Below are 72,089 nucleotides of genomic sequence, written 5' to 3' on the forward strand. Positions count from 1 at the left end.
CAGAGAAATGAAATGGAAAATAAAACCTTTATCCAACAGTTTTAACAAGTGTTCATGAGTTTGGCAAAAGAGAAATATCAAACTCTGGATTAAATAGTTAAATAGTTTTAAAAGTTTTGCATGTATTTGAGAACACGTCAGCCTTTCATTGTTAGAAAAGTTAGGATGAAACTTTATAATTTTATTCTATTTGCAAAGCTTTAGTCTTTATTCTAAACTCACTCTGATGCCTTTCATGTTTACTCATTTAGCTAACAGCTAAGGTTCCTTGAGATTTAGAAATAGCCACACCCCCACTCTGATTCCGGCAGCCAGTGTGAATTGGCAGAGTAGATGGTGCTGCTCTTGGAGTGGAGCTTCAGGATCTCTGCAGGAGGATGGGAGGGTGTGAAGCTGAGGGATGAGCCCTGAACTCCTCTGGATGGAGAGGGAAGGAGCCCATTAGTGCATTGCAAAGCTCCTTCCTTCCTTCTTGGCAGGAGTTGTTGCTTAGAGCCAGCAGGTGCTTAATGCTGTTAAATTTATGAGTAGTGAAAGCTGTTGGATTTCTTAACATCTGGGTAACATAAATTATCAGAATTTTTTTTTTTTTTGGCCCGACATAGTTGGAAAGTGATTTTGAAATCCATGGAAAGCCATTAAGTAACCTTTCCTGAAATGTGTTTATTTCTGAACACTTACCTCTGTGACTGTTGGTTGTCCCCAGATGAGCTGACAGACCCTGGCTTGGCAGGAAGAGGCAGGGTCAGGAAAAGCTAAGTCCACAGCTAATTCCCCTGGAGGTTCCTGGTAACACACAGAGCATCTTTAATTTATGCATTTATACTTTTCAACTTTCTGAAATTTTCTTGGTTAGAATTACCAATTGGATAAGTGCAGAACCAAAGTATTAATTTGTAAATGACTTCTATTGGCTATTTCTCCTTTTAAACCCAGTGTGATACCGAGAGCTGCTTCTTTCTTCCCTTTTTTCCCCTTCCCTCTGTCCTTTCATCACAATAGATAATTGAGTTTATGACCTGTTGGCAGAATCTTAAAATAAAAGAAGAAGAAAGGAATTTGCCTTTTCTATGCAGTGAGAGGCCATCCACACAACATTATCCATCCAAAATGCCATTGTCTGTGTTTGCTGCCTACAGATCTGCTAAATGCACATTGGCATATCTAAAACTCTTAGTCACTATTGATTTTAAATGGCGCTGTCCATAATAGTTACCACGCATTAGCATTATAAAGGAACTTTTTGAGTTTGAAGTGCATTGAGAGATTATGTTTCTATCCATATGTTACTTTCTAACAGAAATTGAAGTAGTACATAACATTGGCTTAGGATATTATTTTACATGTTCCTTATATCAAGTGCTACACTAATGAATGGATTTAATGGATTTAAAAGAACAACCCAATATAAAACATGCTTGCATCTTTTCACATGATATGGTGCAAAGAGTAATGGATTTCTGAGAATTGTTGGGCATAATCCCAGTCTCCACTCTCTCCTCACTTTGATTCTGGGCAAATTACATCAAAAGCCAAAGTCACACATTTTTTTCTCAGAGTAGAAACTGTCAGGGACATGGTAGATGACAGCCCAGCATCCACTGGACCCTTGACCTACTGATTAATGCTAATGCAGTTTGGGGACTTGATATAAGAGAAAGGAGAAACTGATTATCCTACATGTTATCCTAACATATTTGCTGATCATTTAAAAATATACTATACACATATATACATATGTAAGTATTTTTTGAATATATATAATACATATAGTCTTAGAAGATTAATATGTTTTACACATGTATATTATATGTCTTTGTGTCTAGATATATGTGTGTATATGTGTGTGTGTGTGTGTGTGTCTGTGTGTGTGCGTGTGTGTGTGTGTGAGTGTATCTTAAAGCATTACATATCGCAGACAGATCCAATAAATAGATACACCTGGGCTATGTAATATTTTGTGCCAAGACAGAATACAATTAGTCCAAAAATATGTTTAAGTAATATTTGACCCTTCTTTGAAACTTCAACTCTTCCAGATTTTCCATATTGACTATTTGGGGAAATATGCACCTTAGAAAGAAGTATGTTTTTAGCACAGTACTTGCTCGTGTATGGATGGATGGTTGCTCCAAATTGTACTCATTTGCAGGAATATTTTAAGATGTTTTCATAAGAAGAAAACAAAACCTAAGGCTTTCAGATAGGATCTGAAATATACTTTACAACTGAAGACTGTTTTCTTGGGGTTTTTTTGCTCCTTGAAAAAAAAAAAAAAAAAAAAAAAAAAAAAAAAAGAACAATAATGCGCCAGAGACCCCAAAGGGAAATATATTGTTAATGGAAAAAATTGCCTTCATTCACTCTTTCTATTTAAGGGAGCTCTTGCTGCCAGGTTATAATGAAAACATAAAGGTCTAATACAAAACTGATCAGCGGGAAGGAGGCAGGGGAAAGGAACCCAGAAAATGCAGCATCTAATCCAGATCTTGGCATTCATGGGGTGGCTTTCGTGAAAAAAAAAGCCAGCAAACTTTATCTTCTTCATCCTTCTGAGGTCCCTATTCCACAACCAAATGAAAAAAAAAAAAAAAAAAAAAAAAAAAACAATTAAAACCTTACTCAGATTGCAAGATGTTTTACGTCACTTAGTTTGTGTACCCATATACTAAAATCTCAAGTATGAGATAATTTTGTGACGGTTGATCTAATTGACCAAAAGTTCTAAATAAAGATAGAAAAACAAACAAACAGAAAACCAGTTTTGTTCCAACTGAGAAATTCACCTACAATTCTTCTTATTATCTCTGTCTTATTGAAACAAACATTTTCATAACTAGATGAAATTAATTTCAGAATAAGTATTCAGAATTTTTAAAAAGGCTGATATGGTTTGGATATTAGGTGTCCCTCTAAAGCTCATGCGTGACACAAAGCAAGAAAGCTTAGGTGGTGAAATGACTGGGTTATGAGAGCCTTAGCTTGCTTAATCAGTGCCTTAACTTTAAGCAGGTAGGGTGTAGCTGGACGAGGTGGGTCAGTCACTGGGGGTGTGTTATTTCTTGGTGGCCATGTTCTGATCTGCTTCCTTCTGCCACACTGATCCACCATGATGTCCTGTCTTACCTGCAGCCCTGAGCAACAGAGTCAGACACCTATGGACTAAGACCTTTGAAACTGTGAGCCCCCAAATGAATCCTTCCTTCTCTAATTGTTCCTGTCATGTCTTTGGGTCAAAGCAGAAAAAAGATGACTAAAACCAAGACTTTTGTCTGGTGTAGTAAAATGGTATTTTACTGGTTTATGGGGAAGAGGGAAGGAAAAGAATCTTTTGAAAGGAAGAAAGACCTTATTAGGTTCAGAGATAAACTAGTCAAATTTGATAATTAAATAAAATAATGCTTAGTGACAAGTGTCTAAGGACCACACATATCAGAGGAAGAAGTAAATAACCTTTCAAACCATCTGTCTTGACCTTTTTCATAACCCTTGGGAATGCATTTTGGGGAAAGCAAACATGAAGCACATGAAGCGTCACAGGATTTGAAACTCTCCCCATGTCATCTCTGACTGGATGTCTTCTGGAAGGTCACAGGTCACACAGGACCACGTGCAGTATTGTCTTACACACCTAGAGTAAGAAGAGGTCCCAGTGTAGTCAGCAAGTTCCCCTGCTTTAACTGGCCGGATGCACCCTTCATGCCTGGCACTATTGACATTGGGATTTTGCTCCATAATCTGTGAGATTATTATACATCGTAATGTAATCTGTGAGATAACTCTGATAAGAATTGCTACTTGATTTAAATTCCACAGAAGGTGGAACAATAAAACCGTCAAACATTTGTGATGTTCACAAATAGATTTGTACAAAATGACTAACCCTAAAGCTGCTTAGGGTTATATTATGAAAATGCATTACTTTGGGTTTTAGAAGTGTTTTCTTGGATTCCTCCTGAAATGGACTGTCAGCAAAGGATTTGAGTGCAAGTCACTGACTGGAGAACGGCAGCAACCGTCAGTAGGAGTCAGGGCAATGGGCAGAAAGGAGACAGTAGAGAGTGCCCTGGGGGTCCAGGGTCTAATCAGAGGGGCGGCTCTGGAAGTCAGCATGAGCCATGAACTTCAGAGTAATCCCACCTGAGGCAGGAGGATTTCACACCACCAGCTGTCAGTCAGCTGAGAACAGCATTAACATGAACACTGTTTGCAGGGAGTCCTAACTCAGCCCTAAACCAAGTGCACTGAGCATGGAAGAATGGCAGTACGGGGGTCTGCATCAATTAACAGAAGGTCCTAGAACTTGTCACATGTCATGATAATTTTAGAAGATTGCAAATCCAAATAAATGAGCAAAACACTGAAAAATTAAGAACTATTAATATAAAGATAATGTCAACAGCAATAATAAACTAACATCAGATATGATATTCAATATACGGATAAAGGGATGGAATTTTGCTATCCTTCCACATTTATGCATTTTTAAATTGTAAATACTACAGTGTGTTTTATTTTAATGTGAATGCATTGTAAATATCCTGAAAAATACTAAATTACTGTTTATATATTGTTTATTGTGCTATAATCTTAGATTCTTATAACTGTAATATTGGCTCAGTTTATGCCATGAGAAAATTGGAAGGCTTATCTATGTTCTTGTTTTATAAACCTCAGAAAAACAGTAAAATCCACAAGTAAAGTTCACCAAAGAATGAATAAATAGAATTCTCCTGGAAATTAAATATTTCTTAAGGTTAGATTAAAAAATATTTCTCTTTGAATCACTTCTGTTTTATATATTTTTCATTTAATATTACATAATAATCACATCCACCATAACAGGTTTTAATTTATATTTTAAAAATCTTATGCATTGACAATAATGAAGAAGAACTATTTTATCTACAAACAGAAAAGACTTACAACCCAACTGTTAAGGAAAGAGGATTTTGAACTGGCATAAATATACTTCAGTTGTCTATGATATATTAAATCTAAAAAGAAAAAAATATAGTAAGAGAATTATTTACAATGCCTACATAATATTATATATGTAAGCATGTAAAATATTTTAATATTATATAGTATTAACATTAATTCTATATACCATGATTTGATATTTGCTATATTATATACTTTTACATAAATATGAACATTATATTATATAAGATACATAAATATTGTATTATATAATTTATCACATATGCATATGTAATATGTTATACATTATATGATGTTTAATATCATTTAGTAAGTTAATTTTTGATATTTGTAGTAAGTTACAAGAAATCTGAACAATACAATAATGTTCAACTTACATTCAGAAAATACTTTATTATCACTCTAGGGCATATTATAGTCAAATGTGAAAACTTTCGAGGACAAAAGTTTTGCCCAACAAACTTTTTAAATTTGAATGCAAATCTCACAATTCAAAATGAATAATAATTTATATGACTGCCACAGAGTGACTAGCCTCAACAAATAGGTAAAGAACATAATCTAAAGTCAACTGAAATGTTTCCTATAATTTAATTTGCTTATTCTCTGAATCACTGACAGTATAGCAAAGATAAGTGAAATGTATTCATTTTATTTTACATTTATAAAATAAATCAATGAGAATTGCACATTTTTTACCTGAAATCACACTGAATCTATTATTTCTGGGAATACTTGGGGTTTATATCAGTCATTTTGAAGGAAGCAAAAATCATACTAATAGAATACTGGTTATATATCACCTAATACAAAAGTATAAAAATTATACTGAGTCTTTCAAAATATTTTAGAAAAGATGATACAACTATTAATACTCATTGTAAAACAATTAGAATATTAAATACTAATTTATTCCCCAGGAATTTATTTATATATTCTTTGAAATTCCATTGACAACTAGGAGAATGTCACAAATCGAGTAAGTCCATTATCCTTGGGGGAGCTAACTGCTGTAAAGTTAGGACATATTTAAAGTATTGATTTTGATTTTATTTTAAAAGTTGGAGATTAGACTTGATGAAAACCTGGACATTAGATTCTCTCTCTATAGACATCTACAAATACAATTACTGGAACTTCTGAAAATTTAAACTTCAAAACAGAATCCACTTTTTATTAACTTCTTGGCTAAGACTACTAATGGCTACTCCAAAATCAGTTCTTTGATTTTCCCTAGTAAAAGAACCCCAAACTTCTGTGTGAAATGATCACCCAGTAAAAGGTGACATTTCTTAGCCTCCCTTATAGCCATGTCATTACAGTTTGCTCAATGATGTCTAAGAGGATGTCTTGTGGGTGACATTAGAAAGCAACTTTAAAGGCAGAAAGACATGTTCTCTTTATTCTTCTTTTAGTACCCAAGGACTTGGTTGAAGATGTGCTGCTCAGAGGTTAAGGTCACTTAGACCATGTGGAGCTTCGTGCTCAGGATGGCCAATGGAGATGCATTTTTGCATTTTGAAGCCCCCCTGACAATCTTAGACTGTCTATTACAGCTTCCTTTTCCATGAAAGAAAACAAAGCTTCTGTCTTGTCTAAACTATTGGTTTTGTTTATTTTTCTGATTTTTGGTTTGATATAGTCAAACCTAGACCTAAATGACACTTTGTTGTTATGACACTCTTTTATCAGGAATTTTAACTAAATATATTGATAGAAGACTAACCACAACAGATGATTTTGCAGGGTTAAGATCCGAATACTTTTGGAAAAAAACAAAACAAAACAAATAAACAACAAAAAAAAAAACCTCTTTCACCAAGTAAATTTTATTTTATGGCATGGGGACAGCATTCTTTTAAAAGGTTGCTGGTCAGAGATTGTTTCCTCCATTTATCTATGTAACTATCATGTATCCTATGCTTTGTGCTTTAATTTTCCTCTACCAATTTTGCTAGGACTTCCCTGCCAAATTCCTTGGCCACATAATAGAGTAAAGAAGAAAATTTTCCAGTGAGATAATAATCAATGTCAGAAGCCTTTGGACTTGTAAACACTCCATTGAACACATTTTGAAAATGGTCAGCTTTTAAAATCCAATATATAGGGATAGTTTTTGGTTTCAAAATAATTATACATTCAAATGCATATTGCTGGCTAACGCAGTTGAATAGCATGACCATTCTTGTCCAGATTACGTTGTTTCCATTGGTCTTTGGTACATCACCTCTTGAAAAATAAGAATTTTTCACCTTTTTTTGGTAAGGAGCTTTTGGTCCAAACAGAATGTTCTTTGAGAAGGACCAAATAGCCCAGGTGTCACTGTGTGCTCCACTATTTCATTGTCAGAGTCAGATGCTAGCAAATTTCCGATGCCAAGTAGTGCCTGTGAGATAATAAATCTTAGCTTCAGTTTGAGTTGCATTAAACTGCCAAGATTATCATTAGCTTTATACACCAGCTGGTTGTTACTAATCAACATGTCCTCCACATGACTTGGAGCTTTTTGGTTTGGAACGATGAAGTAGTTTTCCTAGAGCCAGCACCATTATGGTGGAGACCTGATCAAGAACAAGTTTCCTCTCTGCTCTCTGTGCCCTAGCATCTGGGAAGCAATATTTCAGTGATTGCTGTAGCAACCTAGTTTGGAAGGATTGCTTTAGCAACCCCATAGAGTTTCCCCTTTCCCATTAGCATTCTGACCTCCCTCTTAGAGGATTTTTTTTTTTCACAGAATACAAACATGGAGGAGGCCAGTCTCTTGCATCTACTTATCTCTGCCTTCTTCCTGTTATATAGTCTTCTTCTGCCTGACCAGGAAAGGGGATTGTCCCTCCAGAGCTGTGCCAGGCTTTGCTGGCATGAGTTGCTTCCCATGGGTGATATCCTGCAAGACCAGTGAAGATGATCCAGATCACAGTGGGCCAGCACAGGGTGGCCACTTTCTGGCATTGCTTTCTGCTCCCCTACTGCAGCTGGGCCCTGGATCTAACCTGGAGTGTTCCAGTTCTCTCCGTATCCTTCAAAATCAATATATTTTTGTCCCCTTCTCTAAAGAGTCACTCATGTGATTTAAAACTAAAGGATTCCTAGGGATCCTCTGAGGCAGAGGCCTTTAAACTATTCTCCAAGGAACCACAAACGTCCTCACAGGGCTCAGTGAAGAGAGAGGCAGGGCTCCTGGCTCTTAATTCTGCTTCCTCCATACTGGTTTTATTTCAAACTTTGACTTGTCTCATCAATTTGAGTTGAACAAAGTGTTTATTGGCTAAAGAAATAACTTACAGCCACTAACTTGACCCATATCATTGCCACAAAACAAATTTGAAGTAGTAGTGTTTTTCCCCCCAAATTCAGACAACTCAGTTCTGGCAGAAATAGGGTTAGAATCAAGTCCATCTGGACTGTACCATCCTGCCCCTTCTAAATAACATGTTTAACACAGCACCCAGAAGAATTTAACCCAAAAGAATAAAGCAAACAAATGTACAAGTTTCAGGAAGACTAAACTAGAAATAAATATTGAAATAGAAACCACGTACATTTTTGATATTTATCTGTATAACTGGTTTAACCAAATTCTAGATTGGGTTGACCCAAATAATTAAGACACAAGCAGAGTGATATTGAAAATTGAGTGTGTGTGTGTGTGTGTGTGTGTGTGTGTGGAGGATGATGGATACCTTGGTAGCAAATAAAAATTTCTAAGTTAATTTGTCACATTTGGAAATATGATGCCCTGATTTTTTTCCAGGCATGTTTTATAACTGTTATCACAGAGCAATCTTGGATAAGCTTTTGCTTGTCAGATGTGGAATAAGCCAAAAAAAGAACATAATTATATTTGAATTTATAATATTTAAGAGGACATGGGAAATGAGGGGAGAAGAAATTGGAATCATTAGTTTTAAATTGGATTCCAAAAACTGATAAAAATTTTTGTATAAATAATGTAAAAAAATCACTGTGAAATGTAAAATAAATTATATTCCAAGGTATGGATATTCCACAATATTTCTAACCATTGACTTATTAAAAAAGTTTGGGAAATTTCTGTTAGAGACTGTGACAAATAAAACTGCATGAACACCCATGTAAAGATCTGCATGAAAGTAAGCTTATTATTTCTCAGGTTAAATGTCCAGTAGTGCAATTGCTGGCATCCTGGTGAGTCCATTTGTAGTTTAAAGAAAAAAAGAAAAAAAAAAAAGAAGGCCTATCATTCACCATTTGCCTGCCTCTCGCCTGTCCACCTCTCGATTGTCCGACAACAGTCAGCAAACTGATCGCCAACCGCCAGTGGAGCACCAGCTGCCTGCTGTTGCCTGGAAGTTCACTGTTACAGTACCTGAAGGTTTGATTACACGTGGCTGCCACCATTTTGAGACAACAGCCAGGCCCCATAGGACCCCTGGCCGGACTGACTGAGCCCCGTCTCCAGGATCCCTCAGCCCGACCGGAAGGACCCCCAGACCAACTGACTGCGAGCTATCACTGGGACCCCAGACCGACTGTTTGCAACCAGCCTCCAGGATGCCACAACCACACCAAACACACCCGACCTCCAGGACCCCTGGCTGACCAACCTCATCCTGCCTCTAGGACCTCCTGCTGACCATGGCCACACCCTGAGTTGCAGCTCCCCATTTGCCAACACATTTCAAAGCCTGAGCGGCCATCATGGATAATCCTGGAAGCCATACCTGTGATCCTTAGGTGAGGCAAAACCCATCCTGAGATGCCTGCTGGAGGCTTGAAGCTCATTGTCAGGTACCTCTCATGCATCAGGCTACTGAACTCTGGGAGGTTTCATTACTATATGACTGTTAAACTGTAGATTTTCTTTTTTCTCCTTATTGAAAAAATTTAAGTTTTTATTTCTTTACTTTTCTTGTTCTCTTTTCCTTTTGTTTACCTGTTCCCTCAGAGTCTCTTTCTCCCTTTTTTTGCATGCTAACATCCAATTTCTTTTGATTATACTCTCACCCTTTCTATTATCTAGAACTTCTGTATATTCTTTTCTTATCCCATTAACAGCTACATCCTACATCCCTCTGCATCCTCTTTGTCCTCCATTTGAAACTGCAGAACTTATTGTAAATTTGTTTGTTTTACTGAAGATAATATTTGAATGCATTCTGGTTATTATGACAATTTTGTTATTGTCCTCATAGGGGCTATTTGGTCTAGGATCGCACAGTGTCTGATTTGGGCACTGCTAATATTGATCTCCCCTTAAAGAAAGGGTTTTGGAAACCTAAAGGGCTGCTATAAGTCTATAGGGGGCAATCTGTACTACCCCAGATCTGCACCGCTAGAGGGGAAGATACATGAACAACATGAAAAAACAAGGGAAGAAAATGAGCCAAACAAATCTAGATTCTACATTAATAGAATCCAATGACAGTATGGTAGAAGAAATGTCAGAAAAGGACTTCAGATTATACATGATTAAGATGATTCACGAAGCAAAGGATGAGATAAGAGAGCAAATGCAGGCAATGAATGATAATACCAATAAGCTGAAAGAGCAACTGCAGGAAGCAAAAGATCATTTCAACAAAGAGATAGGAATCCTAAAAAAAAAAAAAAAAAAAACAAACAGAAACTCTGGAAATGAAGGAAACAATAAACCAAATAAAAAACTTAATGGAAAGCATCACCAAAAGACTAGATCATTTGGAAAATAGAACCTCAGACAATGAAGACAAAATATTTAATCTTGAAAATAAAGTTGCCCAAACAGAAAAGATGGTAAGAAATCATGAACAGAATCTCCAAGAACTATGGGACATCATGAACAAAATTTAAGAATTATTGTGTCGGGGTCTTAAGCCCCCTTGCCCTTCTCGACCAGCAACAAGGGAAGGGGACACTCCCCAACAAGGTCAGACCGGGATAGGTAGGGCCGACAGACCACATGCTCCCAGACCTCCCAGTGGAGGACAATCAGACACGTCAGGTAGACCAGTCACAGCAGGAACTCGTTTATTGAGGAAATCAAACAGCTTTTATATAGGGTGGGGGCTAGGCAGGAACCAATCAGCTTAAAGGTCACAAGTCATGGGAGGTTCATGCAGGGGAGAGTTCCATAGGACTATATGGCAAGCACGAGCTGATCACTTTAGTGGAACTGTTGTTACCCAATCCCTGACGGTGGTCCGATTAATCATCACCAACCCTTGAAACTGCCTTTGAGGCCCTGATCCTGCTCACCCACCAGGAAGTAAGGAGTCAGCCTGAGTTAGTTAACATGTCATTAGTCCCAACATTATTGGGATTGAGGAGGACACAGAGATACAAACCAAAGGAATGAACAACCTATTCAATGAAATAATATCAGAAAACTTCCCAAACCTGAAGAATGAAATGGAAAATCAAATACAAGAGGCTTACAGAACACAAAATTAACAAAATCACAACAGATCCACACCAAGGCACATTATAATGAAAATGCCTAACATTCAAAATAAAGATAGGATTTTGAAGGCCGCAAAAGAAAAGCATCAGATTACATATAGGGGGAGACCAACAAGAATAGCAGCTGACTTCTCAACCCAGACTATAAAAGCTAGAAGGGTCTGGAACAATGTATTTCAAGCTCTGAAAGAACATGGTTGCCAACCAAGAATCCTATACCCAGCAAAACTAACCTTCAGATTTGAAGATGAAATAAAATCCTTCCACAATAAACAAAAGTTAAAAGAATTTAAAAATAGAAAGCCTGTACTACAGAATGTTCTCAACAAAATATTCCATGAGGAGGAAATGAAAAACAACAATGTAGGTCAGCAAAGGGAGGAACTACCTTAGAGAAAAACCACTCAAAGGAGAAACCAAGCCAACTTAAAAACCAAAAATAATCCAAATGACTGGGAATACAAGTCATATCTCAATAATAACCCTGAACATTAATGGCCTAAACTCATCAATCAAAAGACATAGACTGGCAGAATGGATTAAAAAGAAAGACCCAACAATATGCTGCCTGCAAGACACTCATCTCATAGAAAAAGACATCCACAGACTAAAGGTGAAAGGATGGGAAAAAAACTACCACACACATGGACTCAGTAAAAAAGTGGGGGTTTCCATCCTTATATCAGATAAAGTGGACTTCAAGCCAAAGTTAGTCAGAAGGGATAAAGAAGGACATTTCATACTGCTTAAGGGAACCATAAATCAGGAAGACATAACAATAGTAAATATTTATGCCCCAAACAATGGTGCATCCCTGTACATCAAACAAATCCTTCCCAATTTCAAGAATCACATAGACCACAACACAATAATTCTGGGTGACTTTAATGCACCGCTGTCACCACTAGATAGATCTTCCAAACAAAAACCAACCAAAGAAACCATAGACCTCAATAACACAATCAATAACCTAGAATTAATAGACATATATAGAATATTCCATCCATCAATGAGCGGATTCACTTTCTTCTCAGCAGCACATGGTACTTTCTCGAAAATAGACCATATGTTATGCCACAAAGCAGCCCTTATGAAATGCAAAAAAAAAAAAAATAGAGATACTGCCTTGTGTTCTATCAGATCATAATGGACTGAGAATAGAAATCAATGACAAAATAAAAAACAGAAATTACTCCAACAACTGGAGACTAAATAATATGCTATTGAACAAAACATGGATACCAAAAAACATCAGGGAGGAGATAAAAAATATTCTTCGAGGTCAATGAGAATGATGATACAACATATCAAAATCTCTGGGACACTATGAAAGCGGAAAATTCATTGTATGGAGTGCATTCCAGAAAAGAATGAAAAGTCAACAACTAAATGACCTAACCTTACAGCTCAAAGCCCTAGAAAAAGAAGAACAGAATAACAGAAAAAGTAGTAGAAGACAGGAAATAATTAAAATCAGAGCTGAAATCACTGAAATTGAAACAAAAGAAAGTATTCTAAAAATAGACAAAACAAAAAGTTGGTTCTTTGAGAAACTAAACAAAATAGACAAACCCTTAGCCACACTAACAAAGAGAAGGAGAGAGAAGCCTCAAATTACTAAAATTTATGATGAAAAAGGAAATATCATGACAGACACCACCGAGATACAGAACATAATGGGAAGTTACTTTGAAAATCTGTATTCCAACAAAATAGAGACTACCGAAGACATTGACAAATTTCTGGAGACATATGCTCCTCACAAACTGAACCAGGAGGACATACACAATTTAAACAGATGAATCACAAGCAATGAAATAGAAGAAGCCATTAAAAATCTACCATCCAAGAAAAGCCCAGGACCAGATGGATTCTCAGCCGAGTTCTACAAGACCTTCAAAGAACAGCTCATTCCAATACTTCTCAAAGTATCCCAGGAAATAGAAAAGGAGGATACCCTACCAAACTCATTCTATGAAGCTAATATCACCCTCATACCCAAACCAGGCAAACACACATCAAGGAAAGAAAATTTTAGACCAATATCCTTGATGAATATAGATGCAAAGATCCTTAACAAAATATTGGCAAACTGTATCCAAAAACATATTAAGAAAATTGTACACCACAATCAAGTGGGGTTCATCCCTGAATTCAAGGATGGTTTAACATCCGTAAATCAATAAACATAATCCATCATGTCAATAGACTCAAAGATAAGAATCATATGGTCATTTCAATTGATGCAGAAAAAGCGTTCGACAAAGTACAACACCCCTTCATGCTGAAAACGCTAGAAAAAATAGGGATAGTAGGAACACACCTGAACATTGTAAGGGCTATTTATGCTAAGCCCATGGCCAACATCATTCTTAATAGAGAAAAACTGAAACCACTCCCTTTAAAAATCGGAACAAGACAGGGACGTCCTCTTTAACCACTTCTATTCAACATTGTCCTTGAAACTCTAGCCAGAGCAATTAGGCAGACTAAAGAAATTAAAGGAATACTAATAGGAAAAGAGGAACTTAAGCTGTCACTATTTGCTGATGACATGATTCTGTATTTAGAGGATCCAAAAACCTCCTCCAGAAAACTTCTAGACCTCATCAATGAATTCAGCAAAATAGCAGGCTATAAAATCAACACGCATAAATCTAAAGCATTTTTATATGCAAGTGACGAAACAGCTGAAAGGGAAATGAGGAAAACAACTCTATTTGCAATAGCCTCAAAAAAAAATAATAAAATAAAATACTTGGGAATCAATCTAACCAAAGAGGTAAAAGATCTCTACAATGAAAAGTACAAAACATTGAAGAAAGAAATTGAGGAAGACCTTAGAAGATGGAAAGATCTCCCATGTTCTTGGATAGGAAGAATTAATATTGTCAAAATGGCCATACTACCAAAAGTGCTATACAGATTCAATGCAATTCCAATTAAAATCCCAATGACGTACCTCACAGAAATAGTGCAAGCAATCATGAAATTCATCTGGAAGAATAAGAAACCCAGAATAGCTAAAGCAATCCTTAGCAGGAAGAATGAAACAGGGGGTATTGCAATACCAGAACTTCAACTATACTACAAAGCAATAGTAACAAAAACAGCATGGTATTGGCACCAAAATAGGCAGGTAGATCAATGGTACAGAATAGAGGACACGGATACAAACCCAAATAAATACAATTTTCTCATACTAGGCAAAGGTTCCAAAAATATGCAATGGAGAAAAGATAGCCTCTTCAACAAATGGTGCTGGGGAAACTGGAAATCCATATGCAACAGAATGAAATTAAACCCCTATCTCTCATCCTGCACAAAACTCAACTCACAATGGATCAAGGACCTTGAAATCAGACCAGACACTCTGCATCTTATAGAAAAAAAAGTAGGTCCAAATCTTCAACTTGTTGGCTCAGGATCAGACTGCCTTAACAGGACTCCCATAGCACAAGAAATAAAAGCAAGAATCAACAACTGGGATAGATTCAAACTAAAAAGCTTTGTCTAAGCAAAGGAAACTATCAGCAATGCAAAGAGAGAGCCTACAGAGTGGGAAAATATCATGACCACTCTTACTTCAGATAGAGCACTAATTTCCAGAATATATAGAGAACTCAAAAAACTCTACACCAAGAATATAAATAATCCAATCAACAAATGGGCTAAGGATATGAACAGACACTTCACAGAAGAAGATCTACAAGCAATCAACAAACATGAAAAAATGTTCACCATCTTTAGCAATAAGAAATTCAAATCAAAACTACAGTAAGATTCCATTTCATCCCAATTAGAATGGCGATTATCAAGAATACAGGCAACAATAGGTGTTGGAGAGGATATGGGGGAAAAGGTACACTCATACATTGCTGGTGGGGATGCAAATTAGTGCAGCCACTCTGGAAAGCAGTGTGGAGATTCCTTAGAAAACTTGGAATGGACCCACCATTTGACCCAGCTATCCACTCCTCAGACTATACCCAAAGGACTTAAAATCAGCACACTACAGAGATACAGCCACATCAATGTTCATAGTTGTTCAATTCACAATAGCCAGACTGTGGAACCAAACTAAATGTCCTCAATTGATGAATGGATAAAGAAACTGTGGCATATCTATACAATGGAATATTACTCTGCTATGAAGAATAATAAAATCATGGCATTTGCATGCAAATGGATGAAATTGGAGAATATCATGCTAAGTGAGGTAAGCCAATCTCAAAAATCCAAAAGACGAATGATCTCACTGATCAGCGGATGATGACACATAATGGGCGGTGGGAGGGGGGCAAGAATGGAGGAAGGAGGGACTGTATAGTGGGAAAAGAGGAGTGGGAGGAAAAAATAACAGAATGAATCAAACATCATTACCCTATGTAAATGTATGATTACGCAAATGGTATGCTGTTCCTCCATGTACAAACAGAAACAACATGTATCTCATTTGTTTACAATAAAAATAAATTTAAAAAAAAAGAATAGCTAAACAATTTTTTCAGTGATTGTAGCATTTTACTAGTTAAGTATGAGTGGTCCAGTTTTTCTGCATATACCCGAGCATTTGGTGTTATAACTATCTTTCATTTGAGCTACTCCGATAGATGTTTAGTGATGATTATGTTATAATTTGTTCTTTACATTCACTTTTCAGTGTGTTTGCAAATTTTCATAAGTTTGACAGTGTAGAGTTTGTCACTATTTCCTTTTAGAGACTTATGGGCATGAAGTATAAGATTTCCTTGCCTAATTCTAAGCACTAAAGTTTATTTGTTTTTAAATATGCTTTTGCTTTACCCTTAGTTCATGATCCATTTTGTTCATTTTTGCATAAGATGCAAATTTTAGATTGATCTTAATACCTTCCTTCCTTTCTTGGTCTGATTTTGGTATCAGGGTGATATTAATCTGATCTTTTAATTTGAGAAGCATTCTCTCCTCTTTATTTTCTGAAAGAAAATGGATAAGGTTGGCATTTCAGTGTTTAAACTTCCGGTGGAAACTTCTGTCCTATGGATTCTCTTTTGGGAGATTTTAAATCACAAATTCAACTTCTTTAGTAGTTACAGAACTACTGGTGATCTTTTTTATCCCGCTGAGTTTTGAGAGTATGCTGTTTTCAAGGAATTGTTTAATTCCTCAAAGCTATTGAATTTGTAAGCACACATTTAACTGTGGTGCCCTTTTGCCATCCTTTCAAAGGCTGCATTGTTTGCTGGGATGTACCCTGTTCTAGTTCTGATATTGGGATTTGACTCTTCTCTCTTTTAATCTTTGTCTGTCTTACCAGAGGTTTAATGTCTACTAATTTTTGGAAAACAAATATCTTGCTTTATTTATTTTTGTATTGTTTTTATATTCTAATTATTTTTATTTTTACTCTTTATTATTTCCTTTTTTACTTACTTGGGTATTTTTTTTTTTATTCTTTCTTTGAGGGAGGAATTTATATTATTGATTTGACTCTTACTTCTCTTTCTAAGGAAAGCATCTAATGCTATACATTTCCCTCTCAGCACTGCTTTAGCTGGACTCCACAGAGTTTGACACATTTTAATAATTCTGTAGTTACATGTATTGAAACATTTTCTTTGAGATTTCCCTTTTGACCCATTCATTACTTAGGAGTATATTGTTTAATTTTTCTCTGTTAGATTTTCTTTTTGTCTTTCTGTTATTGATTCTAATTTTATTCCATTATTTTAGGGGACATACTGTGTATGGACTTAATAACCTTTGAACTTGTAAGATTTATTTTATGATCCATGATCTGTCTTTGTAAATATTCCACAACCTTTTGAAAATAGCATGTATTCCAGAACATACTGGCAGATCATATGTTCCCCTAGTGTCAATTTGATTCTCTTGGTTAATGGTGTTGTTTAGTAATCATATATTCATGATAATCTGTCGAGTTGATCTGTCAGCTGAAGTGTTGATGTCCCCAACTATATCTTTGGATTTATCTATTTATCAGTTTTTGTATCACAAAATTTGAAGTTTTATGATTTCATGTATACATATTTATGATAAACATATCTTCTTGGTGGATGGTCCCTTCTTGGTGGATGGTCCCAATATAGTATTTGAATTTGTTCTTTGTAATTCTCTTTTCTCTGAAGTCTACTTTACATGACATCAACACAGTCACTTCTGACATAATTATTTTAAACATTAATATTTGCATGACATATATTTTCCCATTCTTCCCTTTCAATTTACTTATGTTAGGTTCAAAGTAAGCTTCTAATACATACCATATACTTGAATTATTTTTATTTTAAATATTTTCTTAGATATTGATAGACCTTTATTTTTATTCATTTATTTATATGTGGTGCTAAGAATTAAACCCAGTGTCTCACACATGCTAAGCAAGTGTCTACCACAATCCCAACTCCTTTTTGAATTTTTTTTTAAAATCCATCCTGTTAATATATATGTTTTATTTGGAGAATTTTTGTCATGTTATTGTAAATTCTTCATGAGTTAGAGCTTGATTCTGCCATTTTACTACTTATTTTCTATCTGTTCTCTACTTCTCTGATTTTTCCCTTGTATCCATGTAGGTATTTAACATTTGTTTAGAATTCCCTTTTATTTACATATATTGCTTTTGGATACATCTCTGTATATTATTTTCTTAAGGTTTGCTACAGATATCACAGTGTTACATATGTGTGTCTGTAATTTGTCATAGCCCACCAACATCAAACTTTTACTACAGTAATCAACGTGTAGAAAATTTATTTCCATTTTCATCTCTTTATCCTTCCCATTTTAAAAATATAATCTCAAATATTTCCTCTACATACACAGAGAAACGCATAAGTTGATGCTATGAACTTTTTTGGTTCAAACATAAAATATACTTCTAAAAATCTCAGTGTGAAGGGGAGTCTATAACATTTACTCCTAACTTCACCTGTTCTGTTTTTCTTTCTTTTCTAAAGACCCTGTCTACCTTCTATTATCATTTGCATGTGACAAACCTCTTAGTTTTTCTTCCTCTGTGAAAGTCCTCAGTTTCCCTTCATATCTGGAGAACAATTTCTGTAGCTTATATACACTTATGAGTTGATAATTTTTTAATCAGTCCTGGAAAGATGTAGTGACACGTTTTTCTGGCTTTCACACTTTCAGATGAGAAATTCAATGCTGTATGAATTAGTGTTTCTCTGTAAATAATGTGCTACTTTTCTCTGGCAGTTTTTAAAACATTTTAGTTGTCTTTGATTTTCAGTTGAATTGGTTAAGTTTAATTTGTGTCTTATTGAAAACATTTTTTTTTCTTTTTAGTTTATCTGTTGTTCACTCAACTTCTTAAATCTGAAAGGTAATGTCTCACAAAATTTGAGACAATGACCAGGCTCTGTGGCACATGCCTGTAATCCCAGCAGCTTGGGAGGCTGAGGCAGGAGGATCATGTGTTCAAAGTAAGCCTCAGCAAAAGCGAGGTGCTAAGCAACTCAGTAAGACCTTGTCTCTAAATAAAATACAAAATAGGACTGGGATGTGGCTCAGTGGTCAATTGCTCCTGAGTTCAATCCCTATACTGATCCCAACACCCCCCCAAAAATTGAGACAATTCATGTTCTCTTCACATATATTTTCAACCCCATGATCCTTTGGTGCACAAATGTTAGCTCTTTTGCCAGTGTCCTACAATTCCTTGAGTTGTTAGTGCAATTTATTTCTTTGTCTATTTTCTCTCTGTTGTTTAAAATGAAAAATTATTGATGCATCCTCAAATTCTACTGCTTCTGTTCTTTCTCACACATACTCTACTCTTCAGTCCACTCAGAAAGTTTTTATTCCAGTTATTTTTTCATATTTGATTTTTTATTTGTTCTAATTAGTTGTACATGACAGTAAAATGCATTTATGCATTTTGATAAATCACACATAAATGGAGTATAATTTCTCATTTTCCTGATTGTATATATTATAGCGTTGGTCATGCACATATATATGTACATGAGGCAATAATGTCTGTTTCTGCTTGGTTAATTTTATCACTTATTTCTTGGCTAACATTTACTTTTTTAGGAGCTTCAAAAGGATTTGTGATTGTTGAAAGGATTGTATGAAAACCAACTTAAATACTACCAGTAATTCCAGCAACTGAGTCACAATAGCGTTGGCTAATTGTTTTGTTTTATCTCATTCAAGTGTGTTTTTCATGGTCTTTGTAAATGGATGATAATTTTTATATATATAATATATATATATGTATATATATATATATGTATATATCTCCTGGATTTTTTGGATTTAAAATTAGGACACTTTTGACTCTTGATTTTATGTAAATTTTTTTTTCAGCTGGCAGTGACTTTAGGTTTAGGTTTAGTGCATAGGTCTTGGCTTACTTTTTTTTTTATTTTGTTTTGTTTTTTGTTTTGGTACCAAGGAACCACTAAGCCACATCCCGGCCCTTTTTTAAAATATATTTTTTTTTTATTTAGAGATAGGGTCTCACTGAGTTGTTAGTGTCTCACTAAGTTGCTGAGGCTGAATTTGAATTGCAATCCTCCTGCTTCAGCCTCCAGAGCCACTGGGACTATAGGTGTGTGCCACGGCCTTGGCTTACTTTGATGACAGTTCAGTTTCATGAAGCTTTGCCAGGCAATTCTGGTCAGTTTCATTTTTCTGGCTCTAGTGGGGATAATTGATTTATTCCTGCAAATGACACTGCCTTTCCCAGAACCGTTGAGTGACAGGTTCAGGAAATGCTGAACCATGGTCACTGCTGCTGTGGTGGATCCTGTCAGCTTTGCCCTGATTTGGGACAGGGGCCTCTCTCAGGCCTGACACTGCCTAGGGTGTAGGATACCCTTACTGTTGTCGCTGCTTTGGGTCCAGGTGAAGGAGGTTGGGTCTCTGCAAGGAAATTCTGATACTGGATTTCAGGACTTCACTGCCCCAGGTGTTGCTCAAGGAGGGGTCTCCTTGCTGGATTTCTCCTGATCTGTGCCCTTCCTAGTCTTTTGGCCAAACAGAGCAGGCTTTGCTTGCTTGTTTTCCATACCTTTCGGCAGACCCTGTTATAAGCCTCTTCTCTGCCCAGCCTGCTGCATCCAGGGTATGCACAGAAATCAGGAACTCACTCTGATGTCTTTCCCAGGTCCTCAAGCTTCTGTCCAGTCATCTCCTATCCACCCACTGGAATCCCATTGTGATCATCTGTTGAATGATTTCCAGGGTATATAGTTGTATTTAGAGGAGAAGTATGGGGACAAGTGAGTTTAGAGAACTTCCTCCATGTTTTTTCTTTTCTTCCTTCCTTACTCCTTTCCTTCCTTCATTTCTTCCTCTTTCTTTCTTTCTTTCCTTCCTTCCTTCCTTCCTTCCTTCCTTCCTTCCTTCCTTCCTTCCTTCCTTCCTTCCTTCCTTCCTTCCTTCCTTCCTTCCTTCCTTCCTTCTTTCCTCCTTCCTTCCTTCCTTTTCTTGTTTTCAGCCAAAGGGTTAGACAAAGTATCTGGCTACCTGGAACGGCATCTCTGTGTACTAGATATAAATTGTTACTATGCCGTTGTAGATGTTTGTCATTATAATACTATTAGTGCTATAATATGTAATGATAAGATAGTGTTATCATTATAATCCTATTAGTGATGCTTTTAAATCTTTGTCCCAATTCATTCCATTCTGCAACCCCACAATTCCTTCATTCTTACACCTTTATTATCCATCCAGAGAACACTCCATTTCTGTGGCTGAATTCCCTTGTTCTTCCATAACAATCACAACCATCTCTTACACACCTGATCCATCCTTGCCGCAAATCCATGTCCTGGTTGATTGATTGCCAAGGCTAAAAATATTTCCATTATCTCGAGAGATTTTATTTTAATACAAGCTAGGTTACTTTCCTCCAAAATAATAACTGTGGCATTTCAGGGAGTTGCTAAACAATTGGGAAATTTCAAAAGCTCAACCCAGGGTCAGATGAAATCATAACTATAAAAGCACCATATGAAAGTTAATTGTTATTATGGTCATATGAAACAATTCAAATTTTCCTATTTTTAATTCAATTTGTGAGTGATCACAGCCATAAGAACCATTGTAGACTATTATGCCAAATATTAAAACTAATCTTTCAAAATCCCCTCTCCAATGTCAGCTTTTCCTTATAGTATCAGAGGGGTTTCTATATTAAATAATAGCAAATGATTTCAGATAAAATGTTCCTACAATAGTTAATCATAAAAAATAATTTTTTACTATATGATGCATTGGCCATTTAGAAAAAGAAAAGTCTCGGCTAATATGTCATTATGAAACTTTTATCTGCTTACTATTGACTACAAATATTACTAATATCCCAAACCTTTTTGTTTTAATTTTAAGAAACTCAATTTTCAATAATGGTGTCTTGTCACATTCATATATCAACCGCTCTAACCTTTACATCAAGCTGGATTATTTTTTATTGTATGAACTGATCTGTCCCACATCATCTGTTGGCTGAAATGGATCTTAATTGGTAAATAATCTGAGCTTCATTTTATTATGGATTTGATTCTTGAAATATACAAGTAAATAAACTACTTGGAGCTATCAGTATTGTTTTGAATTAAATTTTATCTGAGTTTAGATTTCCCCAATATGTTCAGGAAGGCTACTTTATTATGGTTTTCACAGTGTTCTAGCTAACGATAATTTATGAATTTTAAGAACTTGATTACAATAAGGCTGAGGAAATTACTATGCCAGCTTTGAAGAATAAAGGGAAAGAAATGGTTTAAATTGCTCAATTCCTTTACTGAAAGAGGAACTTTTCTCTGCCACGGAGACATCAGCACACGTACTATGGCCTGTTCAGCTACTGCTTTAGCAAATTGATCAACGGGTTTAGAGTCCCACTCTGTGTCAAGTAATGCAAAAGGAAAGATTCATTCCTGGGGAATAAAACAGACACAGTGCTCACTCCCAGGGAACTTAAAAATTCACCTGAGAAAGAGACAGCACATCAGGAAATGAACATAAATTCACAACTGTACATTTTAGTGATGCAGGCAGTAGAAATGAAAGAAGTACGGTGATGGAAACTCTGGCTGGTGTTGGGGAATAGAGAGAAGGAGGTTCATTTAATTCATATTCTCCAGGATCCTACAATTCAGCAGTTATTTGAGTAATGAGAACATTAGACCCATTTCTATCAAGGCTGATCCTAGTTTGTTGACTGACTTGAAGCTTGGGATTGTACCTTGTGTCATAAAATAATTCTTTCCATATCTCGAGACACATGCAAACACATAAGAAGTAGTGGTAGGGAGCCTAGAATATCCTACAGGGGTGAAAGTGAGCTCTTCTTTACATGTCCCCTCATTTGAGCAAAACTGGAGAGAAGCAGCTTGGAAATGATTCAACCTCCCATTACAGTTTTTTGAGGGCCCCTTTTCTTTGTCACATCTCAGCCTTCCCTTCCCTAACTGTTGAAGTGGCCCAGAAAGGCAAAAGAAATGGTGGCCATTAGGAAATAATATAGAGAAAATTCTTCATTAGTTAGCTTTTAGATCAGAACTGTTTTTAAAGCCAGTCTTAACTTGGAGAAGAAAACATATATCCTTCTGATTTTAGTCAACAAATAACTACTAATCATGATCTGTGATAGTCCAGCAGGTGTTCTACAGATAAGATTGCTTCATGAAGTAATTCCACACCTTTGAAATGTGCTTTTCCATCTGAAAAAAAAAAAAAAAAAAAAACAAAAAAAAAAAACCTCCAAAGTCATTTTGTATTCAAATAATAGCCTAGTGTTTATAATACACAAATCACATAGCAGTTACTAGCAGGGACACATCATTTCATGTAAGAATAGCAAGAGCCTTTTACTAAAGACAGTGTTACTCTCATTGTACAGATGAGGAACCAATCTTAAAATACTAAGTTCTTGCTGAAAGTCACACAGCTGGTTAGGAACAAAACCGAATTCAAACTTCAGCACCTGAATGTGACTCTTAAGTTCTGGGTCCCATAGCTGGGAACCTGATTGTTCTACTTCTTTGAGAATGGGCTTATGGGAGTCACTAATAATCCTGAAATTTTCTAATTAGAGAAGTTTCACTCAATTTCAACTTTACTCTGGGTAGTCCAGATATTTAATGTGATGAGTATCTTTCCCATCAGTGGAACTGCTGACCTAGGAGGTTGTGGGTTGTTTGAACATTAATAAGGTGGACTTCACATGGAGGATGCGTGGGGTTACCTACCTCGGTGACAATACCAACGTGGACTTGGAGATAGTGGGAAGGGTTGGCCAGACATTGATTTTGCAGAACTGAGGCAGGATCCACATTCCACTTTAATTGTCTCTCATCCACTTCCACAGGGGACTGGGTCTAGGATCCTCCGAGACGACTGAAAACTGTAAATACTCAGGTCCTTTCTACAAAATGACATAATATTTGCCCCACATCTGCATACATCTTCCTGTATGCTTCAAATCATCCCTAGATGATTATTATACCTAATACAATGTAAAAGTTTTGAGAATACTTGTTATACTATATTACTTAGGAGACAATAGCAAGAAAAAAGGTGTACATGTTCAGTACAGACATATATTATTTTAATCTTAAAAAAGTTAATTGGTTGACTTTGCAGATCCATGAATGCAGAGGAACAACTGTTCTTGGAGATCAGGGAGAAGAGTGTATAGACTTGCTAAAGCTTCCATATCTGGATCTAAATCTCAAACACCTGTTCAATTTTGTTTCTTTTTTTATTTTTAACAGACTGCTTTTCAAAGAGTTTTATAGTTTTATGCAGAACCTGAGTAGAGAGTGCAGACAGTTCCTGTATGACACATCTGTGCTATGCTGTTTCTCCTATTAACAACTATTAATGTAAAATATTAGTTGCAACTGAAAGCTGAAGTTGATACATCATCACATACAGTCTAGCTTTCTTTAGTGTTCACACTCTGTTTCATAGTATTACAGGTTTTGTCCATGCACAATGTCATGTGTCCGTCATTAGCATGATACAGGATAGTTTTACTGCTTAAAAATTCCCCTGGGATACACCTATTTCTTCCTTAACTTATTGACATGATGGATACTTTTACCTTAAGAGTACTTAAAATTGTTACTTTTCCCAGCCCTGATAGAATCCCCAGGGATATTTATTTCTCAGAATTGCACATGAGAAACTTGTGGAGTTCCTGAAGATGAGACTCATGAAAAATGAAAGTATTGGAACCTCTGCAAAACTTGGTCCCTATGCTTTTGTTTGTTTAATTTTTTTATTTGTTATTTTTAGTTACATATGACTGTATTTTGACATATTTATACAAACATGGAACATCGCTTAAGCTAATTAGGATCCCAGCCTTGCGGAAGTATATGATGTTGAGATTCATTATGGTGTGTTCATATATGAACATAGGAAAGTTATGTCAGCTTCGTTCCTCTGTCTTTCCTATTCCTACCCCACCTCCCTTCCCTTCATGCCCCTTTGTCTACTCCCCTGAAACTTCTATTCTCCACACCCCCCTTGCTGTGGGTTAGTATCCACATATCAAAGAGAACATCTGACCTTTGGTTTTGGGGGGATTGGCTTATTTAACTCAAGTTAATCCACCTTCATCTTCTAGCAATTACTCAATTACTTTTCTTTCTATATATGTTTTAGGATGGAGATGCAACAATGGAAGGGCAGTCACCTCAATTACCCTTTAAGTGATTCTCCCAGTTCCCAACTCCAGCAACTTCTGACTCAAGCAAGCCGTAATTCTCGGTATCAACTCTTACCCTCGTTTTCAGGAGAGCTGTTGACCCTTGACCTCAATTCTCTAATTGAATTAAGATGAATTACTGATTTAGAGTTCGTTCAGTTTTGTTCTTGTTAAGAGGACCGAAGTGTCACAGTGGAAACTGGGAGTTTAAATGAGTTTTGGAAAAAGTGCAGCAAGAAGCATTTGGTATAAACCTGAGAGAATTTTTTAAAGTAGGAATCCTCTGCTTCATATGCCGGATTTCTCCTTCTTAGATATGGAATGTTGAATAGAAATTCCAGGAATCTTATAGATAATATGTAAATGGAAGGAAAAGAACTCAATATATAAATAGGACTTAGGTCAAACGAGCTCTGTCCTGTTAAATTATTCTTGATAGATGCTGCCTGTGCTTCTCTAACTTTCCTGTTTCTGGTAGCAGCTGTCTTCTGGATGTATTGGATCTCACCAGGAAGGTCACAAGATTAAAAGAACAGGAGGGAATATTTAAGTACATGTCCTTTCTGCAGTTGTTATAAGCTTGGATCCAGAATGTCTCCGAAAGGTCCATATACTGAAGGCTTGGTCTGCATCTCCTGCCATTATTGGGAGGTAATGGGAACCCTTAAGATGTGGAGTCTAGTGGGAGGAGATTCAGTCATTGGGACCATGACCTTCAAGGGGATATTGGGATCCTGACTCCTTCTGGTCTCTCTTTGCTTCCTGGATGCCATGGGGTAACTGTCCTCCTCCCGACACACTCTATTATGGTATAGTGTGCCTCCAAGAGACTGTGCACTGAAACCATGAGCCCAAATAAACTCTACCTCCTTTATAATGGATCCTCTCAAGTATTTTGTCACAGCAACTGAAAACTGACTAATGTAGCACTGACACCCTGCATTTCCTTCTACTGCTTCCCTGATTTGTAAGCCTGAGGTTAAACATAAAATTGCTTCCTCAGTACCTTTCATGGGGTTTGTGGTCTTTTGTCAGCCTGGTCTTGATTTTTGTGTGTTTCACCTGAGACATTAACTGCTATCCTGTTTCTGGTACCTGATGTTAGCGCCTGGCTGTACTATTGACATGTCACTCAGGACCATGATCAAACTCTGGCCTCAACCTGGGCACAGACCTTTCCAATTAGTCTGTAAAGTCAATGGTCCACACTTATCTTCATAATTGATGACTTCAAATTATGAATATTGAATCTGCTGAGAGTCAATAGATGTGTAGAATGGAGGTGGGACTCCAAATTCAAAATCTTAATAGGCAAGAAGAACCATAAAAATAAATTAAATGCAACAAGGGGGTGGACAATGCCCTGTTATTTTATTATTTTGGATTTTTTAATTTCAGAGAACACAGGGTAGGACAGATTGGTGTAATATTCAAAAGTATTAGGTGATTACTGGGCTTAGCTTAAGCAAGACTGTCACTACTGAGAAAACTGTTTAGATGATGATGATGATGATAGAGAAGACGGTGATACATAATAATAATGATACAATGTACTGCACAAAGAAAATGATAACTCTTCCCTCAATACCTTCCTCCATTTTTCTTTTCTTTCTTTTCTTTTCTTTTTTTTTTTTTTTTTAACTAAGATTGAGCTTTGAGTGGCTTCACTATGTAGGCCAAACCACACATATGATAAAACCTCCGACTTAGTAGTCCTACTGAGCTCTCCTATTTGTGTGTGTCTGTGTGTGTGTGTGTGTGTGTTTGTGTACGCACATGCATGCGCATGTGTTGGAGAGCATTTCTGGGGAAATATAGGATATTTTTCCATTTCCCATATGCTGAGGCATTAGGCTCACCTCAATAGAACTGATATGAACTATTCCCAACTGTTCTGCCACAGCAACATCAATCTATTAAAAAGGCAACTATATCAGGATCAGGCGAGTCCCAAGATAAAACACGATCTTCACATCCAGCATCTGTTTTCTAATTAGGATAGCTTAGTGGCAACTTTTATTGAATAATTTAGTTAAATTTCATTCCTGAAGTATAACTATCCTCTGAAGGCACATGGGTGAAGTTAAATCAATAACTGCATTATTGTAAATTACTTCATAATTATATATTGATAAGCACAATAAGGTTATGTGATATCCATTTTCCATATCACCTCATACCTCAGGTGATTTAGTAAAGCTTTGTATTCTTCTTACACTTTTTTTAGACAAAGTGGTTTTTTGTAAAATACAATTTATTATTTTAAAGCAATGTGATTTCAATATAGTATTTCTTCCCTTTTTAAAGTTTTTTGTCTTTTGGGTTCAAAATATCTGACTCCTCTTGTCTCATGAAATGTTCTCAGGGAATTTGACATAAACTAATTTTAATGAATTCTAAGAACAATTGCATTCTGGTCTGTTTTCAGGCTTGTCTAGAGAACACTGGGAGACTCTAAGATGTTAAGGTATTTCTAGTCAGTTTACTTACCCCCTATGCCATGACGCTAGCTGGCCATCAGCTAGGATGTGGTCTCCATTGACCCTCCTTCAATCTGTGGACTCCTCCCACATGCTATTTACCAGGTACTTATGTATGCTGACTATGTTTCTAAACTGTTCAGGTTCATTAGATTTAAAGAATTCCATCACTTTTCAGTAAAAGTAGTCTAATTTTCAGTGAAGAAAATATGGTCACTGTGCTACAAGAAATAAAAGCAAGAATCAACAACTGGGATAGATTCAAACTAAAGAGCTTTCTCTCAGCAAAGGAAACTATCAGCAATGCGAAGAGAGAGCCTACAGAGTGGGAGAATATCTTTGCCACTCATACTTCAGATAGAGCGCTAATTTCCAGAATACATAAAGAACTCAAAAAACTCTACACCAAGAATACAAATAATCCAATCAACAAATGGGCTAAGGAAATGAACAGACACTTCACAGAAGAAGATGTACAAGCAATCAACAGATATATGAAAAAATGTTCAACATCTCTAGTAATAAGAGAAACACAAATCAAAACTACCCTAAAATTCCATCTCACCCCAATTAGAATGGTGATTATCAAGAACACAAGCAACAATAGGTGTTGGCGAGGATGTGGGGAAAAAGGTACACTCATACATTGCTGGTGGGGTTGCAAATTAGTGCAGCCACTCTGGAAAGCAGTGTGTAGATTCCTTAGAAAACTTGGAATGGAACCACCATTTGACCCAGCTATCCCACTCCTTGGCCTATACCCAAAGGACTTAAAATCAGCATACTACAGAGATACAGCCACATTAATGTTCATAGCTGCTCAATTCACCATAGCCAGATTGTGGAACCAACCTAGATGTCCTTCAATTGATGAATGGATAAAGAAACTGTGGCATATATATTCAATGAAATATTACTCCACTATAAAGATAAAATTAAGGCATTTGCAGGCAAATGGATGAAATTGGAGAATATCATGCTAAGTGAGATAAGCCAATCTCAAAAAACTAAAGGACGAATGATCTCGCTGATAAGTGGATGAGGACACATAATGGGGGGTGGGAGGGGTTAGTGTTAGGGTTAGGGTTAGGTTTAGGGTTAGGGATAAGGAGGGTGGTAAGAATGGAGGAAGGAAGGACTGTATAGAGGGAAAAGAGGGTTGGGAGGGGTGGGGGGAAGGGAAAAAATAACAGAATGAATCAAACAACATTACCCTCTGTAAATTTATGATTACACAAATGGTATGCCTTGACTCCATGTACAAACAGAGAAACAACATGTATCCCATTTGTTTACAATAAAAATAAAACCCCAAAAAAGAAAATATGGTCACTGTGCTAATACCTGTCTACTAACTAATGTATCACTTTCCTTTCAACTGTAGAAAGTTCATGATTCAATTGTGTCCTTGGAGTCTGCTCTACACTGACTTTGTCTTGGGAAGAGGCAGGAAAGGGATGTGTAGAGTGGAAAGAGGTTGTATAGGGTATAAGTAGACTTGTCCTTGAATCTGTTATTAGCACTTTCTAGAATTTTCTCCCTAGCCCTGTCATTTAACCTCTGGACAAAACGGAAACAATATGCTTTCCTTTCAGTTATTTGGTGTTTAAGTGAAATGACACGTTCATGATATTCTTGGTCCTTAACCCTTAGTGGGTGCTCACTATATGGTAATAATTATTATGGATAACTGTGATTATTGTAAATTCAGTATATAAATGAAACTGCCATACTGTTCATTATCTCATTATCTCATCGGGTGTCATCTTGAACTATTGCTCATCATTTATGTGGATAAACCCATGGTGGGTGAAATTAGTGTGACCCTAACCAGTAATTCCGAACCATGTATGGGCATCATTTAGTTGTTTCTTCACATTTATGGAGCAGAATCTTCAGGGGTGACTGTGTTTGTAACTTCCTAAGGATTGAGAAGTGAAATCTGGTTAAGAACTACCAAGCCAATATCTGAATGGGGTTTGGAAATCTTAGGTCTAAAGAAATGGTCACATCCTTCATGATAAGCAAGAATCTTCAAGGAGAGTTATAAGATCCATTGTTGGAAATCTGCATATCATCTGTCCCAGGTAAGTCAATTCCAAACAATATACAAGATGCATGAATGTGATTTTTGAAATCCCAACTGATTTTCCAAATGACTCTTAAGCAAGCAAGGGACCCCAGTCCATCTCCAAGAAACAAGAAAAGAGCCCTGCAATCAATTATCAACTAAATCAATTAAAGAGAAATAAAGGTGAGTTCAGTATTAATCCAACAACAGAGCTTTTGTTTACCTGTCAGATAAATCATGAATTTGACTCCTTGGATTATATTTATGCTATTAGTTTAATATTTCAGTTGCCCAGAAAATGTTACATAAAATGAATCAAGCTCTTGAATGAGTGTGCATTAACAAACACATGGACATTTTCATTTGAATTGCATAAGAAAATGCAAAACATCTCTCTTTTTTAATCACCAAAGGCCAATTTATGACATTAACTTTTTCAAGTTTACAGTACTGTATCATTAAGAGTGTCACATAAACATTTTTAACATACACCAGAAAGGGAATCTGATATCAGCCCCTTAGTACATTCTGTGGGGTAAGATGCAGAATACATCACAAAAAACAATGAGTGCATGCTTTAAAACTAAGGATTGATTATTTGTTCATTCTTTTATTCTCTCAAAACCTTCAGCATTTATTGAGAGTCTTCTTGTGTGCAAAGCATTGACTTACCTGGAGTTCTATGAAGGAAGGATCTCTTCTTCTCACAAAATTTACACTTTGTCAAAGGAAAGTGGACAATAAATAGACCGAGAGAGAGAGAGAGAGAGAGAGAGAGAGAGAGAGAGAGATAGAGAAATCAGATTCAGTTACTCTTGCCCAAAGAAACTAGTTTCAAATGAAAAACTTTTTGTGCCCAAGTGTAACAAGGAGTCACAAGAATATGACTTTAAAGATAGCGCTCAAAGTTATCAACATGTCAACATGTCGTCCTGTCTATTTTTATAGAGTAGTCACTTAATCCCATGTTATTAAAAAGGAGAAAGTCATGCAATGTCAGAAATGTGGGGCTGACTGTATTAAGCAAACTCTGGCGGAAGAAGCTCCTTCCTGCCTGCCTGACGTCAGCCTGCTCTCCTGCAAGGTAGGGCTTCCCCTTTCATCACGTGCACTTACAGCAGTTACCCCACTGGTAACCATTCTTTGTTCTGTTTTGGTGAGGAGGCACTTCTTTATCCCTCGTCACCCAAGAGAAGGCAATTAGTGTTGACAACTCCTGGACAGAGAAAGGAAAGGTGACAGAATCATTCCACACTTGGAAATCTCGATAGTCCCAGCACCAGGCTTTCTGTCCCTATAGATCTCTGGGGCTTTGACAAGTGCAAATATATTCTTTTATTTAAAATAAGTGGGAAACATTGGTCACGTAAGTCAGTGTCAAACCAATTCTTAGACGGAACTTGCTTTGATATGATCTAGCTAAAATATATTTTATACTTGCTTATCATAATAGTGAGTCTGAGGATCGTTTAGAAGAAAATGTGTTCCATTTCTGCCTTAACGGCCTTCCAGCTAATTTGAGCCAAATGCCCCAAAGGTGAGCGTGCCAGTTTTTAAATCTCTGCAAGTGATTTACAAATTACACTGGCACCTGAGGATGTAGGAGGTAAAACCTGTTTTGGGGAAATTTCAGGGACTATTTATATAAAGTAAATAGATTGTTCTTAAGTGAACTCTCTTAACTTTTAAACATAGATGTTTCTTCCAGAGTGAAAATCATGAGGCTAGTACAAGAATGCTCCCCAGTCTAGGGGTCTTTATTTTGAAGCACTTTGGTGACTTGTGACACTTGGGTGTGGTCATCAAGCCTTGCGGGAAGCTGGGAGTCAGCCAACAGACAGCACTTGTCTGCGTCCTGTAGTTGCCACTATGGCCTGATGTGTCCTGGGCAGATCTGTTTTACTTTTATCCTAGTAGTGAAAGTAGTGGACGTAACCAACTCTTAACACAGCCAGGCATAATGGCTGGACTGAGGACAGGAACAAGGGTCTGCAAACTAGCTTACAGGAAGCACAAACTCTCCGGGAGCACGTGCTCCCTAGTGAACTTTCCTTCCCTCAGGTGTTGAAAGACATGGTTCCTGGACCCCTCGCCCGCTCACCTCTCGCCTTCACTTTATGTCCTTTGCCTGGGCACTGCTCTTCCTGATCAACAATGGCCTCCTTGAGGATATCACTGATTCAGATTTAATCACTTTAATCATACACATGTATACAGTGCTTGACCAAAAGAAGAGGAAGAAGGAGAAGGAGAAGGAGGAGGAGGAGAGGAAGAGGAAAAGGAAGAAGAAATACTCATGAAGCCGAAATGATGATATGAGTTAATTTTATTAAACACAAAATTATTTAAAATGAGTTTTTTTGTTGCTTGTTTGTTTTGTTTTGTTTGGGGCTGGGGCTGGAACCCAGGGCCTCATGCTTGCTAGGCAAAGTCCCCCGTGAGCTATATCCCCACCTCTCAATGAATCTCCTTTTTCCTGAGGATAGGGACTGGTTGCATGGGTTTTCAATTCTAGCCATATATGAATACAAGCTTGTTCAAATATGATAATGTTCTTCCCGTCCGGTTGGACGCTTTAGCCAGAAAAATCAAACATATTTGCCTGTGCGTCAGTTCACCTACCTGACTTTCCAGCGTCAATAAAGAATTGGTACTTGTGTTAGTCAGTTTTTCAAGGCCGTGACCAAAATACCTGACAAGAGCAACTTAGAGGAGGGAAAGTTTATTTTGGTCTCATGGTTCCAGAGCTTTAGTTCATGGTAGGCAGACTCCATTGCTCCGGGGCTGAGGTGAGGCAGAGCATTATGGGAAGGGTGTCCTAGGAGCTCTGCTCAATTCATGGTGGCCAGGAAGCAGAGGGCAGGGTTGAGTCAGAGGAAAGGTGCACCCATCCAGGGCCTGCCCCAGTGACCCACCTCCTCCAGCCACACTCCATCCGCCTATAGCCACCATTCCACCCCTTCAAGCTGGGATGGACAGATTAAGTTACAACTCTCACAATTCAGTCATTTCACTTCTGCATTAACATAGGAGCTTTGGGGACACCTGATATTTGGCATTTTTTTTCTCTAACAAATTTGAATATGGAATTTATCTTTTGATTTTTGCTACTGTTCCTTGCGGTACCAGAAAAATTCTGTAAATGTGCAAGTCGATGATACAGAATAAAAATACTGAGGAGTGCACTAGAAGAGAAAATGTGTGCTGGACAATTATCAAAGTAGGATCACTTTCATCTCATTTTCTACAAACAGAAAAGTAAACTCTAATATGACAATTGGTAATAGTTTTGCCTTCTCGACTATCATCTCTAGGCAGTCTTTTCTGACACCCTGCTCCCTGCCTTACACACACACACACACACACACACACACACACACACACCTCTATCACACATGCTCCTCCTGACTGGGTCAAGTGCCTTTTGGCATTTTGTCTGGGTCTTTATCATACTTCCTATAACACATTGTCCACGATTACGTATTTGTCCATATTTCTCCCAATTGACTACAAACACCTCAAGGGAAAGGGCATAGCTTATTTATGTTTGGATCCTTATTATTTATGGTCATACTTGTCTCATAATAAGCTCTCAAGAGATGGTTTGTTGCATTGAATTAAATGATTCCCACTTGTACTTTAACTATGGAATTCTCATTCCTTGTCAAACTTTCTCAAGGGAAAAGTCTGGCTTCATTTTCATCTGCATCTTAGACAGGATTTTGAAACTGTCAATCAAACTGAGTTTTCCTGAGCCACACTTGCTGAACCTGAGGTAACCTCATCACACAGAGCCCTAAGAAATGGGACTGGTTAGTTGTGGCCTATAGTTAACATGTAACCTGGTTGTGACATTAGTGTCAATCACCTTGCCAAAAATTTTTCTTCATTTGAAATATATTTATAATAACTACAGAAGTAATTGGATGAATATTTTCAATATTTCCAATACCCAAAGGCAATCAATATTTTAGAAAAACATAATTAGATAAAGTCCTCTAATATCTATATGCATTTGTCTAGCATTATCTTGATATATTTTGCAGTAATCAGGAAATTGAAATTGATAATTCAAGCCCAAATTCTTTTGTAACACTGAATTTCTCTACCATGAAATTTTTTTGTTGTGGTCAATTCATCTTTACCTCTTCATTACTGGTCCACAGTAAACTCTAAGAAGTAGCCAGAATTTATTGAAAGCTTACTATCTGCTAATCTATACTATGCTATGGTTTTGTGGTTCATAGTATGAACTATTTCTCAGAAGTCTTCAAAATTATCTTTTGAGGTAGGGGATTATTATTCGATTCTTAAGATGATTAACTCATCTGAGGTTGCATTGAGAACACAGGAAATATTTTAAGTTGTCACTCTATAAAACTTTGTTGATTAAATGGTCCAATGTATTTTAAGCATATTATAATTTTAAATATTATACTTTTTTATTTCATAAATATTTATTTATTCTTTGAAAATCTGCATAAAAAAACACAAGAAAAGATAAATAATTTGCAATCTTGCAAATTCAACCTATAACTTACACCTTCCAGGATTTATTGTTGTGTGAATATGTATTCTTAGGTATAAAATTGGTATCTTATTGTACAAAATAAGTAAAAAATTTTGATTAAGTAATATTGCATTAATAATCTTCTGAAAAATTATTTTAAGAAATAGCATGGCCTCATCTCATGAAAATTTCAGAATTCATACAGAATTCTCACTTTTGGACATTCGCAGTATTTCTAACTGTTATCATCCTATGATAATATAGTCATGAACATCATTGCACATAAAATTTTAAGCTAATCTATTATTCTTTTTTTTTTAATTACAAGATGCAAAAATTATTACAAGTTGTTTTTCTTAGTGCATTATAGCTGTACCTAATAGTGGGGCTCATTTGGACATAATCACACGTACAAGGTATATAATTTGCTCCATTTCAGTCCCCAGTACTACTTCCTTCCCTATCTTCCTCTCTCTCCTTGTTCTCCTTCCTCTACTCTACTGATTTTTCTTTTATTTTTATTATTGATTTAATTGATGATTTATAAATATACATAAAAGTGGAACTTACTGTGGCATATTCATATAAGTACATAGCATAATTTGGTAAATTTAAATTTGCAGTTCCTTCCTGTTTTAGTCAGCTTTTCACTGCTGTGACTAAAAGATCTGTCGTAGAACAGAACAATTGTAGAGGAGGAAGAGTTTATTTGGGGGCTCAGTTTCAGAGGTCTCAGTCCATGGACAGCCTTCTCCATTCTTCAGGGCTTGAGGTGATTCAGAACATCATGGCATCAGAACATCATGGCAGAAGACTGTGGCAGAGGGAAGCAGCTCACATGATGGTCAGGAAGCAGAGAGAGAGGTCTCCACTCTGCAGATATAAATATGTACTGCAAAGCTACACCCTCAATACCCAGCCACACCCCATCTACCTTCAGTTACTACTCAATTAATCCCACTAGGTGATTAATTCACTGATTGGGTTAAGGATCTCATAACCCAATTATTTCTCCTCTGAACCGTCTTACATTGTCTCACACCTGTGCTCTTGGGGGATACTGCACATCCAAACCATAACACTCCCTTTTCCCATCCCTTCTCCTTCCCCCTCAATCACCTTCTTTTATACCACTGATTTACCTATTTTTGGAGGATCTTTCCCTTTATTCCCTTATTTTCCTTTAGCTTCTGCATATATGAGAAATATTTGACTCTTGACTCTGAATCTGGCTCATTTCACTTGCCATGATGTTCTCTAGATCCATCCACTTACCAGTAAATACCATAATTTCATTCTTCTTTACAGCTGAATGAAACTTCATTGTGTGTATACATATAAATATATGTTTTTATGTATATATGAATATGTATATATGAATGTTATGTATATATGAATATGTATATATGAATATGTATATATGAATATGTATATACATATACATATATACGTATGAACATTTTCTTTATCCATTCACCTGTTGATGAACACCTGGGTTGGTTCCCTAATTTGGCTTGGCTATTATGGATTGCACTGCTCTAAACATAAATGTAGTTATATAACTATAGTGTGCTGATTTTAGTTCTTTTAGATAAAGGTCAAGGAGTGGGACAGCTGGGTTATATGGTAGGTCCATTCCTAACCATTTGAGAAATCTCCATACTGCTTTCCAAAGTGGCTGTTCTAATTTGCAGCCCTACCAACAATGTATGAATGGACCCATATCTTTGTCAGAACTCATTATTATTTGTATTCTAGTTGATGACCATTCTAACTGGAGTGAGATGAAATGTTGATATAGTTTCCCCTACTCAACAAAGATGCCAAACACATGCTGGAGAAAAGACGGCCTTTATAACAAATGGTGCTGGGAAAACTGGATATCCATACATAGAAGAAAGAAACTCACCTGCACAAAAGTCAACTCAAAGTGGATCAAAGACCTGAAAATTAGACCAGACAGTCTGCAACTGGTAGAAGAAAACACAGGATCAACACTCCAACATACTGGCACAGGCACTGACCTCCTTAGCAAGACCCCTAAAGCTCAATAAATAAAACCAAGAATCAATTAGTGGAATGGCATCAAATTAAAAAGTTTTTGCACAGCAAAGGAAACAATTAAGAATGTGAGGGGAGAGCTTACAGAATAAGACAGTATCTTCACTAGTTGCTCCTCTGATAAAGGATTAATATCCAGAATATATGGAGAACTAAAAAAAAAAAAAAAAAAAAAACTTCATGCCTCCCCCCAAAATAACTTGATCAGTAAATAGGCAAAATAAATTAAACAAACATTTCTCAAAAGAAGAAAAACAAATGACAAATATATGAAAATATTTTCAACATACTAGTAATCAGGGAAATGCAAATCAAAATTACATAAAAAATTTTTTATGCCATAACATGTTTTACAGTTTAGTTTTAAAAAATACATAAGTAGCTACATGGATGGATGGATGGATGGATGGATAGATGGACAGATAGATGGAGAGAGACAAGAAATTATAGCTATATAAGAGAAAAAGGCTTATTCTGCAATATAAAGGACACAGATTTATGGAGAAATAATCCTGGCAAAAAAAAAGTGTCTGCACCCAATCTTCTGAATGTAAAAAAGGAAATAGCTGAAATGAAATCCTAAAAATATTTGGGAAGAGTCAATTTTATAACCTTTTGGAAGTTCAGAGATGAAAACACCAGGTAACAAGACTCTCACATTTAAAAAAAAAAAAATGTTAAAAAAAAATGGACTAAACATCTGCCCAAAGGACTTAACTCTTGTTTTTTTCCAGTTTTATAAAGAGGAAACACTACCTGATAGGATTTCCTAAATTATTTGTAAAAAGTTAAATGCTAACTATATTTATCTGCAGTTTATCTTCTACTTTTCTTGAAATTTGGGAGGTTAATATTAAATATTCATTTCATGATGTTAAAAGAAAAAGAAAGAAATTACAGCTGTGATGGAACAGATTACAAATTTTTGAACACCTGAATTCAGGTAGAAAATTGAGTGGTAGTTTTTATCATTGATTATTTGAATCAAACTAGCTAACTTGGCAATTTTATTTTTGTAGATGTTTCTTTGATGTGAAAATGTAGTGAGAGCATCTTTAGTGTTTCTTTCCTTTATGAATCTTGGTCATGAGAATCTGACTTATAATGTTAAATACGCTGAGTATATAAAAGGGGGTGGAGGGAGATGGAGAAGGGATGGGAAAGGAAGGGATTGCAGAAGGACATTGGCCAAATTATGATATGTACATATATACACATATATATAATGAATTTCACATTTATAGATAAATATAATACATCAATTAAAAAATAATAAAGGAGAAGGAAGACCAGTAGACTCTAGAAAGGGGACCCAGGAGAGGGAGAGGAGGGAAAAAGGAGGAATTGGGTATTGAAATGGAGCAAATTATATTATCTGCATTTATGAATATGTCAAAATGAACCCCCAGTATTATGTATAACTATCAGGCACTAATAAAAACTTTAAGAAAAAAATGCCTAAGATAAAGAATAGTGGAATATTTTTAGTGGAATTTTTTGTTGTCGATGCTGCTGCTTATGACTTACATCAGTTTTTGTATCACTCTGACCAAAATACCTGACAAGAACAACTTAGAGGAGGAAACGTTTATTTGAGGCTCAGAGTTTAGAAGTCTCAGTCCTTAGACTGCTGATTCCACTGCTCTGGACCCGAAGGGAGACAACATATCATGGTAGAAAAGTCCAGAGGAGGAAAGCTGCTCAGATTATGGAGGGATCAGGAAGCAGAGAGAGAGAGAGAGAGAGAGAGAGAGAGAGAGAGAGAGAGGAAGAAGAAGAAGAAGAAGAGGAGGAGGAGGAGGAGGAGGAGGAGGAGAGAGGAAGGGAGGGGGCCGTAGGGAAGATGTGCCCCTCCAGGGCACGTCCCAGTGACCCACCTCTGGCAGCCATGCCCCACCTGCCTACATTTTCTTCCCAGTCAGTCCATGTAAACTGGGATGCACTAATTAGGCGACAGCTCTCATAATCCTGTTATTTGCCTCTGAATATTTCTTCTTAAACACCAGAGCTTTGTGGGGGACATCTTATACTTAAACATAGCAGTTTTAATGAATAATTATCAATCAATATGTCAATTTACTTCTTTTTATCATAAGGAAAAAGCTGGCCTGTACAGTACCATGGAGAACTAATATACCCTCATGGTCTTTCAGCTGTCTAGAATATCCAAATGAAAAGGAGATCCTCTGCAGAAGCAGGCAATAAACATTCCCAAGAGTGATAGACACTCAATACATATGAGTTGAATGAAAAGGTAAGCAAATGAATTCAAGTTGACTCCAGTGGTAAGGCTGCTGCTCTTGTATTGGAAATAGCAAAACACAGTGAGGTCAAGTCCTTGCATCTTCCTGAGCCAACCTGGGCAACTTGGCACAGCCCTGGTACTCAGTACTTGCTTCTTTGTTAAAATGAGACCAATAGCAACTGCCATGCTTCTCCTTTGGATTTTCTAATATATATGAATAAAATCTTTGAAACTCTTTACATACCATATGAACTTGGTGTGTAAACAAAATTAAAATGCCATTAGAAGAAGACTGGCAATGAATAAGGTATTTATTAGGTCAGCGTAATTTCTCCTGTGAAAGTGTAGATTCAGTAGCCCAATCTCTTGAGACTTAGCATTTCTTTAATGGATAGTGAGCATTCAGAGTGTTGACTATTTAAGTTTGTCTAGAGTGGCTTTCCTTTCTTTATGATATCGCCTTGTTTATCCTCTTGATTTATCGTCATGTCCCACTTAAGCAGGCTATACACTTTAATGCCATCTTGTTTATGGGGACTAATAAAAGAAAATTCTCTGCAATGGGAGATTTGCTTTATTTAAATGCAAATTAAAACTATATTCTTTCAGTTACAGGCCAAAGATTATAAACGCATGCTGCCTAACAATTTCAGGCATAAGTAAGAATGCTTTTCCTTACCATAGAATGAAACTGATTTTTGTTATTGTAAAATGGTGCAACTAATTGAGTTGTGACATTTATATTATCTTAGGTATGTTTTATGCTGCTTTTTTAAAGGGAAGGTAACATTTATATAAGAAATGGGAGAATAAACTAAATTGCTAGAGTAGTAAAGAAATTGAGTAACTGAACATTTCAAGAAACAAGGAATGTCTTTCTACCTTACCATTCAACTTCTATGACTAAACAAATATAATTCTCCTTCGGCTGTCTTTATTGTATCTAGAAAAAAGTAATGTTTATCTTGAAAGGATATTCTAATAACCAACACAATAACTTGCCAGATGGATTTAAGTTTTCGAGAAGAACAATTTGAAGAGCCTGATCATTTTCTGAAACCACGTATCACTCTTTTTCTTCTTTGGGAACTCCTATTGGCAATCATCAGATATCAAGGGAAGGACCAATAAATCAAGTAGAAAAAAGAACAAATACCTATAGGTTGTCCAGAAGATAATGAGCTCTCCAAAAGAATTAGGGCTCTACCTAGCTAAGTCAAGCAATTAAAGAATGTGAAATAGGTACAAAAGTAAATTAAAATTTTCTGAAGTATAATTTTCCCCATATTCTTCTTATGATTCAAAATGAAAACTACCCCATTCACAATAGCCTCGGAAAAAATAAAATACTTGGGAATCAATCTCACAAAAGAGGTGAAAGACCTCTTTAATGAGAACTACAGAACACTAAAGAAAGAAATTAAAGAAAACCTTAGAAGATGGAAAGATCTCCCATGTTCTTGGATAGGAAGAATTAATATTGTCAAAATGGCCATACTACCAAAAGTGCTATACAGATTCAATGCAATTCCAATTAAAATCCCAATGATGTACCTTACAGAAATAGAGCAAGCAATTATGAAATTCATCTGGAAGAATAAGAAACCCAGAATAGCTAAAGCAATCCTTAGCAGGAAGAGTGAAACAGGGGGTATCGAAATGCCAGATCTTCAACTCTACTACAAAGCAATAGTAACAAAAACGGCATGGTATTGGTACCAAAATAGGCAGGTAGATCAATGGTACAGAATAGAGGACACGGACACAAACCCAAATAAATACAATTTTCTCATACTAGACAAAGGGGCCAAAAATATGCAATGGAGAAAAGATAGCCTCTTTAACAAATGGTGCTGGGAGAATTGGAAATCCATATGCAACAGAATGAAACTAAACCCATATCTCTCACCATGCACGACACTAAACTCAAAATGGATTAAGGACCTCAGAATCAGACCAGAGACCCTGCAAATTATAGAAGAAAAAGTAGGTCCAGATCTTCAACATGTCAGCTTCCTCAACATGTCAGACTTCCTCAACAGGACTCCCATAGCACAAAAAATAAAAGCAAAAATCAATAACTGGGATAGATTCAAACTAAAAAGCTTTCTCTCAGCAAAGGAAACTATCAGCAATGCGAAGAAAGAGCCTACAGAGTGAGAGAAAATCTTTGCCAATCATACTTCAGATAGAGCACTAATCTCCAGAATCTATAAAGAACTCGAAAAACTCTACACCAAGAATGCAAATAATCCAGTCGACAAATGGGCTAAGGAAATGAATAGACACTTCACAGAAGAAGATCTACAAGCGATCAACAATCATATGTAAAAATGTTCAACATCTCTAGTAATAAGAGAAATGCAAATCAAGACCACCCTAAGATTCCATCTCACCCCAATTAGAATGGTGATTATCAAGAATACACGCAACAACAGGTGTTGGAAAGGATGTGGGGAAAAAGGTACACTCATACATTGCTGGTGGGGCTGCAAATTAGTGCAGCCACTCTGGAAAGCAGTGTGGAGATTCCTTAGAAAACTTGGAATGGAACCACCATTTGACCCAGCTATCCAACTCCTTGGCCTATACCCAAAGGACTTAAAATCAGCATACTACAGAGATACAGCCACATCAATGTTCATAGCTGCTCAATTCACAATAGCCAGATTGTGGAACCAACCTAGATGTCCTTCAATTGATGAATGGATAAAGAAACTGTGGTATATATATACAATGGAATATTACTCAGCCATAAAGAATGATAAAATTATGGCATTTGCAAGCAAATGGATGAAATTGGAGAATATCATGCTAAGTGAGATAAGCCAATCTCAAAAAACCAAAGGTCGAATGATCTCGCTAATAAGTGGATGAGGACACATAATGGGGAGAGGGAGGGGTTAGTGTTAGGGTTAGAGTTAGGGTTAGGGAGGGGGGCAAGAATGGAGGAAGGAAGGACTGTATAGAGGGAAAAGAGGGTTGGGAGGTGTGGGGGGAAGGGAAAAAATAACAGAATGAATCAAACAACATTACCCTATGTAAATTTATGATTACACAAATGGTATGCCTTTACGCCATGTACAGAGAAACATGTATCCCATTTGTCTACAATAAAAAAAAAATTTAAAAAAAAGTAATGAGAAACAAAAAAAAAAAAAACAAAAACAAAAAAACAAAATGAAATGAAATCTTCAGAGGAACAAAAAAAAAAATTGTTCTCCTACTTTCTGATGAGTCCCCACTGGAACTGGTTCTTCCTACTTGCAGTAGAGAGCCATTTATTCTGGGATACCATGGGTCCCATTCTTTCACCTCTTGGAGGATGTAATGTCCCCTTCACTGATGCTTATATGATTGCAGACTTTGGAAACTATGGGGGAAATTAGCTTGGTGCCATGATGGGAACTCCAGGCCAGCCCTCCCATGTTTTTCTAAAATTTTTAATAGGAAAGTTTTCTTTCTGTTATTGTTAATTGCATAACAATTGAGATCTATTGAATGGAATGGGTTCTTTTCACCTAAGTAATATAAATAAAATTAATTCAAAGTTAAATATATAAATTGGACAAAAAAGTGGAAAAGACATTTTCTTTTTTTTAATTTTTATTTTTTACAGACTGCATTTTGATTCATTGTACACAAATGGGGTACATCTTTTTGTTTCTATGGTTGTGCATGATGTAGATTCATACCATTCGTGTAATCATACATGTACATAGGGTAATGACGTCTGTCTTCATCCACCATTTTTCATATCCCCCCATTTCCCTCTACGTAATCTAAAGTTCCTCCATTCTTCTCTCACCCCCCTTTCCACCCCCATTATATATCATCATCCACTTATCAGGGAAAATATTTGACATTTGTTTTTTGGGGATTGGTTTATTTCACTTAGTATGATATTTTCCAATTTCATTCATTTATCTGCAAATGCCATAATATTATTCTTCTTTATGGCTGAATAATATTCTATTGTGTATATGTAACCATAGTTTCTTTATCCACTCATCTCGAAGGGCAGCTAGATTGGTTCCACAATCTAGCTATTGTGAATTGAGCTGCTATAAGCATTGATGTGCCTGTGTTACTGTAGTATGCTAATTTTAAATCCTTTGAGTATAAACTGAGGAGTGGGATAACTGGGTCAAAAGGTGGGTCCATTCCAAGATTTCTGCGGATTCTCCACACTGCTTTCCAGAGTGGTTGCACCAATTTGCAACTCCACCAGCAAGGTAAAAGTGTGCCTTTTTCCCCACATCCACACCAACATCTATTATTGTTTGTGTTCTTGACAATATCCATTCTAATTGAAGTAAGATGAAATACCATACTTTAAACTATACTACAGAGCAATAGTAACAAAAACAGCATGGTATTAACACCAAAATAGACAGCAGACCGATGGTACAGAATAGAAGACACAGAGACAAACCCACATAAATACAGTTACCTCATACTAGACAAAGGAGCCAAAAACATACAATGGAGAAGAGATAGCCTATTCAACAAATGGTGCTGGGAAAACTGGAAATCCATATGCAGTAAAATGAAATTAAACTTCTATCTCTCACCCTGCACAAAACTCAACTCAAAATGGATCAAGGACTTAAGAATTAGACCAGAGACTCTGCACCAGTAGCAGACAAAGTAGGCCTGAATCTTCATCATGTTGGCTTAGGATCAGACTTCCTAAATAAGACTCTCGAAGTACAAGAAATTAAAGCAAGAATCAATGAATGGGATAGACTCAAACTAAAAAGCTTTTTCTCAGCAAAGGATACAATCAATAATGTGAAAAAGAGACCCACAGAGTGGGAGAAAATCTTTTCCACATGCACTTCAGATGGAGCACTTATCTCCAAGATTTATAAAGAACTTACAAATCTTTACTCCAAAAATACAAAGAACCCAATAAATAAATGGGACAAGGAACTGGACAGACACTTTATAGAAGAAGATACACAGGTAATTAATAAATATATGAAAAAGTGTTCAACATATCTAGTAATTAGAGAAATGCAAATTAAAACAACTCTAAGATTTCATCTTACCCCAATTAAAATGGCGATTATCAGGAAGAACACATTATCAAAATCAAATATCACAGTAGCTTAATGTAGTGCAATGTTCTCTATATTTTATTCAGATTTTTTCTAAGGGGTTAGTTTAATATGGAACTAATTATGTGATGATTAGAGAAAGTAAGGTACTTATTACAAAAAGATAATTCATGAAAATGGGAAGAAAAACATAGAACAAATTCAGTAAAATAATACTTTTGCAGTTTATTTTTTCTCTCTTCAGCCAATGATATTTCTGAAATTTTCTGCTGTATTCATACTATATAGATACAATGTCTAATCTGTGGAAAATTTTTGTGTGGCATCTCCCACAAAAATACTCTAGTTGAAAAATTTCAAGTTTTAGAAGTTCCATGTTACTTATCAATGTGTCTCAAAAGGACGCAAAAATGGCCTTCATGATGATCACATAGCAAGCATTTTGTTCTAGTTATGCTGAGAAGACATGAGTACCTTAAATAAGAAAAAGATTTTTTCCTCAAGTGTTTGTCACTCTAATGTTAAAAGGCATCCATGATTGTTTTTGTAAATTAATACATTGATTTTTAAATTTTGTTCGTTCTAATGAGTTGTACATGACAGTAGAATGCACTTATACATTTCAATAGATCTTAGGTAAGTGGAGTGTAATCTCTCATTTTTCTGATTATACCTATTGCAGGATCACATGGGTCATGCAGTCATACATGTACTTGAAGTAATAATGTCTGTTTCACTCTACTATCAGTCCTTCCATTTTTTACTGAGAAAAATTTATCCTTTAAACACACACACCGAAAAGAAGTTGACAATAACTGAATAAATTAAATGTTACAGGTTTGTTATCAAGCAAAATGAAAAGAATAAGAACTAAGAGGTATTATATATCTGCTCTGAGGTGGGTTTTGCTGGAGAATTTACAGGTAGCTTACCAATTCACTCCATTGCTAAATTATGCCTTCAATATCATTTTCCCATTTTCTGAGTTTGAGAGATTAAGTATCTTACTTGACCTTCATCAGTGACTGAGGCAGAGCGGAAACCCAGACCTGACTTCAGAGCCTACATTTTCTGTGCAGGAAGGTCTGTGGGGCAGTCGGGATGAAATGCTATTGAGTATAATGTTAAAGGAATAATGTTAGTTCTGATTTCCACTTTATGTGGTAGTTCTTCAGACATTGGCAAGAGGTATGTAGAACTTCAATCATTATTCTGAATTAAACTGTTACTTTTGAGTTTTCAATAGATGACTGACGATTTCATCATTGGTGTGTTCAGGAGATATTTCTAAACAGACGTGTATTTCTTTATATCATGTACCAATATAATTTCTAAATACTCACCTATTTAGACACTGCTGCTGTATGCATGACATGCCCAGTTCTTGACTCCTTCAATCCTCCTGCATGACTGAGTTTCAGGTGAGGAGAAATAGAAAATCATTCCCACTAATAGGATTAGCCTTTGCACTTTTGGCAGCTCAACATGGACTGGAAGCCACCTTGAAGATGAAGTGGCACCTGAAGCACAAGGACTTTGCTCCAACAGGTTAAGGAATTATAGGTAATGAGTATGACAGCCAAAGAGAAACCATGTGAGCTCATACATAGGAAGTCACTTTTCATGGAATCCAGTGTAAGCTGGTCTATATTTAAACTGTGCCTATAAAAATAGGACATAGGCTTCAAAAATATAATAGCTGCCTGTGAAAATCAGATGAGCTATAATAAAAGTGTCTGGAACACCATACTAATAGTTGCTAAAGAACTAAATTTGTAGAAGTAACAGAAGTGACAGGTGCCCATTACTTTCTGGAAGAGGAAAAGCAATAGTGGAAAGCTTAAAAATTGCTAATTCAATAACTTTCCCAGAAACATTTAAAATGTAATTAACTCAGTAAGTTCAACTCCATCATACTAGAAAATTATGTTTGCAAAGGATGGGGACATAAAGGTATGAGTAGCAAAGAATACATTCTTTATCATAATTTTATTTTATTTTGAAGCTTAAAATTTCCTCATATTGCCTATCTTGTTAAGGTAGAAGAAAAAATATATGTGTGTTTCTAAATAAATACTATAACCAATATATATATATATACTCATAGTATTAAATATAAAATATTGTAAATATTGTACATGTATGTATATGTTATTGTGTATGATACATATGTTCATAGTTTTAAGTGTAAATAGTAGTGCTATCATTCTGTATATTCATATCACTGGCTAGTACTTGCTTTGGGGATCAAGGTATAAACAGCTGCTGAGGAAACAGGTATACTGGAACTTAATAAACATGAAGAATAAACAATGACATATTAAAAATGAACAGAAAAAGTAAATAATAAGAAATTCATGTTAATATTTATGAAATGTAGTGCCCAATAAGTTTGCTCTTAATGGATACTGAATTAACTAATTCAATATGCAAAATTTGCATTTAATCTACTGTAGGATGCATACCTTCTGAAAAATATGCTACATGACAGTATTTGCTCTTTTGAGGCATCTGTAATTTGGTTTAATTGATGTACACATTCCTAATTTAACCAAAAGTATAGTTTCCAATTGCCTGTTTATGAAAAATAAGTTGGCATGTTATTCATTTAAAATAGGAATGTGGCATTATAAATGCTTTGATTCCTTTTTAACTATTTCAGAAGGAAGAAAGAAAAGAAATCATGTAAAACTTGGCTCTTTTTATGACTTAGTTAAGCATCGTAGTATTGCAAATCCTTTTTTCATGATTTTGTCAAATTTTCGCAGTTACATAATTGTTTTTCATACTCATACGGAAATGATTAAAAGAACAGAAAAGAGGATCAATAAGGAAAGATTAAAGCCACTGTCTTTTTTCAGCCTAAGGAAGAGAGAGGAGACTGAAAGACTCCAGATATTTGGGATTTAAAACATAGGAGAGTAATTAATTTTTGTCAGCAAAGGACAGGAAGAAGTATATAAAACTTTATCATGAAGAATGTAAAAATCTAAGAAATATGTGACTTTGAAAATGAAGAACCAAAGAATCACATTCGTTTTGGGAATCAAAAAATATCTTCCCATTTGAATATATAACTTCCTGACCAAGAAGTATGATTATTAAATCCATAGTGTTTTCCAAAGAAAGTTTGTAAGATATATGCTCATTATTCAAAGTGAAAACGCAGAAGGACGCAATGCAAAAATCATCTTTCATAGCATCCCGCAAGGGAATTCATGTTAACACCCATGTATTTATTACTCTTTCAAATACTTTGATTTTATATGTTACTATGTGTTTTAATAAAACACAATTTAATAAAAGTTGAAATTAAGAAATAATAAAATCAAAACAGCAAATACTAGGCCTTCTTCTAACATTATATTGTAAGAATTTTCTCTCATCATCTAATGCTTTTGAAAAAATCTTGTCAGTCCATTATATGGATAAGTCATGATTTAGTCAATTTATTTTAAAACATTAGAGATTATTCTGTTTTTTAATTATTTAAATAAATGCTCCTTATGTCTTCTGGCATCTATTTTTGAACATATTTCTGACTATTTTTTAAACCTATGAGCATCAAGGCTTTTTGGAAATTTTGAGGAATTGTTTTGCAGGAAAGATGTATCATATTAACTTTGGTATTTTTAAATAACGAGTGACTAAAGATAAAAATAGTTGTTTTCCTTGTTTTCAGGCTGCATACTAGTGGACTAAATAGACGAAAACTTTTCCTTCGGAATTTTTTTTTCCACTTATAAAAAAGAACCCACATCTAAAAGGACCTTTGGTAAGCTGAAGCTTACTAAACCATATCAAGAAGATCATGTCATTCTCAAGAAAAGCATGTTTCAAATAAAAAGGAAATGTCAGTCCTGAGCGCTTTTATTAACTGTCTCCCCATCTGGCTTCAGCTGTGGCTCACCACTTCCTCTCTCTGGTTTATTTGTATTAGAAATAAGTGGATTCATTAACCGAGCCACTTGGTGGCCAGGCCAGAACTGCCAGTGTCCAGTGACAGGTAATCATTGTATTTTTCATGAGGTGACTGATGTTTACTTTGTTGATGGCCCCAGGAGCCAATGTAATCTGAGATAGGTCTTTGTTTACTTCTTGTTTTACTGATATGCTGACCCATTTGAAACCAGTGAGAAAGAAAAATAAACACTCTGGAATACAGTACCTGCATTTGCTCTTCCCTTAGTGGCTTTCCTGGAATCCCTTCAAAGACTTGCCTTGATATACTCCTTTCCCCATGAGAAACCCTTATCTTATCTCCTTTTCTCTAATTAAACCATAAGAGATCACATTACACCAAATAAAAAAGCAAATGATAAATAGAAAAGATTAAAATCAAAGTTTTTATCTAGTGTTTGTTGAATTTTGTGTACTCAAATGTTTTGTGTAGGCCATTTGTTAATGACATATAAATAAAAATAACAGTAAAATTGATTCCAAGCCTGTTTACAGAAATCTAATTGTTTTGAGTATGAAACTAGATTTTTCTATGCTGACTTGTTCCATTGCTTTAGATGCATTGGAATGATTTTATTATGAATGACTTGAAATGTGTGAGAAAATATGTCTAATTATGGCTAATACCACACTTAATGGAAATTTATTATTGTATCACAGAACTTATTAAGGTACTTGATATCTTATCAACACAGAAAATAGTCATATTTTATGAATGAAAAAAATGAGACATGGAAAAATTAAAAATAATTTCCCAAAGACAAAGGCCTAGGAATTGGTGAATCACAGACACAATCCCATTCCTGACTAAATCTGGACTCTTGTTCTTAATTGATACATTATGCTGTCTCTGTATTTTAGAATATCGACTATGCATAAAACTGACATAAACCAAGTATTCTGAAGTCTGTATATTCAAATAAGTGATGACCATCCATTGTGTCAGTTACCACCACATGTCCAACACCTATCTCAGAATTAACCAGGCACTTAGTACTTGTTTAAATATACTGAAGGACTCCCTTGAAAAGACTATTTTGCCTTCATTCAAGCCATTTTTACTGTTCTAGTTTTGGAAACACTATTATCTGCATTAGCAATCAGACTCACAGAATAGCAAAGTTTATTATTCAATCAGTCATACCTTTCAAACATATATATGTGTATTTTATGCATTTATGTAAAAACTCTAAAGATATTTATGGTTACAAACACAAATTTAAGTACATATATTTGCACTTAACTCTTAAAATCAATTAGCATAGCTGTCTCTCGTGTGTGTTTTCAAAAATTATATTTAATCTCAAAGAATTATCATTGTATTGCATGGTGGCTTCTAAATGGGAACTTCAACAGAAATTGAGGAAATACAATACTATTAGAAAAATGTAGCCTCTAAGCAATCACTTTTAGGAATGATCTTCATGTTAAGTATGAGCATTAATAAGTTTGTTATTTGCCTATGTGTCTTCTTCTGTAAAGTGTCTGTCCAGTTCCTTGACCCATTTATTGATTTTTTTTTTTTTTTTTGTATTTTTGGAGTAAAGTTTTGTTAGTTCTTTATAAATTTTGGAGATAAGTGTTCCATCTGAAGTGCATATGAAAAAGATTTTCTCTCTTTCTGTAGGCTCTCTTTTCACATTATTCATTGTATCCTGTACTAAGAAAAAACTTTTTAGTTTGAGTCCATCCCTTTATTGATTCTTGTTTTGATTTCTTGTGCTTTGGGAGTCTTGTTAAGGAAGTCTGATCATAAACCAACATGATGATTGTTCAGATCTACATTGTCTTCTACTTGATGCCAGGTCTCTTGTCTAATTCTTAAGTCCTTGATCCATTTTGAGTTGAGTTTTGGGCAGGGTGAGAGATAGAGGTTTAATTTCATTTTACTGCATATGGATTTCCAGTTTTCCCTATTTGTTGAATAGGTTATCTTTTCTCCTTGTATGTTTTTGGCTCCTTTGTCTAGTATGAGGTGACTGTATTTAGAAGACACACAGACGATTAAAAAATATATGAAAAAGTGTTCAGCATCTCTAGTAATTAGAGACATGCAAATTAAAGCAACTCTAAGATTTCATCTTACTCTAATTAGAATGGCTATTATCAAGAACATAAACAATAATAGATGTTGGCGTGGATATGGAGAAAAAGGCAAATTTTTACATTGCTGGTGGAGTTGCAAATTGGTGCAGCCACTCTGGAAAGCAGTGTGGAGAAACCTCAGAAAACTTGGAATGAACCCACCTTTTGACCCAGTTGTGCCACTCCTCGGTTTATAGCCAAAGAACTTAAAATAAGCATACTACAGTAGTACAGCCACATCAATGTTGATAGCAGCTCAATTCACAATAGCTAGATTGTGGAACCAACCTAGATGTCCTTCAACAGGTGAACGGACAAAGAAACTGTGGTATATATACACATAGGAATATTATTCAATATCATAAATGAATAATATTATTCAATGTCATAAAGGAGAATAATATTATGGCATTTGCAGATAAATGAATAGAGTTGGAGAATATCATGCTAAGTGAAATAACCCAATCCCCAAAAAACCAAAGGTCAAACATTTTCCCTGATAAGTGGAGAATGATATATAATGGGGGTTGGGGAGTGGGGAATGAGAGAAGAATGGAGGAACTTTAGATTATGTAGAAAGAGATGAAAAATCATGGACTGAGTCAGACATCATTACACTATGTCCGTGTATGATTACACAAATGGTATGAATCTACATCATGTACAACCATAGAAATGAAATGATGTACCCCATTTGTGTCCAATGAATCAAAATGCAGTCTGTAAAAAATTAAAAGATAAATAAATAAAGAAAATAAATAAATAAATTTTTTAAAAAAATAAACAATATTTTGAGAAGTGAAGAATAAAAAGTTTGTTAAAAAGTATGTATTCCTTGGTGTCCCTGGCAGATGGCTCTAGGACCCACTGCAGAGAATAAAATTTGAATCTGCCCAAGTTCCTTATATGAAATGGCACAGTCTAGATTACACAAAAATGTGTGCATCCTCTTATCTCTAGATTGCTTATATACCCAATAGAACATGAATGCTAAGTGAACAGCTCTTATAGTGTATCATTGTGTTCATTGTATTGTCTTGCTTCGTTTATGTATATTTTGAGATACTTTTGATCTAAACATTTAGGTATTTTTTAGATATTTTGATTTTGTGATTAGTTGAAACTGAGGATGTGGACATGAAAGGTTGATTTTCTATCTTTTAAAACTGTGCTGCCTTCACTCAAAGACTGGCTATTTTATCCCAGCACACAGTTTATTTAAAACATCTAGTCTGTAAGAGTTGAAAATAAGAGGTACTCTGTGGGTACCCATTGGTCTGAATCCTCCTCAGTAGGGTGACTGCCACGTCACCCCTTCTGGTTTATTTGCTTCCAGTCCATTTGGCAGGTGCTTTGACAACAGCCCAAGCATTCACTCTACACTTCATAGAAAGAAATTGGAATAGACAAGGGTTTTTCAGGGCATTAAAAAAGATAAATGAAATAAAGATGTTGCTAAAAGCTCTCTCCTAGATTCAGAAGGTTGACAAGAGATCCGAGTCGTAACTCTCAAACAGCCTGAACTAGCCAAGTGCTCTGTTCTGAGGTGGAAAGCAGAAGTCGTGTGCACACGACTGGCGTTGTTCAGACTTGGGTCAGATCCATCAGTTCCGATAAGAACCTGGGTTCTTGGGAGAAAATTCATTTTAACTATTGCACTTCTTTTCCAGAAATACAATCCAAAATCTCATGGAGCATTAGGAAACCCTTCTTGGGGGTTGAAGAAACTCTGAATATATAAAAGCACTAATATTGAGCACAATCCAGACAGAAAGAAAGGATTGTGCAGGCTGGGCTACCAGAGTCCTGTTGACCCAGAGGGATCTCTGCAGCGCTACAATAGAAAGATCTTTAGGATGCCATCAGAAGAGAAGGCTGCAGGAGTCAGGAATTAATTCTGCCTCACTGACGAAACAGAAAACCCTGGAATAAGTATGATATTGAAAATGATTGCTACTTCTCCTTCATTGTTAATTTAACTTGTATTCAATTTTCCTCATCCTTTTCTCTGTATTCAAAAGGTTTATGTTAGTATATGTTAAGATTAGGACTGGTTCATACATTAGAAATGATAGGCCTAATTTTGCAGGTCTGTGAGCCTTCTAAGAGGGAATGGCTTGGCTGGAGCTTGGGTAGATGGTGGTGGTGGTGGTGTTAACATGCCTTGAATGTTTACTGTGTACTCAGCATGCTATGAAGGATTTATATCCCTAAATTCTCCTGATCGCGCCACTCTTCAGGGTGGATGCTTTTAGCATCACAAATCATCCATGTAGAACCTGAAGAATGGACAGGATATGAACTAGGCCAAGAGTAAACCAACAGTAAGTGGCAGAGCTGGACTTCCAAACACCAAAATGTGGGAGAACTCTTCCTCCAGACAGGGCCTTCTTAGACCCGTGTTCAGCAACTCATCATCTGAGACCCTTGGTCTCTCCACAGGAGAGGACACGAAGAGTGTTCTGATCTCAGCTGTCTCTACTCAAACACCCAGAGGAAAGAACAAAGAGAACCAAGAGAAGGCTGACAAAGCCACCAAGAGAAGGCTGACCTCACCCAGAAACTGACACTTGGAGATGTAAATAAAAAACAGAGCGGTGGAGTGATATTAGAAAGTGACCAACTAGGTACCTTCTTACAGGTTGGGTCTGTAGTTTGTTCTTTATTTTTGGAGCAATGAGAAGCCAATAAAGCATTTAGCCAACCGACCTTTTTCAAAGTTCACTCTGGAAGCAATTAGAAGGTCAGTCTGAAGGAGCTGAGTCGATGCCAGGAGAAGCTTGAAGCAACTTCAGTAGCCTAGGGAGAGACGAGGGGTCTTAGATTAAGGGCCTGGCATGTGAGATTGTAAAATGAAGTCCAGCACCCAGCTCTCCCCCTGGCAGCTTGGTGTGTAGAGTACAGACCCTCTGGATAGGATACTTCAGCTTATGGGTAATTTTTTTTTTCTATTCTAATGTTTAATGCAAAATTCTATTAAGTTTCAAATAAAATTTAAGCCTGTGATTCTCAGACATGATTTAGGCAAGTTGAAATTTACAAGACAACCTAAGAAATAAATGCACCTGTCAAGTTTGGCATGATACATAATTAGACTAACAGAATTGGTAAGTTGTTCTCTTGGATCCCTGCTTCTGTTGTTTAAGAAAATGAAACTGGGCTCAAACAAGTTTGAAAAAGTTGAACCAACACATGATCATTAGGCTGTTTGTCTTTCTGAAGTTCTGTGTGACATATGACTTCAATATTTTCACAAGGATTAAGATCATTTTCTGTATAAATCTGTGTTAAATCATTGACTTTCAGGTCATTGAAAAACTCCAGGATAATATGAAATAATTTTGACTCAATATAGTTCTTGTTTATATTTAATTTGGTAGTTGAATGATATCTGTGCAAAGATTCCAAATTCTATGCCTGATTTTCCTTACTAGCAAAAGTATTAGCTTGTAAAAACTTGATGTATTTAAAATGTATGGCATGGTTATGAAGTATGAGAAATTAGTGTGGGTTTCACTTGCTGCTGAGTACTAAAGAGCCAGGGCCTGTGTTCTGACCTAACAGCCTGTCAGATTTCACTTTGGGTGCACTTAGACACTTGTCAAAAGAAAGTTTATTGAGGTTTCCATTAGCAATGTCTGCCACTGGGAAATTTATTGAGCTGTCTGTTATAGGAAGAAGACAAACCAGACTGATCTGGGATTCAAAAGAGCTTTACTTGTATCCTTGATAAACCGGTCTAATCTTTCTAAGTGGATTTATACTTATCATTCCAGGGAGCATTTTTGGAAAAACACCAAAATATGAGATTTTTCTGTACCACCTTTTCCAAAGCATCTTTTGCCCATAAATAACACAGCTATTGTACCCCAAATACTGAGTGCAGTTACCGTATTTATGATACTAGATGTGACCCAAAGCGAGAGTTCTAGATAAATTCAACAAAGGCAGAGCATTATGATCAAAATGCTGCACACAATGTTGGAAGAACCCTGGTCCTTTCCTTTATCTGTAGAATAGTCTGAAAGCCACATCGGTATTTTGGGCCCATTGGGAATTTAGTTCCACTCATTGTTTGTACAAAGCTATTTCACAGACTGATGGTCATTAATTACCCTCCTGAAAGAACTTCCAGTCAGTCAGGATTTGAGTATCAAAATTAACTTACATATTAGACCTTCCCCTTTGTACAGGACCATCCTATTGGCAGGTCTTGTCACAAGGCCAGAACAGTCACACTGGGACCAGGCCCTCAAGGCCTGTCCCAAAGGGAACCGTAGATAGGAGGAAGCACATACTCACCTGTGGGACTATGACCCAGAGAGTCGACTGTTAGTGCTGTGAACCTATGCTGCATTGTCCAAATGGCAGTTGTTCGTGAATCAAAGATGATGTTATTCATGATCATGGCAGGTCACCTGGCACAAACTAGGACTGTCTTAGAAAAACTGGAAAACATAACCCCAGATCAAGAGCTAGTTTAAAAGGTCTCATGAACATCTCCAAAGACCAAACAATGAGATCCAAAACAGTCTATTAGAAAAGAGTCTTTTGAATCCTTGTTCAGAATGGAGTTTGTCCTATTTTAAATAAAAAAGCACCCCTGCTGTTTTATCCAACAGCCTGGGTCTGCTCTTCGGGATGTTGCAAGTTTAAAAAGGAGAGCTTTCTTACTAAGTAGCAGGGAAGCACGAATAGAAAAAAAAATAAATAAATAAATAAGAGAAGAAAAGAGGGCATGAAAAGTAAAACCAAAATTTAGATATGTGGTTTATTTCATAAGTAAATATTGAATATGCCTCCAACATATCACACACAGGGCTCTTTGGTCTGTGCTAACCCAAAACAGCAGCTCCATTTCCAAACTTGACATCAAAGTATCCCAATCTTAATGGGCTTTCATTTTCTTTTAGAACTATTTAAGTCAGCCCATACATATTTATGGAGTCCTCAACACTGCTCTACGAGGACTGTAACTTTTCTGATTATCCTCATTGTATTTCCCTTGGTCTCAAAAGTCACCAGGGAAGAGAATTAGGTCCATCCAGTTCAAATCCCTGATTTTCCTACACTCAGGAAAACCTGTTTAAAAAGTATCATATACTCTCTTTTCCTCAAGACCTTTCCATATTTTTCATAGTTTTAAAGATTTTACAGGTCATATCGATGCTTGTCAAATTTCAGAAACAGAACATGTGAGTAAATGGGGAGTTCAAAAATAGAATAAATGAGTCCTATGTTTTGCTTAATTATTTTCAATTCTCTAATGCCTTTGGAGAGAAGGTGATCTTGCCTTAGTTCTGCCTGTGGTTGCATCATGAACAAGAAACCTGGGAAATAGTTGTTCTCATGGTACAGGATGGGGTCTTGTTCCTGAAAAATCTGGTTAGCAAAAACTGATTCTAACAGCAAGAAGAAGTACCAAGAGGCTCTAATTAATTGGAGATGTTCTTGTCATTAGGAGTGGGGTGAATGGAGAGAGAAAGAAATGAGAAACACACTCTTACTAAGACCCACATATATCATCTTAGTAGAAATCCAGAATAATCTAGTACTCGGGAACTGATCCTGAGCACCCCTGCTCCTCTGTAAATATTTTGAGGCTCTTCATGGAAGAAAAGCAGGAACCAGATACTAGAAGGAGAGGGGGAAGAAAAGGTAGAACTGGAGATCTTTTAGAATTTCGTTTTGGTTTGTTTGAAACGAGATCCAGGGAAGACAGCTAAGAGAAAACAACCAGACTCTCTATGAAGAGGGTGGACAGAGGCTTGTGTCCCAAGCATTCAGGGTGACCTCCAGCAGAAGTTACTGGGGTCCTGAGAGAGGACTTGAGAACTGGGTACTCATCTCTGGCCAGAAATTAAATGCAAGCTCCTTAAAACATCTCAGAGGTCAAAACAACTAACTCCCTGTCTTGGAATCAGACACCCAGGATGTGTTAAGCAGAACCTTCAAATCCTAAAATCCAACAGACATTTTGATAGATTTCCACACTTTATAAAAAGAATTCCTTAGATGGCATCTTATCTAGATAAAGTTACACAAATTTGCAAGCTTTGTTTTGAAATGACAGGAAAAATTGTGTTTTACTAATTTAACAAATGTATTGCTGATAACATTTACTGTTATTATTTCATTTTAATCATTTTAATCTATTACTTCTTTCAAAACTCTGTCACCAAGTACATTTTGAAGTCCTAGCATCAGAACATCGACATATGAACGTTGAGTTGTTATGGAAAACCAAGCCCACAGGAGTCTACACGGAACTCTCTGAATGGTTATCTTACCACTGGTCTCTGAGTAGGGATATTTAGTAGATTGCACATTGGCCTTTCAATAGCCATATATCTTTGCACTGCTTTATCAACTGTTCCTTTCTCAAATCTGCTTTGGGGAAATAAAATACAAATGCATGCTTCTTGTTCATAGGCCACCAGGAAGAGACCCAGCACTGGTAACAAATTCTGATGGCACCTGAGGTTAAGACCCTGGTGTCCGTGAACATAGCACATTATTGTCAACGACAGCCATTTAACATATAATCTATTCCTTACATGTAGGGCTCTGAGCTGTGCACACCAGGAAAATAGAGTCCTGGGGTCCCTGTTGCATTATTTACCTCTGCTTTGAGCTGTTAAGTCCACCACAGTCATTTAGTAAATTATCAGTTTTCTTATTGGCCCTAAATCGTGCCTAATTAAAAATCTGACCTCCAGAAGCTAGTCCTCTTCCTAAAGAGACAGAACATAAACAGGAAAAAATCAACTAATTGCTACAAAAACTGCTTTTGTGGCACTGTAATTGGACCTCTGTGAAACAAATAAACCCAACGGGGATTCCTTAATGAATGTTTAACTGCATACGGCAGTCCAGGCACTTAAGCAGCTAGGCTGATGGTCCCTAATGAAATCAAATAAAATCAAATAAAAGAATCTGGCATTTTTACTAACCAGATTTCTTGGCACTATGACATGAAGAATAATATATTTCCAAGTAAATAAATATAGGAAAAGTTATAAATGGAGGGGCGAAAACGTAGTTGACACTACTCAGATTACACTTAGAAAAATACAACCCCCCACACTCAAAAACCACCTCAACAAAGTGAAACACTGTTTAATTTCACACGTGGATTTCTCTGACATGCATGTCACTTGGGCGAAATGCTGGACTTGAGGTGGACTGTGTTCGCATTTACACAAGAAGTGCGACGTCTGCCTTCTTTAAAAATATTTTCAGTTCAAAAGAACATTCTTGGATTGACAAATGCTAACATCACAGCTGACAATTCCATCAATGAGCGTCTTTGGGGAATCAATGACTTTCTCATTTATCATTCTCTTGCTTAATAGATGATAAATGAATTCCAATGACTGTGAGATGGTTCTGCAGTTTCACTTTTTCATGATTATATTAATATTAAAGGAAACCTTAATCAATTGCTGTTATCATGAATACTTTAAGGATGTGGACCCAATGTTCATGACTGAGACTACAAATACTCACTAATATTTGCACATCCCTTTCTTCTCTGATATCCTATTAGTGGCAACCCCCTTTCACCTAAGTGGGGTTCTGTGAGAACATCTGGTCATTGGGATGTTGGAAGAAATGGCATACACTACTTCTAAGACTGCCCTATAGGACATCCTGAGGACCTCCACGTGCTCTTTGTCTTTTGGTTTAGTTTGATGGAAGGATGTAGAAGATCACAGGAGTGTGGCACATGGGTAGCAAGGATGAGAAGAGAAGATCTTTGTGACCCTCAAACTTACAACAGCATTGTCCGGGGATAATATAGAAATGCAAATTCTTAGGTCTTAGATCATACTGAACCGGGGAGCTACACCTGCCCTGGGAGTAGGTCCAACAATGTGCTTTGACAACCTCTCCAGGAGATTCTAATGCATATAGAGGTTTGTATATCAATACTCTTGATGATTGTCACTAACTGGAAGAAACTTAGATTGCTGAATGAATATTCAGAGGAAAAACAAATCCTTTCCTTTCCCTAAGTCTATGAAGCTTAGCAAGCTCCTTAAAATGCTGAAACTTTAGGGTTGACTATTATAGAAGTTGGCATATTTTACCTTCACTAATGAACAACTAAAGGAACCTCTCACCTAAAATATCTCATTCCAATCCTTATAAGCAAGTATTTTTTTTTAACGTGCATATATTAAGAATGAGGAAATAGATGTTCAGATTGAGCTGCTTGGTGGAGATAACATGACTGCCTTATAGCACAGCAGACACTAAATGTACTTACATATACAACATACAGTCAGTATTGTGAAACACGTTACTGTTAAATTTTCAACTTACCACTTCATGAATTTTTTCATTATAAAAATCAGTTTTCTCTTTCATGCCTACTTATTATGTATTTGGTTTTAATTAAACTACTTATATGTGCTGTGCTGACATTAGTCATTATATATACTCTTTTGTTAACCATAAAAATGTCTTAGGCACTTGCTATTCTCACAGGCACCATGCAGCAAATGACTTCTTCCCTGAGAAAGGGTCCAAGATATGCCACCCCTAAAATACATCTCGTTGGCAGAAGAAGTATATGCAAGGATCTCCCTTCACCTAAATGAGCAGGACATCAGTTCACCTTTGCCAAGGTGCCTACCTGCAGCAGGGAGGAGAACAGTGTTATCACTACACACAGAGTTAACAGGGAGATGAATCTGTGTAAGTGAACTTTACAAAACTAAGCCTTGTCTTCCATTAGACTCCCCAGTGTATTTCCTAGTTACTTTCCCACAACTTACTATCCCTTAAGCTTTTTAAATTCTTTCTTTGTTAATATAAAAGCACCTAAGCCTAACTATTTCTTTGAGTTTCACCTCTTCTCTGTGAAACTCAGTCTCCTTGAACAAAAATATTAACAAAAACTACTTGCCTTTTCTCCTATTAATCTGTTTGTTGTTGTTGTTGTTGTTGTTAGTTTAATTTACAGGCTACCCTGAACCTAAGAGGGTAGAGCAGAATTTATTCCTTTCTGACACTGTATCTAGTTATAAACAGAAGTTAAATAGGTTCTGAGGGGGGCTTTATCCCAATAATTATTTGGATATCATTTTATAAATGCTTATATGATTTAGCAAATAGTAATCAAAGCAGAATGTTATGGAATAAATGTGGAAAAAGTCAACAGACATTTTTTATGCTCTGGTTTTGCACACACATTGCAAATTATAGTAAGCCATTTTATACCTTGGCCCTCAACATCTTTAAATGCAAAATTAATTTGTGTGAAATGAGCTCTAAAGTCTCTTCCATATCTATGATTCTTATCTAAAAGTCTGGAATCCAGCTAGGATTGGAGAGATTGTGTCCACTGGTTCAATTCTCCCCATTTATTTGATAAAGAAAGCAAAACTATTCCGTTACAAAGCCTGCTGAGAATAAAGAAAAGACCTCAAGACCAATACAGTCACTCAGATTTTGCTTTTGTGAATGGCATTTCATGGGGAGAATAAAAATTATTTTAAGCTTACCCAGTCAATCAGGATCAGTAACTGGCTCCGCTATTTGAATGATGATCACTTGAATTTGTTCAATGTGAAAACCCCACTGATAAGGTTTGTACGAAAAACTAGGGTCACACCTGAAGTCCTAGATTCAAATTGCAACTTTCCAACTTAACCTTTAAGGCTCATTAACCTCATCTTCTAAATAACCATATAAATAATATACACTTTGCTGGTTCAAATAAGCAGTGTACATCAAAGCTCTTTATTAACCACAATATTTGCTAAGATATGCAAATGAAATATGCTAAGACAGAAATGTGTATGCTATCTAAGATATTTTCATTTACCCCTCAAAATTTTAAATCTGAATAAAAACAGATATTTGAGTCTATAAAGGCAATAGACTCCTTGACTCAGATTAATTATAGAGATCTGTTGGAATTGGTAACCCAAGTCACTGAGTTAATTTAAATATACAGTTTATTATTTTCTGAATGCATCTAGTACTTGAAATAACTGCTAGCAAATTGTGTTCAAGTAGGCATCCTTGGGGACTATTTAAATAAATAGTTAAGACTCATTTGAAATTAGCAGTCCTCATTTGCATACAAACAAAATAATGTGTTAAAGCCTTTAAAAACTGTTCAGTGGTATGAATTTAAATTCTGGGCCCCAAGGAACAGTATGTACACCTGTAATTCATGAAGCCTAGCTGTTTACCTGTAGCTCCAAGCCACAAACTCATTTCTTTAAGCGGTGAACTAGTCCAGAATAATACATCTTCCAGGCTTTTAGAACCTAATGCACTTTTTCTCACTTTCCTAATGTCTTGGTTCTCAATTCTTCCTTCTCCCTGGTTCCTTATTATTATGTAATGGTATAGGTGGAGTCTGGGGGTTGACAAAGAAGAGCAATTGGGGTCTCAGTACAGATGAAGTGCTAACTGGAGTAGCATCTTCTGCTATCTGTACAACCACTCTGCCCTCCAGCCCCACTCTCTTACATCAGATGGACTGAAAATTTCTGAGGCTTTAGACCTTATGGATATCTCTGCAGGTTGAAAAGTAGTTGCTGAATTGGAGCTTATAATGAAACCGACAACTAAACAAAGATGAGCAAAAATACAGGAGGAATTTGATTAAGTCACAACCAAGCTGAGAGATTTCAATAGTTCTCTTTCAGAAAATTAAACATAAATGAATTAAAATTCAAGATTTGAATTCCTATATTCAGTCGTTTCCTGCGTATTGAACACAGATTATTGTTATGAGCTGTGCAATGCTATTGAAGGCACTTTTGCTGATTATAAGAATAACAAGTACCAAGAAATATTCAGTGAAATGGACTAAGGACTATAGTGCAAATAATCCCAGGTTACCATGGTAACAAGTAAGGAGCTCTTACTTTGATAGGGGAAAATTGAAAGTATTGATTGGAAGAGGTTATGGTAAGATCTAAGCAAAGATTGGAAAGATGTCCTTCCCTCCTCAGAGGCAGAAATGGGAGTGATGCAGGCATTGGCCAAGGATTTCCAGCTGCCATAAGAAGTTAGGAGGAGTAACAGTGCAGCACTGCGGATACCCTGATTTCAGCGTGGTGAGACTGATTTTGGACTGACCTTGAGAACTCAGAGGGAAAATTTTTGATAATAAACTGTAAAAAGCTGCCAGGTGTTTAGAAATTTGTTACAGCAACTCTAGGAAACTCATACAGAGCTCGAGTAAGACAGGATCTTTCTCATAGAAAGGAAAACCCCATAACCATTTGTATAGCCCAGCAATTCACAATAAGCACATACCTGAACTGGCCTAGGTGTCCATCAACAGATGAATGAATAAAGAAAATGTGGCATGTATACACCATGGAGTTTTATCCAGCCATAAAGAAGGAAATCATTTCATTTGCATAAAAAAGGATGGATCTTGAGAGCATTGTGTTAAGGAGAAACAAGCTAGACTCAGAGAGTCAAAGGTCATTTGTTTTCTTCCACATTCAGAAATTCTACAGAAAAAGGTGGAAAAGTGTAGGGGAAATACATGGAATTATAAAGGAGGTCAGTATAATAGAAGGGGACCAGGGAGAGGGAGGAGGGGAATTAAAGAGAAGACAGTGGGAAGTGAAATTGACCAAATTATGTTATATGCAGGTATGAAAATATCACAACGAATCCCACTATCATGTATAATTATAATGCATCCAAACAATTAATTAGAAAAGAAAATGGAAAATGCACCCCAAACAAATCAATACTGAAATTAACATGCATCAAACAACAGAGCCTCAAAAATATATGAGTAAAAATTAACAAATACAGGAGGAAATTGATAGAGTCGCCATAATAAAGAAAATTTTCAATATTCTCTTTTAGAAAGTTAAGTGAACTTAAATGAGTAATAATTTAAGATTTGGATTCCTATAATGAAATAATCTACTCCAATAGATGCAAGGTAGAAACTTATACCTAGGGGGGAAAACTCATTATTTTCAACTACACATGTAGCCATTTAAAAAAATCGTCAAATAGTTCGACACAAAGGAAGTCTCAACCAGATTTGCATTTTGCAGATCACATTTCTAGTTACAATATAATAAAATCAGAAGCCAATTTTAAAGGGCAATTAAGACATTATATCTAAAAACTGAGAACACTACTCTAACTAATTTACAAAATAAATAAGAAACTATAAATACATTCAGAATTCTGAAATTTGTTAAGACTAAATGGCAACAGAAGGATGTATATTAAAACTTACGGAAGACAAACAAAAACACATGTATGAGAATTTTTATTCTTAATGCATTTAATTACAAAAGACAAAATGATTATGCTAGCATCCACAACAGAGCACAAAGTAATAAATTAATGCAAATAAAATTAGAGGCAAGTAATATTAAGGTGAAATAAGGAAATGAGAGATACAAAATATATGGTAAAACTTATCAAAAACACAAAAGAGATCTTTGAAAGAACTGGAAATAGAAAAATGGGGAATGCTGAGAAAAAAATACACAACTAAATATATTAGAAATGAAAATAGAATTAGCTATAATTGTAATATGCATATGGATAGCTATGTGCAATATATTTGAAAGTAAAAATAAAAGTATAATATTCTAGAAAAACAAATTTTTCCCAAATGGTAACAGAAGCAGGAAAACAGTAAATGAGTACTTACTTAAGGAGTAAACATTGCTATCATAAAATACCCTTTCTCCATGCCCCTAAAAATGCCAGGTGATTTTACAGGGAAATTCTACAGGTTTTTAAAGCAATAGACAAAGCAATGCCCAATACTGAGCAATTTAGAATGTATACTAAATTAGTAAATCTATATGCTTCATGCTATAATCTTGAGGGAAATTCTCTAAGTGGTTTCAAATATTAAGATGTAACTTAGTAGAAATTACACCATCACGTCTAAGACGGTTCAACTAAAGCTGTGATAATGGTTAAAAACACAACAAGCCAATGGTAATAGTTTCAATAATTGTAAAAAGTGAATATCCATGAAATGTAGCATCTATTCATAAAGGTGACTTCACAATAAAATTATATGATTCTAGACCTTTCATAATCTGAGTATAATTTACCAACTAAAGATCAATAGGCATTTTACCAGGTAGCAGAATTTTAGAAATATTTTTACTAAAGACTAGCATAATTTAAACATTTTTTACCAATAATCATTGCACTGTAGATTCTACCCAGTGAAATGGAAGTTGGGGAAAATGACTAAGAAGGAAGATAAAGGGGAAAGAAAGTGGGAAGAGGAGGGAAGATCTGTTTTTGACTTAGAAGATATGAGATAACCAATGGTAAAGGAAGAATGAGGAATAATAGTTCACTAAGATTCTAGATTAAAATCAATATAAAAAAATCAGTAGCTTTAAAACAATGTAATTATTTTATGATTCTCCCTGTAGTTCTTGGATGGTAATGTGCTAAAAGCTTTGAAGTAAAGTTTTCTGTATTTGTACTGGGATTTTTGCTATTTGGAATTTGGAAAAGGGGAAAAAATTTACTTTTGAAGACCATAAATAAGTAAATTGAAAGTATTTTTAAAAAGAGGTTGAGTTCTGTCCCTTAAGAGCTATTTTTTTTTAAAGGTGGCAAGAAGTACCAGTTAAACTTTATTGCATAAATCTTCCTCGCTCTTAATATTTATTTCAACTCGACTGCTCACTTCGCACAGCTGGAAGGAAGTTTACATTGTGGTCAGCCAGAGTACCATGACCGTAGCCAGAGCAGCAAATAGCAGCTCACTTTTGGATGCCTCTTTGATCTATTTTGGGGGCTGAACTAATGACTCAAGCATATCTGGTCTTTCTTCTTTGGCACTGGACCTTTAAATATCTCTGATTTTCCATGATTAAAATCATCAAAGACTATTGTTTACAATATTTGAAAATGCAGAGATATCGACTCATGGAAAGTCGAGTGTGTTTAATGCGGTGTCTTTCCAAGATGGTCCAGGAATGGCTTTTGGGGATCCTTTACTGACACATTGCTTTCTTGTCAGCAAACAAGGATGAAACGGTGGAAATACTAGAATGACTGAAGGCACTTGGATTGTGCAGATTTATTCTATAATTATGGAGTGCACTTTTCACGGTCATATTAATGTATACAAAATCAAAGTTCAGTCTGCACTTTCACTTGTAATCACACTTTTTAAAAAATTTATTTTGCTTCATTGTATACAAATGGGGTACGACTGTTGTTTCTCTGGTTGTACATGAAGTACAGTCACACCATTTGTGTGATCATACATGTAAATAGGGTAATGATGTTTGTCTCATTCTGTTATTTTTCCATCCCCCACCCCCGCCCCACCCCTCTTTTTCCTCTATACAATCCATCCTTCCTCCACTCTTGACTCCCTCCCACCACCCGTTATGTATATCATCCGCTTATCAGAGAGATCATTCAGCTTTTGGTTTTTTGGAATTGGCTTATCTTACTTAGCATGATATTCTCCAACTGCATCCATTTACCTGCAAATGCCATGATTTTATTCTTCTTTATGACTAATATTCCATTGTGTATATATACCACAGTTATTTTATTCATTCTTCAATTAAAGGGCATCTAGGTTGGTTCCACAATCTAGCTATTGTGAATTGAGCAGCTATGAACATTGATGTGGCTGCATCACTGTAGTATGCTGATTTTAAGTCCTTTGGGCATAGGCCAAGGAGTGGGATAGCTGGGTCAAATGGTGGTTCCATTCCAGGTTTTTTAAGGAATCTCCATATTGCTTCCCAGAGTGGCTGCACTAATTTGCAACTCTACCAGCAATGTATGAGTGTACCTTTTCCCCCACATCCTTGCCAACACCTATTGCTGCTTGTATTCTTGATAATAGCCATTCTAGTTGGGGTGAGATGGAATCTTAGGGTAGTTTGATTTGCATTTCTCTTATTACTAGAGATGTTGAACATTTTTTCATATATCTTTTGATTGCTTGTAGATCTTCTTCTGTGAAGTATCTGCTCATTTCCTTAACCCATTGGGTTATTGGTATTCTTGGTGTAAAGTTTTGAGTTCTTTATAGATTTTTTTTTTTTTTAATAAACTCTTTGTAAGCACTGTGTGAACTCACTTGCATGTGGAATCCAGAAAAGTTGATCTGACAGAAGTTGAGAGTAGATTGCTGGTTACCAGGGGAGAGAAAAATTTAAAAAAAAGAGAGAGAGAGAGATAATAACTTACAGTTGGACACAAGTGAGAACTTCTCCTGTGCTATTTTACAACAGACAATGATAATATATTTTCTATTTTGAAAATCTAGAAGAAAGAATTTTGAATGTTTTCAACACAGTGAAATGATAAATGTTTGAGGAGATAGTTAACCTGATTTAAACACAATTTATACATGTATTGAGACATCACATGGTACTCTAAAAATATGTACAATTTTACATTTGTATGTTTTAGTAAAAAATGATTGTAAATTTCAAAACTTGACTATCTCAAGTTTTGAATCATAGATTTTAAGCATGATAGGCAAAATCCCTAAATAAAGCTAATGCATCATTTATAATATTAAGAATGAGAACTATATTTTATATCAATAATATCAAATAATAAAACACAGTTAAATGCATTTTTGGTGTTAATGGCTATCAGAAACGAGTTCTAGGTGATGGCCCAAGCTTGTATGTTAGTCACTGTGCATTATCCTGTACTCATTTCTATCTTCAAGTGAACTCTGCAAAATTCCTAGTTCCATAAGGGGAAATCATTGATATTAATGATTATAATTCCAATCTCTTGATAGCTAGACATAGATGTTTATGCATTTCATAGCAATTTTAAGAATCTTATCCTTTTTCTTATATTGAGTACTTTATATGCACATATATACATATTTACATGTACATACACACACACTGTTATCACAGTTTTGATTCTGTTGTATCGGTTTTCCATTGCCACTAACAGATTTCTACAAATGCGAAAACTTAAAAGCAACAAACACTTTTACTACCTGGGAGGATAGGCGAGGGTTTGGGGGGTCCTGTACAAAATGCCAATTAGTGTTGATCAGAACCAGGTTCTCGGCTAGAGGATTGGTGAGGGAAAGATTAGCTTCCCAAATCCCTCAAGTCGTCATTTCTCTGTGACTATATGTCTGAGGAAAGTGGAAAGCTGCTCTCAGTGGCAGGTCTTGGCTTCTTTCCTATGGGTGACCTGCCACAGCTACCTACCTCTTCAAAACTAGCAAGAGACAGTCTTTACAGTCAACTGACTGGCAAGATAGAGACTTAGAGCACAAGGCAATCACAGGAGTGACATTCTGTCCCCCTCTCTGTATTCTACATCTTAGAAGCATTGTCACTAGTCCTGCCCACATTACATGGGTTCAGGATATGCACAAAGAGATGAATTCCAGGAGGGAGATGGGGCTTTTAGGATCACACTCAAATTGGTGCACCCCATGTGTATAGTTAGGAAACTGGAATGTTGGCTTAAAAGCCTGGTTGTGTAGCTGTGGTTCAAAAAGTGACTCTAATACTTCACATCTTATTGAATAAAGCACCTCACAATTAATCTCAAACAAATGAGAATATAAATCATTCTCAAAGAATGAATTGCAGTAGATACATATATATATATATACACACATATACACACACATATATACATATACACATGTGTGTATATACATATATATGCCCATGTATATATTCCTATCACACAGAAAAAGCATATCCCTGAGGAAAATACTCCAATCTGCTCCTGTTCACGTTTATGCATGTATTATATAAGGAAGTTTGAGTGTATTTTTCTAAGTCAATGATTGATATGGAAATAATTTTCTAAATCCAAATTGTATATAGAATATTTAATTTAAAAAACTTGTGTTTTTTTAAGATTTTAAAACATTTTATCCTAAGGACTATGTTAGAGTTCATTAAAATGCATTGAGTTGCATCCTGAACAAAATTATTTTCAATTTAGTATGCAAAGACCCTATCTACATTCTACTTAAAATCGGATCTCTATCCACATTTCTTGATTCGCTTTCAAGTATATTATCTCAAAAGTATTATATCTAAGAACTTGTGTCTGAAACTTTATAATATTTCAGGATACTGGAAAATGATATGTATCTGTGAATGATTTACTTATTATTCTATCAGTTGTATATTGAATAAGGTATCTACACAATAATGTACTCCAGACCATGGAATGAACAACTTCTTGAGGTTTGCATGTTTTGTGTATTTTCAGGTACTGCCTTTATGCACAAGGACACTTTCCCCTTTTGAAACCTTCAAACCACATGAAGCCATATGTGTGACTGATGAGGTTTAAGCTATTGACCTAAAATAAAATAATCTTTACTTTTTAAGAAATAATTCTAGGGCTGGGGAGATAGCTCAGCTGGTAGAGTGCTTGCCTCACAAGCACAAGGCCCTGAGTTCAATCCCCAGAATTGCAAAAAAAAATAAATAAATTAAAAATAATAATAATAATAATGATAATTCTAAAATTGAAAAAATATGTTTTCCTACTTTTTAAATAGACATAAGATTGATTTTAAGAAACATTCAAATACAAATATGAAAATGTTTTATATCAAAGACTATACATACATGGTAAGCTACTTTATTTTTTTTAATGTTCAGAAATAGTCAATATAAACCTCTGCTAATTCTATGACTAAAAGCTCCATCTATCCCTCTTTGAATTCCAAAATTTCTCATAATTTGTCTTTCAAAATTATCCTTCATTATTACCTAAGAATCAAACACCATTGATCACTATTCCTGGCTATAGGACATCAAGCCAAATAGCTTTGAATCTCTCCACCAGATAAAATATAGCAAGTTCTGGGCCTGTGGACTAATGAAAGAGACAAGGTCACTTTCCATCAATTAGAATTTCAATGCACTGTTTTTAAACCTCTTCCCTCCCATACTATATTCCTAATTGTCTTAGAAAGGTAAAAGGAAAAAAATGGTGTGTCTGTGTTCATTTGAGGAGGATTGAGTGGGTTGTATTTATGGGTTTAGCATAAACCAAACTTCTCCAGTTGTAGATAATTTCTCAGTTGACTCACTCCCGTTTTTTAAAAAAAATATACATTTGTTTCTGTTCTGTGATTATAAGAAAAATATATAAATACACAGAGGGTTGAACTTAGCCCCCAGATATGGGAATTGTTTTGACAACTGCTGTTTTCCCTCCTCCAGCTAAGCATGACTTGTTGGCAAAACTCTATCCACCTCTGTCCATTTTCTAATACCTTCAGATAGGTCTCTTTAGCCCAGATTTAGTAGTTACTATTTGCAAGGGTGTTTTCTTAGAAGAATCTAAGTTCTGTCTGTGGAACAAGCTCGTTGATTTTTGTGAAATGGAGTTTGCTTACTATTTAGTCTCAATTTTTTCTTCCATTACATCTTTTTTGATTTCCTTCTCTCCAATTTTTTCATTTCATATTTCTGGACTTAATAGATCCTAAACTTTCTTTGCTTAATTTTCTATGACTCATGTCTTCTCTCAAAATTTCTGTTATTAGTCATTTGCAATACATTTTAGGTATTGTCTCTGTTATACCTTTCAATCCTTTAGTTAAATTTTTAGTTCTGATCCCTATTCTACTTTTGTTATCTTATTGCTCTTCTATTTTTATTTATGAATGAAACCCCTTCTTGACTCTTCTTGATCATACTGGTTAGCAGACAACTTCTTACTATATTTCTCAAGCTGACTTTGAACTCCTGGGCTCAAGCATGGCTTAACCCTTTTCTTTATGTTTTCCAAATTGTCCTGTTTAATTTTTGATCAGTTTTTCTACTTTGTCTTTCATCATTCTCTTTCTTTCTACATAATATCTTCCTTTATTTTACATTCACAGTTTATACTGAGGCAGTAAAGGAGCTAATTGGACCTCTGTAAACATGGGCAGTCTTCGCCCAGTGGTTAATTTTGATTTAGACAGAGGATGGGAAGCCAATGATAAACATGCCCCTCACGTATTACTATAATTTTATTTGGTTTGTTCAACAGCTTCAGAAAAATGCCTTTTATTTCTTTGTGTGAGAGTAGGGTTTGATTATATTTGTATTCTGTCCACTGGGGTAGATGGGTGGGTAACGGTGGATGGGAGACTGGGTTTGTCCATTGTTTGTAGACCATTAATCACCGTCTTCCTTCCATCTTTAGTTCTCATTCCTGTTCATTTATTCTTTCTATTGATTTTAAGACTAGAGTTTCCCCAGGATTCATTCCATGTTATCTCATCTTTTCATATCAGTCTTACTATATTGTAGGTTCTTCTAATTTATTCATACTCTATTTATCTCCCAGAATTTTATCACAATATCTTTCATGTTCTCAACCATTGTTCTGATTGATTTTTCTATTATTTATTTGTACAATTTTTATTCAATAAATTATTCACTTCAAGAGGGTTTTTCTCGGGTTATCTCTCCCCCTGTTCCTTCCATCTTTCCCTCCTTTTCTTTCTTTCTAATAGACTATTAGAGCAATTTTAGGTTCACTGCAAAATTAAGTGGAAGGTATGAAGATTGTACAGATTCTCCCTATTCCAACACATGCGTAATCTCCACTACTATCAACATTTCCCACCAGACTGGTACATTTATTGCAACTGATTAACCCACATTGACACATCAGTATCACCTAAAGTCTTCAGTTAAATAAAGAATTTACTCTTGGTTTTGGACAGGCTATGATTCCAGACTGATTTATAATGTCATGTACCCAATATGATCATCTATAGAGAGTGTTTTCACTGTCCTAAAAATCTGTTCCTCACCTACCCTGGAAACCACAGATCCCTTTACCATTTCCATAGTCTTGTCTCTAAAATGTCATTTAGTTGGAATGGTTCTGGATACAGAGTTTCCAGGTCTGCTTTTTTCACTTAGTAATACGTATTTGAACTTTCTGCTCACCTTTGCATAATAACCTGCTTCTTTTATTATGTATTGAGTATGCTCCCCTATATGGATGTACCAGTTTATGCATTCATCTATCAAAGAACACCTTGGTTGTTTCCAAGTTTTGATGATTTGTATAGAGTTCAGGGTAAATGTTTTGGTGTGTCACAAATTTTCAGCTCCTTTGGGTAAATACCAAGACATGCAATTGTGGAACCAAATGATAAGAATAGATTTAATTTTGTAGGGAATTGCTAAGCTATCTTCCAAAGTGGATTTGCATTCCTATCAGCAATGAATGAGAAGAGTTCCTGTTGCTTCATGTCCTCAACAGCTTTTGTTGTTATTGATGTCCTGGATTTTGTCTATTATAATAAGCATGCAGGGATTCCTTCCACTTCTAATTTGTTACAGTGAAGAAGGTAAATGTAATTCTCAAATGGCCATTTTGAACCTCACCATTTTAAGATATTGAGAAATGGATTCATTTCTTCAATACTTGCTCCTTTCTATGAACAAATAAACGGAACTTCAGATGCATATGATAATTGTCATCAAAAAGCTTTAAATATATTTTTTTAAAAAGCTTGAAAGCTTTCTTTAATAGGTATTCAAATTTTAATAGCATATCCTCACTTACAAAAGTAGTTTATGATTATTTTTAAGTACCAAAGGTTAACAATGACAGTATAATCACTCAAAATCTTATCTTCTGAAGACCAGTACTGTGTATCTAACTAAAATGACATCACAGTGCACATGTGTTTTGGTAAATGACTCTAACGCAGGAATATACGTATAAACGACTTTTTAAATGTAGCCAGTGTGAATACCACTAATTTTAGAGAAAAAGGAAGTTCTAACATGACAGGTTTGTTTACAGAGTCTTCCAAATAAACAATATAAACAATATTGCCTTGCAAAGAGATATAGCAAAAACTACATTGGAGAGAGAACACATTGGTATTTGTGTGTGATAGCTCCATAATTTCTCTCTCTGTGCTGTGTGGATCTCTCTGCTGTATGTTGTCCTCCTTCACCTTCTTTTGGGAAGATCTTGTCTATGAACACAAATATGAATTTACTTAAGAAAATCCAAGGAAGTGGCTTACTTTGTTTTCATATAAAGAAGAAAAATCTAACTGTGAAAGTCTACACAGAGAACATTTTTGGATTTATTCATTATGAAAAAGTCTGGCTTGTCAGTCCGCAACGCCGGATTCAAGCAGAGGATATCTGTTTCTCGGTGAGGCAGTTTTTGCTGCTTTTCGATCCCCTGCTCTTTACCCCATTTGTCTGCTGTGATGACCTGCAGTCTGCCAGCATATCGATGCCTTTTTAGAGAGCAGATTGCTCACTGTCAGGCGTCTATCATCCGCATTTGCCTGCCTCTCACCTGTCCATCCCTGCCTTACCCCTATCCATCAACCAACACTTGAGGTTCACCTCCCGAGAGTCCGACACCTGCCAGCAGATTGACCGCAGACTGCCAGTGGAGAACCAGCTGCCTGCTGCTGCCTGGAAGTTCACTGTCACAGTACCTGCAGGTTTGATTAAATGTGGCTGCCGCCATTTTGAGACAACAGCCAGGCCCTGTAGGACCCCTGGCTGGACTGAAGGAGTCCTCTCTCCAGGATCCCTCAGCCCGACCAATCACTCCCTGCCTCTGGGGCCCTCACATCAACTGACTGCTCCCTGCCGCCAACACCCCCTGACCAACTGACTACGCCCTATCACCGGGACCCCAGACTGACTGATTGCACCCTGCCTCCAGGATCCCACAACCACACCAAACACACCAGACCTCCAGGATCCCTGCTGGACCAACTGCATCCTGTCTCCAGGACCTCCAGCTGACCACGTCCACCCCTGAGCTGCAGCTCCCCATTTGCCAACACATTTGGAAGCCAGAGCAGCCATCTTGGATAATCCTGGAAGCCGTAGCTCCAATCTTCGGGTGGGGCAAATCCCATCCTGCGATGCCTGCTGGAGGCTTGAAGCTCATTCTCAGGTACCTCTCATACATCAGGCTACTGAACACTGGGAGGTTTCATTACAATATGACTATTATACAGTAGATTTTCTTTTTTCTCCGTTTTAAAAAAAAAAATTAAGTTTTTATTTCTTTACGTTTCTTGCTTTCTTTTCCTTCTGTTTACCTGTTCCCTCAGAGTTGCCATCTCCCTTATTTACATGATGTTATTGTCCCCATAGGGGCTATTTGGTCTAGGATTGCATGGTGTCTGGTTTGGGCACTGCTAATATTGATCTCCCCTTAAAGAAAGGGTTTTGGAACCTATAGGGCCACTATAAGCCTATAGGGGGAAATCTGCAATACCCCAGATCTGCAGCACTAGAGGGGAAGAAACATGAACAACATGAAAAAACAAGGGAAGAAAATGATCCAAACAAATCTAGATTCTATATTAATAGAATCCAATGACAGTATGTTAGAAGAAATGTCAAAAAAAGGACTTCAGATTATACATGATTAAGATGATTTGTGAAGCAAAGGATGAGATAAGAGAGCAAATGCAGGCAATGAATGATAATACCAATAAGCTGAAAGAGCACCTGCAGGAAGCAAAAGATCATTTCAACAAAGAGATAGAGATCCTCAAAAAAAAAAAAAAAAAAAAAACAAAAAAAA

Source organism: Sciurus vulgaris (assembly GCF_902686455.1).
Source record: "Sciurus vulgaris genome assembly, chromosome: 7".
NCBI lineage: Eukaryota > Metazoa > Chordata > Mammalia > Rodentia > Sciuridae > Sciurus > Sciurus vulgaris.